Source organism: Cavia porcellus, unplaced genomic scaffold (genome assembly GCF_034190915.1).
Source record: "Cavia porcellus strain 051 isolate PalLab524CR breed Dunkin Hartley unplaced genomic scaffold, mCavPor4.1 scaffold_28, whole genome shotgun sequence".
NCBI lineage: Eukaryota > Metazoa > Chordata > Mammalia > Rodentia > Caviidae > Cavia > Cavia porcellus.
In genome coordinates, this window is record NW_026947511.1 from 51844862 (window position 1) to 51915155 (window position 70294).

The 70294-nt window shown below is 59.5% G+C and overlaps 1 protein-coding gene, 2 long non-coding RNA genes and 1 pseudogene across 13 annotated transcripts; 2 read left to right on the forward strand and 2 right to left on the reverse strand.

The window, feature by feature from the left end:
* Window positions 1-512: 512 nt before the first annotated feature.
* Window positions 513-15543, reverse strand: Ddr1 (discoidin domain receptor tyrosine kinase 1). Of its 7 annotated transcripts, none has more exons than XM_003473992.5 (18): window positions 15383-15543; window positions 9848-10037; window positions 9656-9758; window positions 9303-9531; window positions 8223-8370; window positions 7990-8089; window positions 7409-7595; window positions 7073-7319; window positions 6551-6646; window positions 6290-6441; window positions 5084-5249; window positions 4286-4396; window positions 3094-3338; window positions 2870-2997; window positions 2530-2748; window positions 2030-2264; window positions 1509-1658; window positions 513-1401 (listed from the first exon to the last, which is right to left on the reverse strand). In XM_003473992.5, the coding sequence occupies exons 2-18, from the start codon at window positions 9936-9938 to the stop codon at window positions 1261-1263; spliced, it is 2748 nt and encodes a 915-aa protein (XP_003474040.2). In that variant the 5' UTR covers window positions 9939-10037; window positions 15383-15543; the 3' UTR covers window positions 513-1260. The 7 variants fall into 7 exon arrangements, 6 of the variants coding, with proteins under 6 accessions (XP_003474040.2, XP_005005559.2, XP_063095322.1 ...); XM_005005502.4 differs by lacking the exon at window positions 15383-15543 and adding an exon at window positions 13838-13977; XM_063239252.1 differs by lacking the exon at window positions 15383-15543 and adding an exon at window positions 13370-13520.
* LOC106028521 (uncharacterized) lies at window positions 13214-28729 on the forward strand. 5 transcript variants are annotated; one of them, XR_010044189.1, is made up of 5 exons: window positions 13214-13398; window positions 15859-16604; window positions 18493-18616; window positions 19924-26769; window positions 27966-28729. It is a non-coding gene; the product is annotated as an uncharacterized LOC106028521 (long non-coding RNA). The 5 variants fall into 5 exon arrangements; XR_010044192.1 differs by having other exon boundaries at window positions 16492-16604; XR_010044190.1 differs by lacking the exon at window positions 13214-13398 and adding an exon at window positions 14001-14498 and having other exon boundaries at window positions 27952-28729.
* Window positions 28730-63475: 34746 nt separating this feature from the next.
* On the forward strand, window positions 63476-63576 carry LOC111755444 (U6 spliceosomal RNA; annotated as a pseudogene).
* Window positions 63577-67817: 4241 nt separating this feature from the next.
* Window positions 67818-70073, reverse strand: LOC134473763 (uncharacterized). The gene is made up of 3 exons (XR_010044193.1): window positions 69475-70073; window positions 68746-68857; window positions 67818-68259 (listed from the first exon to the last, which is right to left on the reverse strand). It is a non-coding gene; the product is annotated as an uncharacterized LOC134473763 (long non-coding RNA).
* Between the last annotated feature and the right edge of the window lie 221 nt (window positions 70074-70294).

A 70294-nucleotide genomic window follows, 5' to 3' on the forward strand; every position in this document is an offset into this window, starting at 1 on the left:
GTGGCACGGGTGCCCTAGGCTCTCTGCGATGCTGACCACTGTGCTGGGCCGTGCAGGGGCCCCTGGTCCCACTGCTCTGTAAACTGTAATGAACTGAAGTTGGCTTCCTAGCCCCGCCCGCCTTATTTCCAATGCCCAGTGAGGGGCGAGGGGCAAGGGGCTGCCTGCCCAATGGCACAAATGGGTCACCTCCATCACTGTGGTTCTCTCAGGGAGGCCCACCGTGCAGCTGCAGCCAGTGACAGCCTCTGGGACCGGCCCTGGGAGCCAGCAGGGTGCGGAAAGAGCTCTAACTTCACGGCCCAAGCACACACCCCAGGCCATCTTCAGAGCCGCCCCACTCGGGTGCCTCACTGAGCTGGGTCCCGAGTCTGAACACTTGTGCAATCCTGGGGACCACTGTGGGGATGATGCAGGTGGCAGTGACAGCAAAGGAGAAGAGAGAGGATGGGGCCCGAGCAAAGGGCAGGAGGCAGATCTGACCAAAACCCCAAAAGACCCACTCACACCAGTGGAAAACTCAACCTTTATTATTACCTGCCTACTGCAGGGGATTAAAATTGCCTCAAGCTAGGTCCATATATTAGTGTAAAAATCTGTCTCTCCCCCCAAAAATGTACAAACCCCAAGTGATTACAGAAAAACCAATGTGGTAACTACATGGAGATGTTCGGCCCCAGGCCACAAGCCTTTGCTCCCTCTCTCCCCCTAATCCCAGTATTTACTCCAGGGAAGTGTACAGGCTTTGGGAAGTCCTAGCTACAGCGTGACAGGTGGAAAGTGGGAATCCCGAGGGTCGGAGGAAGGGGCAGGATGGCCCCCAGGTCCAGTGTGTCCAATTCCAGGGAAAAGCACCAGGGAGCTTCTTCTGTCCCTTCGTGTCCTTCTCCCCCAATTCCCAGCCAGCGGGGTCCAGTGTATGACAGGAAGAGGGGGACTGGGGCAGAGCCACCTCCCCAAGGCCAGTGTCATCCAGCGAGGCCCGGCCTCCAATGGGCCCCGTCCAGTGTCTCCCGTGCACCTGCCCCACCCGAGGGACGCTGTGGACGTCGGAGAGGATCCCATCCACAGGGCCAGCTAGGTGGGTGGCGGGGGCTCTAAGGAGGAGCAGACAGAAGAACCAGAAGATGGGCGCTGCCGTCCACGGTGGTCGCCCACCCTGCAGCCTCTCAGATGGCTATGGGGAACGGTGCACCCCACTTCCTGTAGTGTCGCTGGCTTCCCCGAGGTCGCTCCCCAGCGGGGCAGCTGGCTGTCAAGTCACACTGTATTGAGCGCGTCCTCAGCCAGGAACCGGTGCAGCTGGGCAAAGGGCGGTCGCTGCTCAGGCTCCCGGCTCCAGCACTGCAGCATCAGCTCATACAGGCCCTGGGGGCAGGCGGGTGGCCGGGCCAGGTACACCTGCACACAGCGGTGATAGCGGGAACAGACATCCTCAGTCTCCAGGAGGACATGCCCTGCCTCCTGGCCATTGCCCCAGTGGGCCCGGTCCCCTCCCCTGCACTAACCTGCCGGCCCTGGTCCCGGAAGAATTCCCCGGCGTTCTCGATGACTTGCTCATCTGTGAGCTGCCCAAAGGGCTGGGCCCTGCAGAGCATGAGCACCTCCCACAGGGTCACCCCGAACGCCCACACGTCACTTGCTGTCGTGAACTTGCCCTGGCACACGGAGAAGCAACAGAGGCAGAGGAGGACTTCAGACAGCGAGGCTGCGGAGGAGCTGCCTCCCTCACCGCCCTTGCAGCCGTCCACCTCCTCAGCGGGCCTCGCCAAGGCCTCCGCCCTCCTTGCACACCCTGCACCGCCTGCCACTGCATCCCCGCCCTGGCCTCCCCTCAGCACCCACATCAGCTCACTGGGCTCTCTTAGCTCTCCGCCTGACTACACCGCACCCCACTCTCATCGCACCTGGCCTGCTCCCTTGGCCCCTAGTCCTGGGGCGGGGTGCAGGGTGGGGTGGGGAGACTGCTGGCTGGGGCTGGGGAGCACCTGCTCCTTGCTGCCCCACGTGGCCTCTTCCTGGCGCTCACCATGAGGATGCACTCCCAGGCCATCCACCGGATGGGCAGCACCGCCCGGCCCTGTACTCGGTAGTAGTCCCCAGCATACAGGTTCCGGCTCATGCCAAAGTCTGCAATCTTGATGGTGAAATTCTCCCCTACCAAGCAGTTCCGCGTGGCCAGGTCTCGGTGCACGAAGTTGAGTGTAGCAAGGTAGCGCATGCCAGAGGCAATCTGGGCAGCCACGTGCAGCAGCATCGGGTAGCTGAGGAGGGCGCCGGTGACAGGTCACCCACTGGGTCCCGACTCTGCCCAATTCACATGGGCCAGAGCTCAGCCCCTCAGGTGGACGTCCAGCCACAGGAAGCTCCCATTTGGTTCGGCTCCACTGAGCGCCAGGCTAGGCTTGGGGAGTCACCCCTCACCCACACCCCCTGGTTCCACGGTCACCAGTCTCCTCCTGGTCTCTTCCGGGGCTCCGCCCACTTCCCACCCTGTGCTTCCCCTCAAGCTAGAGGGTCTCTGTGTACCTGATAGTGGGCCCCTGCGCGGCCTCCCCGTCCCCCGGCGCCCCCTCGGCGGCCTTGTCCTCCAGCTGGTGGGCGCTGAGGAACTGATTCAGGTCACCGTTCTCCATGTAGTCTGTGATCATGCAGAGCGGGTCATCCTGCACACACACGCCCAGCAGCCGGATGATGTTGGGGTCCTTGAGGCGCGACATGATCTTCACCTCCTTCAGGAAGTCATTCCTGGAGCGCGAGCAGGGAGAAGTGGGGGTGCAGGCTGCACCTCCCCTTGTGCTGACGCACCTCAGACACCCTGGCTAGCACACATACCCTCCCTCCCTCCTAGGGGCCCCGTCCAGCTCACCTGGCGTTCTTGGTGGCATCTGGCCGTAGGATCTTGACAGCCACCAGCAAAGACTGCCCCTTGCGCACGCTGAGGGGGAAGTCAAGACTGACTAGGTCTTGAGGGTCCTCTACCTCACACAGGTGCACCTGGGGAAGGCCATTCACAGAAGGTCACGGGCTGGGGGGTGCTGGGGTGAAGACAGGGCTCCTGGCTGTGGGACACAGGATAGGAACCCTCCTCACCTCCCCAAACTGGCCCTCGCCGAGCTTCTCCTTGAAACGGAGCCGTGATCGGGGGAAGTCCACTCTGGGGGGCCCGTCCCCAGCTGCCCCTGGGGGCAGCGCAGGCACGGCATAGGTGTTGCCCCCGGTGACGCCCTGCAGGGTGACAATGTCAGCCTCGGCATAATGCGGGACACTGTTGTGGGGAGGCGGGGGCAGGAGCGGGGTGCCTGGCTTCTCGGGCTCCATGTAGTCCCCGCTGCAGGCTGCAGGGCAAGGGGAGAGAAGATGGAGGTGTCAAGCCCTGTGCTCAGGACCGAGGCTCCACACCCAGCCTCCTGTGGCTCCTGGCTGCCCTCAAATTCTGTCTTCCCTCAAATCCCCACTCCAGCCAGCAAGGCGTCGGCCTGAGAGGAGGCCAGCGTCCCACAGAAGGGCTCCAGGCACTGCAATGGTTGAGCAATCCCAGTGCAGCCAGGATGCACCTCGGCTGGCTGCAGAGCCTTTCTTGGCCAGGCCCACAGGGAAGAGGGGCACTGGCCATCAGCCTCTGCCACCCACTGGCCCTTGGCCTGCTCTCCCACACCCTCCAGTCCCTCTTCCCCACGGCCTTCAGTCTGGCCTCTCCCAGCCACGGGCAGCGGCCCAGCCCGACACACCAAGTTCAAGGACAGGCAGAGACAAGGACACAGAGGAAGAGGGCGGCGTCCTCACAGCCCCCACGACACTCAGTCTACACACAGGGGCAGAGCTGCCCGCCGGGCCTGGGGCAAGGGCACAGTAAGAAGGCGACATGGAGGGGAGGAGCAGACAGGAGGGCGGGTGGGGTGGGCGGGAGCCTTCACCTCTGGGACTGTGGAGAGGACACAGGGGGAGAGGGCGCGCGCCCGGGGTGAAGCCCTCCTCCTCCTCGCAGTGCTAGAGAGAGCGGAGATGAAGGAGGCGTTACCAGGGCCGGCTGGCTCCTCTCTGGCTCTGGAGAGCTGCAGAGATGGGGCGGAGAGGAGGCTCGAGCTGAGCCGCAGCCTTCTGGACCAGCTCACAAGGGAGCCTTGGCAGGAGCAGGAAGCAGCACAGGTGAGCTAAAGGCTCGGGAGCCCGGGAGCCCTGAGAGAGCTCAGAAGAGCAGAAGCGGCCAGCAGAGAGGAGGGCACACTGAGGGCTTCTCCCAGCCCAGTGGCTCGGGGCTGCTGGGCCGGGCAGAGGGGCTTACCCTGGGTGTTGGTGGGTTTGGCCCAGGCGGGTGTGGGGGGGCCCGGGCCTCGAGGGGGACGGGCGTAAGTGGCCAGAAGGAGGCGGTAGGCCGGATTGGAGAGCAGCAGCGCTGTCGGGAGAAGGAGGGGGGAGACACGGGGAAGGGATGAGACTCGAGCTAGACAGACAGGGAGGCCCACTGAGACAGAGACACCTGGGACGAGGACCTGGAGCAGGGTGGTGGACGAGTGGACAAACAGATGGTGGGTGGACCACGCATGTACGAGTACCGACAGCTGGCTGGCTGGCTGGCTGGCTGGACAACAGATGTGTGAATACCAATGAATGGGTGGACAGTGGATATATAAGGACCAATGGATGGATGGGTGGACAAAGGACGTGTGCAGATCAATGGATGGATGAACAGACATTGGATATGTGAATACCGATGGATGATGGGTGAGTGGACAATGGATGTGTGATTGCTGATGGACACATGAACGGACAGATAGCAGGTGGACTGTGGCTGTCCACCTGAATACCAGTGGATAGAAAGAACAGACACTGTAAGAGTGGACAGTGGAGAAGGTGGAGAAATGTGCGTCTGGCATGAGAGACAGGATGAATGAGACCCTGGGGATGTCGGTGACAGATGGAAAACCCTTCAGGACAGTGGCATGGCAGGAACATGGCATGATGAGGGTGACAAGGAACATGTTGAAACTGGGAACAGAAGGGAAAGGAAAGACTAGGAAAGCGGAGGGAGAGGGGCAGAGGAAGTGGGTAGGGTGGTGCACCGGGGCCAGGTGGGGCTTACCAGAGCCGTTGGGGACGCAGGGTGCAGAGTGGGGTGGGTTCCCGCGTGGCCGGGGCTCCTGGTACGGGGGTGGCTCCCGGGGCCCAGGGCGGTTGTTGATGAGGATGGTGTCCCCGGGGACAGAGAGGTGAACGGTCAGCTCCTCCTCCAGGACCCGGCGCTCAGCCTTGTGGGGAACGGGCAGTGTCAGGCGTGGCCACGCCACCGGACTCTGTGAGTCCTGTGCTCCTGCGGCTGTGGTTCTGCCCACTCTGTGTCACAGTGAAGGAACCAGAACCTTGAGGGCGTGGCAGTGACATTCTGATGAGTCCCGGCCCAAACTGGGCCGGCCTGTTTACCAGCCTGAAACTGGTCGATACAGGAGGACACACGCAGGGAGCTGGACACCTCATGTCTGCCCCCCTTGCTCCACCTCCACGCCCCGCCCGTTCCTGCCCCCCAGGCTGACCACCACGAGCACTGTCCACCGGCAGGCGGGCAGGGTGGCCAGAAGGGAGCCCCGGCTGGAGTGCGGTGCGGACAGAAAACGCAGTGTGAGCTTTAAAACTGCACTGCAGTAAAGACACAGCGCCCTTGGTTCCCCACACCCTCCCCTCACCTGAGCCCCCTCCCGCCATCTAGCTGCTCCTAGATGTCCTGAATCAGCTCGAAAAGCCTCTCTTCATGGACATTTTGACTTCAGAAAGAGCCAAAGTGGAGGCACTGTATCTGGTGAACCAGCGGTTTTATGAGCTTGCCTTTCCACTAGATGGCGCTCGGCAGCCCCAGGTACCAGTCCTTCACCCACCCTGGCAGACAGGCAGCCTCCTCCGGAGGGCAGCAAGCAGCCGGACATGGCGGTACATGTGTCATCCCAGCACTCAGGAGGCTGAGGCGGGAGGATCACTGCAAGTTCGAGGCCAGCCTGGGCTACAAAGTGACCTCAAGACCATCCTGAACTGCACAGTGAAACTTGTCTCAAAAAAGACAAAAAAAAAAAAAAAAAAAGGAAGACAGTAGTAAGCAATACAGTGAAAGTGTCCAAAGCAAGGGGAGTATTCTGAGGGGAATGAACAGCCCTGCCTTTCACTGTAACACATTTTAGGAATCCTAACATGACTGTATCTGCAGTTGTCCCTGGTGCTCCCCCCCCCCCGCAGGGGGCCTGCAGGCTCAGGGGGCTGGAGACCAGCTTCCCCTCTGCTGAGCCCCACCAGTCCTGCCCACCTTGCTGAGGAGCCGGCGCCAGTGCAGCCGCCACAGCATGAGCGCGATGATCAGCAGCAGCAGCAGGATGATGGCCACCAGGCAGCCGATGAGGATGGCGGTCGGGCTGCCCTCCGCCTTGGCCACAGGCTGCTGGCCCCGGGGCTCTAGCTCTGGCAGAGGCAAAAAAGTCAGCACTGGGGCGGCACCCCTCCCCGAGGAGGAGCCCTGGGGGAATAGCATGCAGGGTTCCGGGCCCAAAGGAGGCCACCGGTGGCTCACCCAAGCTGCTGAGGTTGGTGGGAGGAGGGCCGGGCGGTCCCCAGGGGGCTGGCGGAAAGGTGCCCCCCACAGCCGGGGAGGAGTCATTCACCACGTCTGGGAGAGGAAGAAGAGAGTCAGGAGGGGACAGGATGGGGGGCAAGCAGGGCACTGGCCAGGGCCCTGGGGTCCCCTGCTGTGGCGAGGGTCAGCCCTGAGAAACCAGGTGCTGGACCAGGGAACCAGAGGCTCCCCCTAAAACAACACTAGAATGAATGGCTGAGAGCAGAGGGTGGTTCCCAGCTGCCCAGAGGCATCTCTGTGACCTAAGGACCCACACTTGTCACCCAGATTCAGTCAGACATGAGTGCCCGGCTCATATGGAAAGACGGGGACACGGGGAGCAGGGGCCCCAACTGTCCTTCCCCAGCTGAGCAGTCTCGTGGACAACGCAATACCAGTAATGGGAATTCTAGAGTCACCCCAGGGCGGCCAGTCCAGCCAGCCATCCCCGGGCAGGGCCCAACGTGCTCTGGGGCTCACCAGAGATGAAGGAGATTTCGCTGAAGAGCAGCCAGGGCCCGGCGAAGAGGAAGCGGCACTGCAGAAATCGACCCACACGGCCAACCAGGGGTACAGAAATAACCCGGGCTCTGGGGTCCCCCAGGCTTCCCCCCAGAGCATGGCGCACGGGCTCCCCCTCCCAGGCCGTGGCAGGGCCCCGCTTGAACTGACACTGCACCCCGCGCGGCAGGCGGGCCCCCAGCGTATGCATGTTGTTGCAATGGACCTGGGGGAAGAGGAGGGACAGAGTCAGGGATGGAAAGCCCCAGGACGCCATCGTGTCGCCCACCCTGCCTCAGAGCCCGGCTCTCCCACCTGCATGGCCTGGAAGGCTCTCAGCCGGTCAAACTCAAACTCCATCTCCACGAAGCCGCTGGGGAAGCTGCGGTTACTCCACCCCACGTAGTCGTATCCGGGCCAGACCCGCAGCTCCTGGCTCTGCCTGAAGTCATCCAGCCCCACCACGCCGTCAGCCAGCTGGCCCAGGCCACCATACTGCAGCCTGAGGGACAGGCAGGGGAGGTCGTTGGAAGCGAAGAAGGGAGCGACACCCAGTGCCCAGCACACATTTCCACACCCTGTGGCTCCTGTCTATCTGCCCCTCCCGGCCACCGCACTCTTCCCTTTCCTGCAGCACCCTGAGGATATCTTAGGACACGGCAGGTCACGCCCTGCAGAAAGGCAGCACCTTCCCACCTGCTATGTTAATTATGCAATGCCCCACAGATATTCTCTCCTGCGGCCAGGCAGGCAAGCAGTCACCCTGCTTCTTCCTCTTCCCTTGTCCTATCCCTGAAGGCCCCGCCTAAGTGACCCCTGTGCCCAGTGCCCTGAGGACGCGCCGCACCCGTACAGCCCAGCCTCCCTCCCAGCCCAGCCCTGGGGCTCCATCTTACCCGCCCACGGTGAACCCATCGTAGGTGGAATCGTTGAGGTGCACGGCTTCAGGTACGTGCATGGTCTGCCCCACAGGGGCCGTGTAGGACAGGAGCCCATCTGCGGGGATGGGGAGCGTCAGAGACCCGAGCTCCCGCCCCACCCTGACCACGAGGCAGCCAGTGACAGAACGGGGTTCTCCTGGCGTCCTCACTGCCCACCCAGAGCAGATCTTGGGGTGCTGCCAACTCACCCCTCCACAGGCAGCCATAGAGCTCCACCCGCAGACAAACGCTCATGATCCGGTCTGCCCGGGGGTAGAAGCGAACCAGTCTTGCTACCATGGGGGGCCCCAGGTCCTTCAGCACCACACCCCTGGGGTCCTGGTTACCCGAGATCACCTGGGGGCCGGGGAAGGGAGTGTGTGAGGCAAGGGCTGCGCTGGAGGCAAGCTCCCAGCAGCAGTGGCCACCGAGGCCTTTGGAAGGCGGACACGGGGAACAGGGTGCAGCTATGAGCCCAGGTCTGCCAGAGGCCCTGGCTCCTCACAAGCTGCTCCGCCTCCCTGCTCTCTTGCCTCACTCTCCCTTCATCTCCGAGTAGTCACGCCACTGCCCCGGACCCAGCCTGTCCCCTGGACCCTGCTCCTCACTTGGGCTCCCTGCCTCTTCACCCCATTCCCTCTGTGCATTCAGTAGAAGCTGGCTGAGTGCCCGCTCTGTGCCAGGCACGTTCTCAGCATGGGCACGAGCCCCTCCCTCCCAACACGGAGACCCCGAGAGGAGAAGCAGCTGCGGGGAACAAGGGCAGCGTGTGGGAACAGCAAAGGCTCCGAGGTGACATCTCAGAGGACTGCATGGAGCGAGGCACTGCCTTGGGAGGAGCCTGCCAGGCACAGAGAGCAGCCAGTGCAATGTCCTGACCCTGGGGAATGAGCCGGCTTGTTCCAGGAAAATCAGGAAAAGCTGCTGGGCCAAGAAGGGAGCAAGAAGCAGGAGCCACGGCCAGTCCGGCCCGGCCAAGCACTCTGTACTGCCAAGGCGCTGGCCGAGTGGCGTGCCCAGAGGGCTGGGAGCGGCATGCCAGGTCTGACTCACGCTGGAAGGCCCACTGCACACAGGCCAGAGCTGCGGCTTCAAGCCCAGGCAGAAAAACGCTGAGGCCACCAGTGCAAGGGGTTGGGAGTGGGACGCTAGTCCCACCCAGTGGTCGGTGAGAACCAACAGGGCACAGGTAACCAAGGAGGCCTGGGGTGTGGGGAGCCAGCAGCATCAGTGCAGTTTAAAGGGTGTTGAGGAGGCGCCCCCAGACGCTGCTGCCCCGGCAGCCTCACCTCCTGGCCCCAGCGGTCCCTCCAGTCCATCCAGCGGTGGCCGTCCCGGGAGTAACGCAGCCGGTAGCTGCGGGAGAACTCCTTGCCCAGGCCACCAGCGTGGCGTCCCTGAGTGCCCACCAGGGCCACCAGGTGCAGGCGCCGCAGGTCCACCTGCAGGTACTCTTCCTCCTTGGGGAACACAGGCCCTGCGGGACACCATGCCCCATCCCCGTCGCTGCTCTCCAGCCTGGGAGCAGGAGAGAGATCTGTGAAGTTGCAGGGGCTCCAAGGGCAAGGACCCCCTCAGAACCGCTGAGTACGTGCAGAGGCCAAGAGGGCAGGTGGAGGCCGGGGATTCCCACCCCAGGTACCTGCTGTGGCGGGCGGCCGTGGAGTCTGACCAGGAGCTGGACACGGAGATGTCGCTGTCCGGGATGGTCCTGTCCTGCATGCCCAGTGCATAGCGGCACTTGGCTGGACAGACACAGGCGGGTGGCAGGTCAAGGCCCTGACTCTTTGCCCTCCACACCCTCCCGCAGGGACTCAAGATGCTGTCTGCTCACCAGGGTCAAAATGTCCCTTCATGTCAGCGTCTCCATCTGCCACCAAGAGCAGCACCAGCAGCAGCAGAGGCGAGCGGCCCCTAGGCCCCATCGCTCCAGATGCCTCGGGCCTACGGGGGTGGGGATGGCATCTCCACAGTGCACGCAGCGGGCAGGAGCTATCAGAGGGCAGCGCAGGCAGGACGGCTGTCTGAGGATCAGGGTGACAAGAGCTGTCACTGTTCGCAGCCCCGGCTCTGCGTTCAGTACCAGCCACTGGGTGCAGCCCTTGAACAGTAGATTCTGTCACAACCCACGTTTAACCCATTCGGGAACCGGAACCACAGCAGAGGTCATGAGCACCTAGAGCCTCTTCCCCAACCAACAAAGGGCAAAGTCCCCACAGACAGCAGCTGCAGCAAACACCACATCTGCAAACCAGTGGACAACCACAGAAAAGCTGTACACCACAGACTCTTTCAAATTCACGAGAAAAACAATATGAAAAACCCAGCAGAGAAAGAGCAAAAGAATCTGAAGTCATTTCATAGAAGAGCGAGACCCATCTGTCAACAAACATTTGCGCTTTTTGTTTCTGTTTATGTTTTGCAATACGGTACTGAGGGTAGAACTCAGGGCTTTCATACCGACTGAGCTACACCTCCAGATTTTATCTTTTCTTACTTTCAAACAGGAAACAGCTTGCTCAGTCACTAAGCTGTCAGCCTGAGCCTGAATGTGCAATCCTCCTGCCTCAGCCTCCTACGGCACTAGGATGCCAGGCCTACACCACCACACCTGGTTTCATTTATTTTTAAACAGCAAAATTCACTAGAGTCTGGGAAACACCAATCCAACTGACAGAAAGACATTCTGACACTCGGTCCCTGTGTTGCCCTCGCAGGCCCTGAACTCCTGGGCTCAGCAGGTCCTCCTGTCTTTGTGTTCTCACAGCTAAGATTACAGGCAGGCAGCCCACCTGCTGGGATCTGCAGGGGAGTTGAGCCCCGGCTCCATGGTGGGCCTGGAGTGTCACCTCCTGTTTGGAAAGCTGCCCTGCAGCATCTGATGCCACTAAAAGTGCACATCCCGGACCCCAGCTCCCGCGCTGAGAGCAAGAAGGGGACGGCTGTGCAGGGATGTCCACGGGGACGCTCAGCAAGCACGCAAGGCCATGAGAATCCTCAGAGGGAGAGGCCAGAAAGAGAAGTTCAGGGTCACGGGCTTCACGCAGCCACGAACGGAACAGAGGAGCCACACAGCTCCCACTCAACTCCGTGTGATTTTTCTGCGCAGCTACTGTGCGTGGAAAGCAAGGCAGAGGCAGGAGAAAACACCACTCCTGCAGAGGAAGAGCAGCAAGCCCGTCTACCCACGTGTCAGTCCGCACATCCAGAGAGGGTGCGAGATAGAACGCAACACGGCAGAGGCAAAGCAAACAGAAAGGGAAACAGTGCGGCCACTGTGTACTAAAACCTGTAAATACGGCAACATACATTCACGTAAGGACACACACGAGGATATAAAAACTATCTTCATTTTTAAAAAAACTACAGGGGTCCTAGAAAGGTCCTGTTGAGCAGATGATGGATTAAAGGTCAGCTAAGCCTGCACCAGCAGGCCGGTGACCCCCGAACCTCTCAATCCCAAAACCGCTGCAGTAGCCTCGGCCCACTGCGTGCCAGGACCAGCGACCTCAGGATCTTTGGGGAACCTGGGAGAAATGTAGAACCTTAGGCATGCCCGGGCCTGCGCAGCCAGGAGATTCAGTTTAAGAATCCCTGTTGCGTTTCTCTGGGGGCCCAGGCAGCCTCTCCTACTGTGCCCTGCCTGCCTACAGAGAAATCGAGTTCTCGAAAGCGAGTTCTCGGCCCACGCCACTCTGGCTTCGACTCCCATCTGCCCCAGGTCCACTCTCGGTGGCTGCCTTCACAGAAGCAAGAGCCCAGGGCAGGGGAAAGGCTGAGTTGCTTGGAGACCAGGGAAGCCAGGTTACACCAGGTAGGAGCAATGCGGGCAGTTCCCCATCCCTTTGTGCTCCTCCAGCTGCTCCGGCAATCCTCTAGGGCAGGAACGTAGGAGGTGGAGGAGACCCCATAGGCTAGAAGCAGCAGCTGAGGGGGATGACTGAGTTGTGGGGGCCCTTGGTCATTAAAGGTCTGGGGAAACCAAAAGGCTCCAGTGCCATCTCCTGGGAGTCCGGGGCCCTGAGCCAGGGAACAGGCAGGCAGGCTGCCTTGTCCCAGGAGAGCTGCTGGGGATTCCTGGGTGCCACTCCACCCCCACCTCTCAGGAACAGCAGGGCCCTTGTTCCCCTGAGTAACCTTCATGCCTATCCCAGATGAGTCATCGGAGCCAGACAGCACTTCGAGAAGCCCAGGGCAGAGACACAAAGCCAGGCAGAGGACAGGGCTGGGGATAGGGCAGAGACACAAAGCAAGAGGTAAACGGCGCAGCCTCAGAAACACAGGCGGGGAGCCAAGGGACCAACAGAGGCGCCCAGATCCGCGTGGGGAAGCCGCTCCCAGCTCGCCGGCAGCCCAGGCTCTCTCCACTGGGTCGGGACTCCGCGGTCCAGCACTGAGAGGCCTGGCCCCAGAAGCCCACTTCCGCGAACCCCAGCCGGGCCTGCACAGTTCAGTACAAGCCGGCCGCAACCCCTCCCCGCCTCAGGCCCAACACCCCGCAGTACCCCCAGGTTGAGTGCAGACACGCGGTCAGGCCCGCAGCCCGCCCGGCGCGCTGCTGTAAACACGGGGCCCAGACACCGCGCGTGCGCACTCCGCGGCCCCGACCCCGCTCAAGCCTTTCCGGGAGGGGCGTGGGCGCTGCCACCTGCACTGGCCTGCGAGCGGGAAGGGCAGGCCTCACGCAGGCCCCGGGCCCTCGATCTGAACACAGCGCCCACCCTCAACACGCGGGCGATCGCCGGGTGGACAGGTGGGGGGCGGGGCTGAGGACAGAGCGAGCGCCCCCCCGCTGCGCCCCATGTCTCGCGCCGCTCGTGGACACACCTATAAGGCGTGGACACACCCACACCGCGCGACCCACGACACACCAAGCCCCAGAAGGGACGCCGGCCGCAAGGCCCAGGCTGTGCGGCGCCCCCAGGCGGTGACCCCGGGATGGGGCGCGGGCCTGGCTCGGCGCACCTGTGCCCCGCTTCGCTCCGCGTGGGCGCCCCGCCTGGCGCCCGCCCTCCTGATCGCTGCCTCTCTGGCTCCTACCTCGCGCCCCGCGGCCCGGCCGCCCGGGGCCTCCCCTGCTCGGCGCCGCGGGGTCGAGTCGAGGAGGCTCCGCGCAGCTGTCGGGGGCCTGATCCGGGGACGCGGCGGGCGGGGCGCAGGGCCAGGCACCGCCCCGCCCCGCCCCCGCGCCGCCCGTCACGGCCACGGCCACAGCCCCACCCGTGCAGCCGCAGGCACGGCCGGCCCACGCGGGACGGCGCCCTCCCCACGTCCCTCTGGGCTCGGCTCCCGGACGGAGGCGCGGGCGGCGCTGCGCAGAGCAGGGTGCGGGCTCCCACACGCCCGGAACGGTCACCTGGTTGGACCGGCCCCCAGGACCTCGAGGTGCGCGCCTTCGGGCTCCACCGGGGCGGATCGCTGCCGGGAGGGACCAGCAATACAGCCAGAGCGAGGCGGGTGGTGGGGCGCAGGAAGAGGACAGCGGCACCCCGAAAACCAGGCACAGTGAAAACGATGGGAGGGAGAGACCCCAGGCTGGGTGGAAACGACATGAGGACCCTCAGGCCCTGGAGGCCCAAGTGGGCCCCGCGCCCCGCCTTTCCCAGCACCCCCACGCCCCCGCAATCCCGCACCCCTACACCTGCCCTGCTGCGCGCATCTCCGCCCAGGGCGCCAGCAAATGCAAATGCAGCACCGGGCAAATCCCATCTGCAGCCCCAAGAAACGCACCCAAGTCCCCACTGAACGAAGCCACTGCAGCCCGACCAGGAAGCGCCCGGCCCTCGGGAGAAGCCAGGGGGCCCGCGAGCGCCAGTTCACAAACCTGAGGGCGCTGTGGCCGCAGAGGGACCCTTAGAGACGGCTCCGGGCCCGGAAAGGGGTCCCTCAGCCTCCCGCAGCCCCGTGGCACCTACGCCTCCGGACAAGACAGCCACAGGGAGCGGGGACCCTGGAGCCCAGCCGGGCGGAGCCAGCTGGGGGCGGAGCCAGCACTCCAGAGTCTTACCTGGCGGCCCGGCCCCTGGCGGAGTGGCTGGGGCGCAGCCCAGGACAACCTGGCACCCTGGCGGGACACACTACACCCTCCGGCCCGCGCTGAGGCGAGCCGCGCAGAAGGGCCCACAGGGGACAGCGGAGGAAGCCGGAAACCTGCACCCCTCTACCGATCTCTGGGAGGAATTCCCAGCCGGTGATGCCCACTTGCCCCTACCCAGGGCTAGAAAGGACAAAGCTGCAGGGCTGGGGCCCAATGGAGTCAAGTGACATCCGAAAGGGGGCTGGAGCCGGCTGGAATGTGGGGCCTGCAGCCGGGATGCTTAGGGGCCAGAGAGGGAAATCCCAGCCGCCTAGGGGCCCTCTGCCCGGCGCCAGGAGCCAGCGGAGCCTGCCCAGCCACCCTGGCTCCTCGAGCTCACGTCCTCACACCGTGGCCAATCCCAAGAGCAACAGGCCTCCTGGAACCCAAGTCCCTCCGCTGCCCCCAGGTGTGCCTGCCAGGGCTGCCCTGTCCTTCAGACCAGGGGCCTCTGCGGGCCAGGAGGGAGAGGATGCAGATAGCTGAGAAAGTGGGCGGAGAGGCTCGCAGGAGAGAGGAGAGCTGCAGTGGCGACCACAGGGCAGCTGGGCAGGACACGAGGGGCGGACCAGATGGGACACACGTGCACACACTCACACAGGCACACACAGGGGCTGCAGGCTGCAGGCCACCTCCCCTGTGAGGCAGCTGCCTGGGGGGGGCAGGTCGGGTCAGCAGCTGGGGAGAGTCATTGGTGGGGGGCAGGGCATGAGTTGGAAGTGGCCTCAGGGATGAGTCCTACCTCAGGGCCACTGAGGACAAAGGGGAAACTGAGGTCTGGGCATGAGAGGACATAGGGCTCTGCGGGAACAGTGGGCAGAGCTGAGCTGGGGGCAGCCTGGGGGCAGAGGAAGAAAGGATGCCAGGGTCAAATGGGGACAAGTCTGTGGCTGCCGCAGACCAGGGCCTCAGGAAGAGCCTGGACCAGGCCCAGCGGGTGCCCAGTGGGCAAGGAAGCAGAAGGTGTCAGGGGCAGCGGGAAAGAAGAGACTGGGTGGAGCTGACGAGGGCAGGGTAGGAGGCACACTGGGCTGGGCAGAGGCGGGTGCTGTGGGAGGACAATGGATGTGGGGCCATGTGGCCCAAGGGGGGTCCACCTTGTCCTGCCCTGTAGGTCACAGCGGGGACCGCTTTGGGCCATCCCAGCCCCCAGCTTCCTGGGGGCCCCCTGGTCCCCTCCTCCTGCCACCTTGCCGCTGTCTCGCTGTCCTCTAGCTGGCCGCCTGGTCCCTGTCTTCTAGCTGGCCACCTGGTCCCTCCCAGGAAGGAGGCTCTCTGCCTTTTCCCACTCACCTGCAGCTCAGCCTTTTCCTGGGTCGCAGTCACTTCAGTCTCAAGCCTTTGGGGTTCCTGCTCTCGAGCCGAAGCTGCCTGGCTTTGTCCGAGAGTCCAGGGCCGGGGCCCAGGAGCAGCTGCCCGGGCCAGCTGCGGCAGGCTTCGATGTGACCATGGCAACCCAGCCCGCTCCCCTCGCTCGAGCCTCTCAGCCCCCGCAGAGAGGGAGGGGACAGGCAGGCGGGAGAAAGGGAGAGGCGCTGAGAACTGTGAGAGGGAGCCAGAGGGAGCCCCCAGACAAAGGGACCCCAGACAAAGGAGGCCAAGGAGGCCCTGCAGCGCTGAGAAGCTGTCGCACAGGCAGTGGCATCTGGCCTTGCAGAGGCAGAGCCAGGGCTGGGGGGATCAGAGTGAGAGAAGAGAGATCAGAAGTGACCGTGGTGTCCTTAGGAGGCCTCTTTGCTGGTCCCCAACAGCGCCTTTCCTACTCCCAGGGTTTTCTTCTGCATCCTGGGGAGAATCGGAAGCTTCAGCTGGCTCCCCCAGAGTCCCCCAGCAAGAGCTTCTTCCATAGCTCCAGGCCACAGGAAGTACCTGGGGACAGAGGGCACCCCTGTCCCGGAGCAGCCCTCATCTGTTAAACCACACTGTCAAACAACACACTCCACTCCTTAGTCTGGAACTACGATCCCCAGAGTCCCCAGAGCCGCCTGATTGGAGTGGGATGGAATTCTGACATCTGTGTCTCACAAAGGCGTCATCAGCGCAGGGGAGGAAGCCACACACCAAATGGCAAAGGATCAGCCTCCCATCTGGTTTCCCTGGCCCTTGCTGTCCCCCACCCAGCTCCTTCCGGCCAGGTAGTCTGAGTGGCAGCGGCATGGCACCTGTTGCGTGCCAACCTGGCTGGTAGAGCAGCCCCTGGTGTCCCTGACCTTGGCACCTTGGCAGCCTGCTGGTGGTTACTTGGCCCTGAGTTTCCCTCTTCTTACTCTGCCAGCCGTAATCATTACGACTGTGCAGGGCAGGGCTCCGACCCCAGACCACAGCCGAGAGACATGCACACCTGCCTCTCGGGCCCAGGGTCACCTCTGAGAGCAGGCGTGTGCATTAACCCCATTGCACAGGACAGGCTGGCTGCAGTGCAGACGGAGCCGGAGGCTGTGGGAGCCAGGTGCTCTTTTGTGCTGGAGAGGGCTTCACAGAAAGCTCAGATCAGGTCTGCAGGCTGTGAAGCAAGGTGAGTCCAGGGAGAAGGCGCCGGCAGGGGCGTGTGGGGAGCAGGCTAGCGTGGCCCCTTTGCCCAATTGCATGCAAGGCCTGTCCCAGAGTGAGGCAGAGGGCGTGGGGGTCCTGAGCCAAAGGCCAGACCAGTTTCTGTTTTTTTCAGACTGGCTTCTGGCAGCAGCTGGTGGGGTGCATAGTTAGGGCAATGGCTGAGGGGAAGGGGGAACTGGGCAGCCAGGTCCCACCCAGCCTGTGTCCCCGGCTGGGTCCCCAGCACCATGAGAGGGGTTTCCTGTCCCTTACGTGGATGCAGCCAGCGCTTCCCATGAACAAAGCCCCGCCCAGAGAGGCTGGGACTTGCCTTGGTCCCTGGCAAGTTGCCCCTTCCAGCCCTGGACTGGGCTTGCGGAACGGGGAGCCCTGCCCGCCTGGAAGCCTGGCCTTTGGGGGTTTCACAGTCACCGCAGTGAACCATGAGGCCACTGGGAGGCGCCTGCTGCACAGGTGACACGGCTGACTGCTGGGAATGCGGAAGGCCACGCTGGGCGCTGGGCCTTTGTTTTCGTTCTGGTTTGGGGGCAGAGTCCTCTGTAGCCCCGGCTGCACGGAACACACTATATGGCCCAGATGGCGACTGCAGGGTGCTCCTGCCGCCCAGCCAAGAAAGGCTGGAGGGCCACGGATATCTGGGGCAAGTCGGGGCAAGGTACCCCGAACTGAATAGCAGAGCTGTTACCATTTAGGGGCAGAGCTGGCCTCTCTGTTGCTCTTCTGTCTCTGAAGAGCCCGTGGTCCTCTGTGGCCCACAGGCTGGCTGAGCCCAGCTGGGCCCAGCTCTGTCTCAGCACCTCGGACTCCTCCTACCTGCTGGAAAGGTGCCCACCCTAACCCACCCGGCGCTGGCAGAGCTGGGATTCAAACCCCAGTCGTCCTGGACGCACAGTACCCCAGCCTCAGCCCAAACCTTGGTCTGTTTGCCTCCAGAACCAGTCTGGACTCACTCTGGCCAAGTTCTGGAGGTCCTTGTAATCTGCTCCTTCAGAGTCCTTGAAGATCTTGGGAACTGACCTGTAGCTCTCTAACTCGCTTCATCTCCCAAGAATACTAATACCCAAACTGCCCTTGTCTGTGTACAAAGAATGTACCAAGATCCAAAATTGGCAAATGAAAGCCAAGCAAGGTGGCACACACCTGTAATCCCAGCACTCTAAGGCCAAGGCAGGATTACCACAATTTCAAGGCCACCCTGGGACAGATACTGAGCTCAAGGCCAGCCTGAGTTACCTAGTGAGACCCTGTCTCAGAAAAGCCAAATGCAACCAACAAAAGGCAAGCAATTTGCTTAAAGCCATGCTGGAGGTTAAGTCAGGGCTACTCACAGTGTCTCTAACTAGGGTCTCTGAACGCCTGCAGAACTATGAATATGCCCTTGAGAGTGATTAATCCCGTGTTTTAATGTCCTGTAATTTTTGCAAAGTTTCTGAGCGTGGGTGGGCCCGGGCCTGTGTGTGCGTGTCTGACTCTCGCCGTGTTTACCCACTTCGCATTCCCATCGCCTTGGCTGCGTTTGCCACAGAGAGGCCCGGGGCAAGCGCTGACATATCTCTTAGCAAAAGGAACAGATGTGAGGCGGAGAAGAGGCGAGTCACACCCGGCACGCAGAGAAGTGGGAGTTCCAGAGAAGCTGTCCAGAGCGCCGTGCCTGGGCCTGCCGGCTGGCAGCAACCTCCTTCCAGAAAAACAACCCTGTTCATCCGTTTAATTTTTAAGTTACCTTCCCACTTTTGTTTGTATGAATTGCTACTTTGTTTTGGTTTTCTAATGCCTTGCATAAGTGGGGAACTCCTGGTAACGGTGCCTGCCTGCACGGTTCACACACACTTACATGGTGTTTCCCACAGAACAAGGCCTATCGGAAAATCATCAGCCCGGAAAACCAGAGCTCAGACCTGTCAGGCCCCATCAGCCTCTCCTGGGCAGCGGAGAACAGTGAGGGGGAAGCAGCCGGACAGCGCCATCACCATGGTAACCACCAGCTGGGGCTTATTTTGCACTTAGGTCTTATTTTCAAGGAAACGTGGAATTATAGAAATACCTTATGTCCATGAAAATTGTCGTTCTCCAGAAGTGTTCACCCTCACAGTGGGACTGAGCCAGAACTTCAGGAGCCTCCCAGAAAGAGAAAGCTGCTATAAACACAGGGACGGGTTACACATCCTCCACAGGCCCTGCAAGGGTCCCCAAAGGCCTCCCCGCTCACAGGCCGAGGTCCAGGGAGTGGGAATCTGGGGCTCCTGGGCTACAGAGTCTGGGAGGGGAGGAAAGGAGGGACTCCAAGTGAGAGGTCTCGGGGCAGGTGGGGGAGCATCGGGATAGAGATGAGGCAGCTTAGACTCTGCTCCTAATAAATACGCAGATTTTAAAAGAAAACGGCTGTAGGTAGAAGGGAAAAGGAGGGCTCTCAGAATCCTTGAGATACAAATGTCAGTCCTCTAAACAGAAGCTCTGGGCTAAGTTCCGGGCTAATTCTGTGGCTTGGTGGGGTTGAGGACAGGACTCCCTTCCATCTTCCTGGTCCCCACCCTGCATGTGGCGCATCACCCATGGTGCTCCCGGGCAGCACAACCCCCGCCCCAGCCCACAGCTCCCCCCGGAGGAGGAAGGGAGCCTGGGGTGAGGACAACCCTCACACACACCTCTGTGCTGGCCCTGATTCGCTTGGAAGGGCAGCCCCGAAATGATCTATAACAGCCGTGAAACCCCTGCAGCAAGGAAGGGAGGTGACTGCTCTGTGGGCTCTAGAAGCATCTTCTGGGAAAAGCGCCTGGAGGATCGGACACGCTTCTGCAGGGGAACGGTCGCCTGCCAAGGGCCTTGGATTTCATCCAGTGGGTTCCGGGAAGCCTTTAAAAAACCTGGGCCTGGGCATGATCAGATAAAGGCTGGGAGGAGAGCAGAGTGGCAGCACAGGTGACAGGAAGGTTTCTGTGTCTCCAGTTGCAAAGTTTGCAAACACTTGGAACCCAAGAACTGGCGGCACCTGCCTGCCTGGCTGCCGGGTCACAGGGACAGCAGGAACGAGCCCTCCTGGAAAGCCTGCACAGAACCCCTGTGCAGAGCCGACCTGCATGGCTGTGCAGGCTTGGTTCCTCAGGGTATAGGGTGGGGTGCTGTCCACAAAGTCCCAAACCCAAGGCAGGAGCGGTCAGTATATGGTAGTGGAGGAGAATCACATAGTGGGAGCATCTGCCCCCTGATCCCCATTGGATCACCATGGCCCATTCGGCCCCCAGAGAACCCTTAACCCATTTTGTCTGTTCACTGTCCACCAGGGTGGGGACGGCGGGTGATGCCAAGATACACCTCCTGCACCACTCAACTGGACCTTAGGGAAGCTGCCTGCAAGGACTCATCCCCACCTCAGGGATACACTGATGAGGTGGTCCATAGTAGCCCTCTGAGGCCCCCACCCCATGCATCAAAGAAAGCACTGCACCACCATGGGCTTGTCTGCGGAGAGCCATGTTCCCATCATGCCTTGGGAATGCTTAGGTCTCTCGGAGGTCAATGAGAGACCATAACCCGTGCAAGGATGCCCAAGGCACTGCCACGAAGAAGTTTGTTTGGCGCAGGGGAGGGATCATCTCATGGACAGAGAGTGACCCCAAGGGGAGGGAGTCCTGGGCTTATAGCCTGAAAACCACAGCCGGAGGCGTGGGCCCGAAGGCCAGAGCAGCCGTCCAGGGGGCACAATAGGTACATTCTGGGGTGGAGTTGTGAAAACCAGGAACATCTCAGTGGGCCTGTAGTTCTTGGGAAAGAACGCAGATGTCTTTGTGGTCGGTGCTGCCAACTGTCTTTGTGGCTAGATTTTGCTTTTCTGCTTCTGGGAAAACTTGTGTGGGCAGCCGAGCTGCAGCCTCTAGCAGGCTGCACCCTGGGCCCCTCTTCCCTTCACCCAGAAGCTCAGGGGCCCTTTCCGCTTCAGCCTTTTGTTTTAAAGGATGGAGGGAGTGAGAGTGGTCTCCTAGGGCAGGTGGAGTGTGAACTGCATATCGGGGATGCAAGGGATGCAGTGCTCCCCAAAGGAGCACTGGGGAAAGCCAGGTGGAGGACCAGCGACCCCTGCTGGGGCCCTTCCTAACCACGCATTGCCCTTTGCCCTCCATCACCAAGAACCATGGAATAGTCAGGGAAGTCCTATGCCCATCCCAAGAACCCATCACTCAGGACTGATCTGAGGGCTGCTTGGCTGTGAGAGGGGTTTTCTTAAGGTTGGAGAGGTGCATCCAGGCTGATTTGCCTAGAAGTTTGGCTGCAATAGGGGCGCTCAACCCCCCAGGGTGTGGTCTGGTCCACTTGGGCTTTAATGGCGATGGGTGAGATCTGGCACTCACACCTGGTCTGCGGGTTGGACCTGTAAGGAGACTGGGGAGTCAGTCGGCTGGGGCAGGCATGGTTGGCATGGGCTCGCAGCAGGTTACACAAGGGAGAGAGTAAGGGGAGGTGGCTGCCAAGTGGGTGAGTTGGTCCATGGGGCAATTGTGAGAGCACAAAGGGGCGTCCATACACAAGCTCAAAAGGATCAGATGGGTGGATTTGGGGGTGGGGAGAGCCCTTAGTCGGATGAGGGCCATAGGGCGGCAGATAGGCCATGACTGGTGAGTTTCCAGCCCCAATTTTGTAAGGTGGGCCTTTAGGAGATGGTTGGCCTTTTCCGCTTCGCCTGAGACTGGGGATGATAGGGCAGGTGTAGTGCTTGTTTTATATTGAGGGCCTCAGCCATGAGCTGAGTGACTCTGGAGACAAACGCTGATCTGTGGTCAGGCTGGAGGGAGGATGGAAGGCCACAGCTGGGTGAGGGTCTGGCTCACACCCTCTGCTGTCTCGTGGGTAGGGGTGGGGGGAAGCCTTTGATCCATCCAGAAAAGGTGTCTATTAGGGTTAAAAGATATTTAAACATTTTATGTCTAGACATGCGCATGAAGTCTGTTCAGTCCTGTCCCAGCAGGCCTCCTCCAAACTAGTTAAAAGAGGACAGGGGTGTCAAAGAGCCACCAGGACTTACAGGGGACAGGTTCCCCGTGAGGCAGATGTGTCCCGTGGGCTTCGGTTAGCCCTCATAGTGGACGATAGGTCCGAGGCGCTGTTTTAGGGGCCGCCACCAGTGTGTAGGGAGTTGTGTGGGTCTAGGAGGAACTTGAAGGCAGCAGAGACTCTGGAGCAGCAGCCAGCCCTGGGCCCCGGCGGGCTCTCTGTCGGGTTAGGGTAGAGCCTGGGAGGGCCCTGGACTGGGGTCTGGTCACCGTGAGGTGGCTCGCGGAAGAGCTGCTGTAGCCACAGCCTGCCCAGGACCAAGAGCTGCTGCTTTTCGCTGTGGTGTCAGCTGAGTTGTTTCCTGTGTTTATACAGCAGCCAGCCTTGGTGACTTTTACAGTGTAGATCAGCCACGTGAGATGCTAGGGATGTGCCTGTGATGGCTTTTTTATTAAGGGCCCATTTTGACCTGAGGAGCCCTGAGCAGTGAGGGACCCCATTCATCCCGATGGAGGGACGGAGATGAACTATGCGATCCGAGTATTTGGAATCAGCGTAGATGTTTATCGCTTGTTCTTTGGCCTGGTGGGAACACCGGTGAGGGCAGTGAGCTCTGCCTTTTGGGAAGTGGTCCCTGGGGGTGAGGGCCGGCCTCAGTGACACATCCCAGGGGGACTGCAGCATATCCCGCCCCTGTCTGTCCTGCAGAGATCTGGGTCCCGCTACCGTCTGTGAACCAGGTGTACTGTGGCGGGGGAGCACTGGTGACAGGCAGGGGGAAGGTCGTCGAGGGCACTGCAGCAGTGTGCTGGTGAACAATCAAAGCAGGCGAAAGGGCAGCAGGGTTGAGTGGCCCGCAGGTGGCCAGGGAAACTTGGGGCTTTCCCACAAAGTCAGATGAAATAATCGGAGTGGGGAAGGAGGGAGGAGATGGGACGCCCCACGTGCTACCTCTGTGTGAGTCCGTATTAACAGTACTCAGTGATGGTGCCTTTGAGTGCGAGCTTCCGAGCCTCTATCTGCTGCCAGCGCCCGGAGGCAAGGGGACCATCTGCACACTGTGGGGTCCGGTTGTCTGACTGTATGCCACAGCTGCTTCAGTGGGGCCTTGGCATGGGCAAAGGATCCCGTATGGCTGTGCCACAGTTCTCAGTGACTGAGGGCAAAGAGCAACACGTGGTTAGGAAGGGCCACGGCAGGAGCACACAGGAGGGCTTGTTGCAGGGTTAGAAAGGCTCGGGTGATCGCACAGGTGGGGTCAAGTGGCTCCTCCGGGGGCCGTGAGCTGCCTCATACAGGGGTTTAGCCAAGAGCATGAGTTTTGGGACTGGGACTCATAGGCGAAAATAGCCAAGGAGGCCCCAAAAGGATAGGAGTTGTTGTTTGGTCATTGGTTCAGGCATTTGTCGAATTGCATGGTGCCGGTCAATGGTCAAACCCCGTGTTGTGGGTGTCAGCAAGAACCCTAAGTATGCGTCTGACTGGTGGATAACTGAGTTTTATGGTGAGAAGTGCGGTAGCCCCTGTTGCAGGGGAAGTTTAGGAGCAGCGTGGTCTGCTGATGAGAAGGCTGTGAGCTAACAGACCATCGATGTGCTGGGGCAGGAAGCTGGGGGTTAACTGGAGTGCTGAGGTCAGAGGCCAGGGCCTGACTAGAGCACTGTGGGCCTCCCTGAAGCCTGGGGGAGGCTGTCCAGGTCAGGTGGGACATAGGGTCCTCCCAAGTGAAGGCAAACAGGGGCCTAGAGTCTGGGTACCAGGGAACAGTGAAGAAGGCGTCTTTGAGATCCACAGTAAAGAGGGTGGTTGAAGGGGGAATGGGGCTCAGCAGGGCGTGGGACTGGGGACCCCGGGGTGACCGTACATACGGCTGAATTAGTGATGCGGAGGTCTTGCATAGCCTGGAGTCCTGCTATGCTTCTCCAGGAGGGGCGGGCATGCGGCAGGTGAGTCCGTGGGTGTGAGGCCTTTGCCTCCGTAGCCTCTCTGTGCCGGGCTTGCTGCCCCCCCCCCCGGTGTGGGTGGGAAACGTGAAGTTGGGGTATGTGAGTGGGTCTTGAGGGCAACTCTGACAGGAGGATGATGTGTGGCTATTGTGGGGCTGCTAGTGTCCCACGTGAGGGTTTTCGTGTCTAAAAGGGAATCGGGGATCTCTTGGAGGGACCCGGAGAGGAGAAGGAGTGGTGACATCACCACCCAAGAAGGTGAGGAAGCACTCAGTGCTCGTGAGATAGGGCAGCTTGTAGCTTGTGCAGGGCGTCCCTGCCCAGGAGGGGCGCTGGGCAGTTAGGTAAGGTCAGGAAGGGAGTGGAAAGAGCTGGTCTTCAAGCATGTCAGGGGTGGTGGGGGGCCATGGGAAACGGCCTTTAAGGTTTGCTCTCAACCTCACAACAGTGATCCCGTGGTATGAAGGAAGGAGTAACCAGGAAGCCCCGTGTCTAGGAGAAAGAATCTGACTCACCCCCCGCCACCGAACAGTTACCCTGGGCCCCCGGGAGCTCACCTGAACCGTGGTGAGGTCAGGCGTCCGTGCACATGAACCGGGAGCCTTCAGTCCCTGTCCGCCAGGCCGAGGAGCCCGGCTAGTGCAGCTTGTCGCAGTAGATTAGTTTTGGGGGTACAGGGCTCATCCCTCTTTGAGGAAGGGCAGTCCATCCCCCAGTGACTCAGCTCATTGCATTTAGGGCACAGACCTGGCAGGCGGAGGTGGACTGGGGTTTGGGTTTTCTCGAGCCCAGTGACCCGTATTCCCACGTTTAAAGCAGGCCCCAGAGGGCACCTGCTGGGGTTAGCCTGGTTAGCAGGATCCTCAGGGGGTGTAGGGCCGCTGCCAGGAGTTGATATTTTTGTTTGGCACAGCAAGCTTATCTTTTTGCTCCTGTTCACCCCTCCGACTGAAAACCTTGAAGGCCAGATTAATCAGGTCACTGTATGGGGTATCTGAGCCCACCTCTAGACTGACTTATGACATGGTTATTTAGGGCCAACTGCCCCTCTCTAGAAGTTGTGTCCACCCTAGGAAATTTGGTTAGAGCCTCAGTGAGGCGGGACATCACAGCAGGATTCCCGTCAGGCCTTTGCCTGTCCTCCTTGAGTGTTTCCCCTGCTCCTGGGGGAACAGTTGGGTCATGTAACGCTTCTCTTCTGGGTGGGCTTGCGTACCCAGGCAAATAGCTTCTTTTTCCTCTGCAGTGAGGGCAGAGGAAAGGAAACAGAGGTAGCAGTCCATGTTAGCTGGTAAGTCTGGGTTAGGTATTTGAATTCTTTGATGTAGGTGGTGGGGTTTTCTGTGAAGGACCTGGGTCACTTTTCAATTTGGCATAAATCCGAAAGCTACCGAGGGTTGTGTACGTTGACTAAACCTTCCACTCAGGCCACCTGTCTAAGAGGGGTCTGGGGCAGGTCATGAGAGCGAGTGTGGCCAACGGGGAGACGGCATAGATGGGGATCACAGTGTGGGGGCGCCGGAGGTGCCGAAGGAGAGGCTGGGGATGGTGAATGTGGGGTTGTGGATGAGGCTTCTCTCGGGAAGACCTCTGATGGGGAGGGGACCTCTCGTACTGGAACCGCAGATGGAGATGGGGACCAGGAGCCAGCCACGCGGTCTACGAGGGCGTCGCGTATATAGGGGAAGGGGGTCATCCGATTGGGAAGGGAAAGAGCAGGGATGGAAAATCTGGGCCTCAGGGTCCTGATCAGGAGGAGGCTTGGGGAAAGCTTTAGCGAGGAGAATTTGGGTGAGGTCACAGGACACACAAAGTTGAAGCTGATTGTGCAGTGTGGAAAACACACAGGGAACTTCAGACCCGTTCCCGTTGGTCCGGCCAAAGTTAGCTAAATCCCTTAGAATATCAAAGTCTGGTGCGCCCCCTGGCGGCCAAACTGAGCCATTATCTAGGCGGTACTGGGGCCACGCAGTCTGGCCAAGTTTAGGCAGTTAGGTTCCAATTCCGCCCAAGGGCTTCAAGGCAGTCCAACACTGAGACCCCAGCAACCAGGGTAGGCGGCAACCAGTCCTGCCTGCAGGGGTCCGAGACTGCAGGGGTCTCAGAAGAGGCTCTCTGTCGGGAGTGTAGGAGCCCCTAAGGGACGCAGGCCCTAAGCTCCCAGGCAGGCGTCCCGGGTTGGGACTGAGTCAGAAGTAGACGGTGTCCGGCACGGCTTTGTAGGCCAGAGGCAGAGCGATCCTAAAGATCACTACAGACGGCCTGGATGTAGGGGTGCTGACTGTTGGTGGGAGAAAGAAGAGGAAGAAGGAAATGAGGGAACAGAAAGCGAGGCCGTGGTGAGTCCGAGGAGGGGCCCTGGAAGAACTCGCAGTGCGCCCTGTAAGAAGCCCTCCAGCGAGGCAACGGGAGAGGGTAAGGGACCGCCTCGGAGGGTGCAGGGCTGATGTGGAGGAAAGGGGAGGCGGGGTGCACAGGTGTTGCACAGCACGGGATAGGGACGGAAAGGAGAGCGTGTACTCACTTTAGCATTATCCCTGATGTCACATGATAGTGTCTATTATGTGCTTGCTGATAGCAAATGTGAAAATGAGATGCAAATGAAGGTACTCACCGGCTGTGTCACGGAGTGTGGTGAAACCAGCGACCGGGAGGATCTGCAGGGTCTGTCGTCCACAGACCTGGGGGCTATGGCACGGTCAGGAGGGACCAGCCGGAAGCCTTGGCGTCCCTGCGGGGGTTTCAGCACAGTGAAGGCTCACAGAGACTGCAACCTGTTGGGCGCAGGTGCTCAACATACCATACCCCACCCGGGACTAAGGACCACGCCAGCTTCCGCAATGCGCTACGTCCCTCTTTAAATTAGCCAACCCGTGCGCACTTCGTGCTCACTCCGTACTCTGTGGCAACTCCTGATTGGCCACAGCTGGATATAGTAGCCGGAGCCTGCGTCCCATTCCCGCCCTGCTTCCTCGTGGCAGCCCGTGATTGGTCACGGCCAAATATATAAACCAGAGCCCCCTAAATAAACCAGCAGTTAACTGTCGCCCACAAGAGCGTCTCCTGTCTCATTGGGGAGCTGCGCCGGTCAATTGGTGGCCCGTACGGGGAGCGCGGAACGCTGAGACCCTCTCTCCCGTCTCCGACAGTACGGGGAACGAACCTCTCTCTCCGATGGAACAGAGACGTTAACAGGTAAAACCGTCAAGCGCCGATAGTGGGGGCTACTCGGCGGGCGGGGGCTGACAGGTTAAACTGCTCAACGTTGGTAGCGGGTGCTACACAACAGGGCTGGATGGCGGGGGGCTATCGGGCAACCTTGGGCGAACGGGTCGCAAGGGTCAGGAACTTGTAAAGAGAGTTCCGGGGGCCGTAAAGAGGCCGGTTTTGGGGGCGCCGTAAAGGGGCGCGGGGACTAAGCTGTCCCTGTTTAAAAAAAAAAAAAAAAGGAAAAAGAAAGAAAAAATAAATAAATAAATAAATAAAAAGAAACTCTTGAAATTCCGGTTAACATGGGTAACACGGCTACTCAGCCACTGTCAGTCGCCTTAAGCGACTTACTGAGAGAAAAGGGATTACAAATGAAACGAGAACAAATTCAAAACTTCCTCAATCAGGTCGATAAGGTAGCACCTTGGTTTGGTCCCACGGGGTCCGTTACCATCCCCAGCTGGGATAAATTAGGGAGAGATCTTGACTTTGCAGCAGAAAATGGCCTCTTGGAGCCAGGAGTCAGACCCCTTTGGTCAGTAGTGAGAAGCTGCCTCGCAGACACCTCTTGTCGTGACCATATAAGGGCTGGCGCCATGGCGCTTGGTTACCATCAGGCAGAATCCTCCTGCGAGCAATCTCGCGAGTCCAGTGCTGCAGGCGAGGCGGCCCCACCCAACCCAGAAACAAGGACTCGTCAGATAATGAGGGGGAGGAGGAAGAAGTATGCAAAATGGCAGATGCAGACACCACCGAAAGAGGGGAAGTCACACACACGCAGTCGAGAGGGCCCTACTCTGAGGCCATAAATGAGCTGCAACGCAGGATTTCTCAGAGTAAATGGGTCAATGAAAGCGAGTGCGGGATCTCAGGGCCGCCCTGTATAAGACCTGCGGCTCTACCTCCCGACTCGCATCTTGCAGGGGGCCCAAGTCGAGCCTGCCGCGATTAAGGGTGCGCCAGCTTGGAGGCCCCGGGGATCCTTCTGCACCCCTATCTGGGCAAGGGTCCTCCAGTTTACCGCTTGTGACCCCCTGGATGGATACTCCCAGGAGATATTATGGGGATTCTCCCTGGCCACCATAAACACCACAAATATGACTTTTCTAAATTGCTCCACTGCAACCTGTTATATGTTATAATGTTGGGATAACAGTACACTTTCAGCTGTTGTTATGCAGGTACTCCAGTTCGTACCAATTCCAGTTATGACGGACCCAGACGAGTTTCCTGTGATCCAGCTCGGGCCAACTCTCCAATTGGCTTTCATAAAGGAATGGGCAGGAACAGGGGCTCTGGCTACCATGACTACACTTGCCGCATTCGGCAGTCTACTTCTGCTCTGTCGGATTCGCAGACAAAGGAATAGGGACAAAGTATCAAACAAGCATTGCTGATCATGGAATCTGGTCAAAGCCCGGCAGCATGGCTTGCCATGCTGTGACACAGGTGTGGAGCAAAGCATCGCAGGGGGTGTCGTCCTTGGCCAGGAGACACCCCGGTCCCCATGTCGGCGAGCATGCGGGTTGGGCTCATAAAACAATACTCCCGCCCCCTCCAAAAGAGCACCAACGAGTAGTGAGGCACTGTCATGACTGCAGCGTGACAATTCACAAGGGGCACCGACCTCTGGAGACCCTGCATCAGTTATAAAGAAAGGGGGAGATGTTGGGTGCAGGCGCTCAACATACCATACCCCACCCGGGACTAAGGACCATGCCAGCTTCCGCAATGCGCTACGTCCCTCCTTAAATTAGCCAACCCGTGCGCACTTTGTGCTCACTCCGTACTCTGTGGCAACTCCTGATTGGCCACAGCTGGATATAGTAGCCAGAGCCTACATCCCATTCCCGCCCTGCTTCCTCGTGGCAGCCTGTGATTGGTCACGGCCAAATATATAAACCAGAGCCCATGTAAATAAACCAGCAGTTAACTGTGCCCACAAGAGCGTCTCCTGTCTCATTGGGGAGCTGCGCCGGTCACAAACCAAGCAAGGGCAATGGACACTGCCACAAAGAAGAAATCTGGCACAGGGGAGACATCGCCTCGCAGACAGAGGGAGCCAGGGGAGGGAGTCCTGGGCTTATAGCCTGAAAACCACAGCCAGAGGCGTGGGCCTGAAGGCCAGAGCAGCCATCCAGGGGGTACAATAGGTACATTCTGGGATGGAGTTGTGAAAACCAGGCCACTTTGGTGGGCCTGTAGTTCTCGGGAAAGTACGCAGATGTCTTTGTGGTCAGTGCTGCCAACTGTCTTTGTGGCTGGGTTTTGCTGTCCTACTTCTGGGAAAGCTTGTGTGGGCAGTTGAGCTGCAGCCTCTAGCAGGCTGCACGCTAAGCCCCTCATCCACTCTCCCCTGGGGAAGCAACCTGTCCACACACCTTCCACCACATCAGGGCCAGTGCGATCGGCTAGACACTGCTGACCATATCTTCCAGGCAGGAACCCCACCAGGGCCGGATGACCCATGGACAGAGAACAAGGGGAGGAAGGTCACTAGTAATCTAATGGGATTAAATTGGCTTTATGACATCAGTTGAGAATGTGGCATTTGCAAACCCTGTGGTTATGCAGCCTGTGAATGAATCTCTCACACAGGTCCTTAAGCACCATCTTAAAATTTTTGTGCTGTGTATCTTTCCACTGGCACACACAAAATGATACTGGTGGTGGTGGTGGTGGTGGACTGATACACAAAGGTCCCAAGCTCTGAATTGATCAGAAGGAAAGCAAATAAAAAGAATCTGAAATTTAAAGCTAAGGAATAGAATCTTAATTTCCCTGATGACTCCGGATCAGCAAGGGCTAGTGCTGCCTAGGGTGCAGGCTAAGGAGGCCATCTGGGCAGGCTAAGGAGGCCATCTGGAGGACTTTGAGTTCCTGCGTTTCTATGGAGCTCTAGGGTACAGAGACAGGTCAGGGTGCAGGGGAGTTTGAGGGTAGGATGAGAGTGGTGGTGGCCACACACACTGTGCCCTGAAGCTATTCATTATGTGCCCTGGCAGGCTCACAGAAGCCGCCTGTACATGGGACCTGAAATGTCACATCACAGGGGCCACACGAGGGAGACGCAAAAGTCCAGATCCTAAGGGGGCCCTTGGATGAACAACAAAAAAACATCATGGGCACATGGCAATTTTCCTCGAGGCCATCAGTACTGAAATCATCAGAGGAAAGAACCACTACAACCCCAAAGGACTAATCACACTCTTCATACTCCAACCCACACACAAAAAGTACTTAAAAACAAGGAGTCACATTCCAACTGCTCACACGCTAGGCTCTCATATTACATCACTGATAATCCACTAATTTTACACTAGCCCTAACAGGCCAGCCCTCACACTTGAGCGCAAACAGGGCAGATCTCAGAGCCCAGCCTTCACATTTCAACATTGACACTCCAGCCATAAAATTTCAGCACTCTCACTACAGCCCTCAGACTCCAGCCCTCAACCTCCAGCCCACTCATTCCAGCCCTCACACTCCAGCCCTCTCACTCCAGCCCTCTCACTCCAGCCCTCACACTCCAGCACTCACACTCCAGCCTTCTCACTCCAACCCTCACACTCCAGCCCTCTCACTCCAGCCCTCTCACTCCAGCCCTCTCACTCCAGCCCTCTCACTCCAGCCCTCTCACTCCAGCCCTCACACTCCAGGCCTCACACTCCAGCCCTCTCACTCCAGCCCTCACACTCCAGCCGTCACACTCCAGCCCTCTCACTCCAGCCCTCACACTCCAGCCCTCTCACTCCAGCCCTCACACTCCAGCCCTCACACTCCAGCCCTCTCACTCCAGCCCTCACACTCCAGCCCTCACACTCCAGCCCTCTCACTCCAGCCCTCACACTCCAGCCCTCTCACTCCAGCCCTCTCACTCCAGCCCTCACACTCCAGCCCTCTCACTCCAGCCCTCACACTCCAGCCCTCACACTCCAGCCCTCTCACTCCAGCCCTCACACTCCAGCCCTCTCACTCCAGCCCTCACACTCCAGCCCTCACACTCCAGCCCTCTCACTCCAGCCCTCTCACTCCAGCCATCATATTCCAGCCCTCTCACTCCAGCCCTCAAACTCCAGCCCTCTCACTCCAGCCCTCACACTCCAGCCCTCTCACTCCAGCCCTCACACTCCAGCCCTCACACTCCAGCCCTCTCACTCCAGCCCTCACACTCCAGCCCTCTCACTCCAGCCCTCACACTCCAGCCTTCTCACTCCAGCACTCACACTCCAGCCCTCTCACTCCAGCCCTCACACTCCAGCCCTCACACTCCAGCCCTTTCACTCCAGCCCTCTCACTCCAGCCATCATATTCCAGCCCTCTCACTCCAGCCCTCTCACTCCAGCCCTCACACTCCAGCCCTCACACTCCAGCCCTCTCACTCCAGCCCTCACTTTCCAGCCCTCACACTCCAGCCCTCACACTCCAGCCCTCACACTCCAGCCCTCTCACTCCAGCCCTCTCACTCCAGCCTTCACATTCCAGCCCTCACACTCCAGCCCTCACACTCCAGCCCTCTCACTCCAGCCCTCACACTCCAGCCCTCACACTCCAGCCCTCACACTCCAGCCCTCTCACTCCAGCCCTCACATTCCAGCCCTCACACTCCAGCCCTCACACTCCAGCCCTCACACTCCAGCCCTCTCACTCCAGCCCTCTCACTCCAGCCATCATATTCCAGCCCTCTCACTCCAGCCCTCACACTCCAGCCCTCTCACTCCAGGCCTCACACTCCAACCCTCTCACTCCAGCCCTCACACTCCAGCCCTCACACTCCAGCCCTCACACTCCAGCCCTCTCACTCCAGCCCTCACACTCCAGCCCTCTCACTCCAGGCCTCACACTCCAGCCCTCACACTCCAGCCCTCTCACTCCAGCCCTCTCACTCCAGCCCTCTCACTCCAGCCCTCACACTCCAGCCTTCACACTCCGGCCCTCTCACTCCAGCCCTCACACTCCAGCCCTCTCACTCCAGCCCTCACACTCCAGCCCTCTCACTCCAGCCCTCTCACTCCAGCCCTCAAACTCCAGCCATAATATTCCAGCCCTCACACTCCAGCCCTCTAAATCCAGCCCTCTCACTCCAGCCCTCAAACTCCAGCCATCATTTTCCAGCCCTCTCACTCCAGGTCTCTCACTCCAGCCCTCTCACTCCAGCCCTCTCACTCCAACCCTCACACTCCAGGCTTCTCACTCCAGCACTCACACTCCAGCCCTCTCACTCCAGCCCTCACACTCCAGCCCTCTCACTCCAGCCCTCACACTCCAGCCTTCTCACTCCAGCACTCACACTCCAGCCCTCTCACTCCAGCACTCACACTCCAGTCCTCACACTCCAGCCCTCTCACTCCAGCCCTCTCACTCCAGCCATCATATTCCAGCCCTCTCACACCAGCCCTCACACTCCAGCCCTCTCACTCCAGCCTTCTCACTCCAGCACTCACACTCCAGCCCTCTCACTCCAGCCCTCACACTCCAGCCCTCTCACTCCAGCCCTCACACTCCAGCCCTCTCACTCCAGCCCTCACACTCCAGCCCTCTCACTCCAGCCCTCTCACTCCAGCCATCATATTCCAGCCCTCACACTCCAGCCCTCAAACTCCAGCCCTCTCACTCCAGCCCTCACACTCCAGCCCTCTCACTCCAGCCCTCACACTCCAGCCCTCACACTCCGGCCCTCTCACTCCAGCCCTCACACTCCAGCCCTCTCACTCCAGCCCTCACACTCCAGCCCTCTCACTCCAGCCCTCTCACTCCAGCCCTCTCACTCCAGCCATAATATTCCAGCCCTCACACTCCAGCCCTCTCAATCCAGCCCTCTCACTCCAGCCCTCAAACTCCAGCCATCATATTCCAGCCCTCTCACTCCAGCCCTCTCACTCCAGCCCTCACACTCCAGCCCTCTCACTCCAACCCTCACACTCCAGCCTTCTCACTCCAGCACTCACACTCCAGCCCTCTCACTCCAGCCCTCACACTCCAGCCCTCTCACTCCAGCCCTCACACTCCAGCCTTCTCACTCCAGCACTCACACTCCAGCCCTCTCACTCCAGCCCTCACACTCCAGCCCTCACACTCCAGCCCTCTCACTCCAGCCCTCTCACTCCAGCCATCATATTCCAGCCCTCTCACACCAGCACTCACACTCCAGCCCTCTCACTCCAGCCTTCTCACTCCAGCACTCACACTCCAGCCCTCTCACTCCAGCCCTCACACTCCAGCCCTCTCACTCCAGCCCTCACACTCCAGCCCTCTCACTCCAGCCCTCACACTCCAGCCCTCTCACTCCAGCCCTCTCACTCCAGCCATCATATTCCAGCCCTCACACTCCAGCCCTCACACTCCAGCCCTCTCACTCCAGCACTCACACTCCAGCCCTCTCACTCCAGCCCTCTCACTCCAGCCCTCACACTCAAGCCCTCTCACTCCAGCCCTCACACTCCAGCCCTCACACTCCAGCCCTCTCACTCCAGGCCTCTCACTCCAGCCTTCTCATACCAGCCCTCACACTCCAGCCCTCTCACTCCAGCCCTCACACTCCAGTCCTCACACTCCAGCCCTCTCACTCCAGCCCTCACACTCAGGCCTCTCACTCCAGCCCTCACACTCCAGCCCTCTCACTCCAGCCCTCACACTCCAGCCCTCACACTCCAGCCCTCACACTCCAGCCCGCTCACTCCAGCCCTCACACTCCAGCCGTCACACTCCAGCCCTCTCACTCCAGCCCTCACACTCAGGCCTCTGACTCCAGCCCTCACACTCCAGCCCTCTCACTCCAGCCCTCACACTCCAGCCCCCACATTCCAGCCCTCACACTCCAGCCCTCTCACTCTAGCACTCACACTCCAGGCCTCTCACTCCAGCCCTCACACTCCAGACCTCTCACTCCAGCCCTCACACTCCAGCCTTCTCACTCCAGCCCTCACACTCCAGCCCTCACACTCCAGCCCTCACACTCCAGCCCTCTCACTCCAGTCCTCACACTCCAGCCCTCACACTCCAGCCCTCTCACTCCAGCCCTCACACTCCAGCCCTCACACTCCAGCCCTCTCACTCCAGCCCTCTCACTCCAGCCCTCACACTCCAGCCCTCACACTCCAGCCCTCTGACTCCAGTCCTCACACTCCAGCCCTCACACTGCAGCCCTCTCACTCCAGCCCTCACACTCCAGCCCTCTCACTCCAGCCCTCACACTCCAGCCCTCTCACTCCAGCCCTCACACTCCAGCCTTCTCACTCCAGCCCTCACACTCCAGCCCTCACATTCCAGCCCTCACAATCCAGCCCTCTCAATCCAGGCCTCACACGCCAGCCCTCACACTCCAGCCCTCTCACTCTAGCCATCATATTCCAGCCCTCACCCTCCAGCCCTCTCACTCCAGCCCTCACACTCCAGCCCTCTCACTCCAGCCTTCGCACTCCAGCACTCACACTCCAGCCCTCTCACTCCAGCCCTCACACTCCAGCCCTCTCACTCCAGCCCTCACACTCCAGCCCTCTCACTCCAGCCCTCACACTCCAGCCCTCTCACTCCAGCCCTCTCACTCCAGCCATCATATTCCAGCCCTCACACTCCAGCCCTCACACTCCAGCCTTCTCACTCCAGCCCTCACACTCCAGCCCTCACACTCCAGCCCTCACACTCCAGCCCTCTCACTCCAGTCCTCACACTCCAGCCCTCACACTCCAGCCCTCTCACTCCAGCCCTCACACTCCAGCCCTCACACGCCAGCCCTCACACTCCAGCCTTCTCACTCCAGCCCTCACACTCCAGCCCTCACACTCCAGCCCTCTCACTCCAGCCCTCACACTCCAGCCCTCACACTCCAGCCCTCTCACTCCAGCCCTCACACTCCAGCCCTCTCACTCCAGCCCTCACACTCCAGCCTTCTCACTCCAGCCCTCACACTCCAGCCCTCACATTCCAGCCCTCACAATCCAGCCCTCTCAATCCAGGCCTCACACGCCAGCCCTCACACTCCAGCCCTCTCACTCTAGCCATCATATTCCAGCCCTCACCCTCCAGCCCTCTCACTCCAGCCCTCACACTCCAGCCCTCTCACTCCAGCCTTCGCACTCCAGCACTCACACTCCAGCCCTCTCACTCCAGCCCTCACACTCCAGCCCTCTCACTCCAGCCCTCACACTCCAGCCCTCTCACTCCAGCCCTCACACTCCAGCCCTCACACTCCAGCCCTCACACTCCAGCCCTCACACTCCAGCCCTCTCACTCCAGCCCTCACACTCCAGCCCTCTCACTCCAGCCCTCACACTCCAGCCCTCACATTCCAGCCCTCACAATCCAGCCCTCTCAATCCAGGCCTCACACGCCAGCCCTCACACTCCAGCCCTCACACTCCAGCCCTCACATTCCAGCCCTCACAATCCAGCCCTCTCAATCCAGGCCTCACACGCCAGCCCTCACACTCCAGCCTTCTCACTCCAGCCCTCACACTCCAGCCCTCACACTCCAGCCCTCTCACTCCAGCCCTCACACTCCAGCCCTCTCACTCCAGCCCTCACACTCCAGCCTTCTCACTCCAGCCCTCACACTCCAGCCCTCACATTCCAGCCCTCACAATCCAGCCCTCTCAATCCAGGCCTCACACGCCAGCCCTCACACTCCAGCCCTCTCACTCTAGCCATCATATTCCAGCCCTCACCCTCCAGCCCTCTCACTCCAGCCCTCACACTCCAGCCCTCTCACTCCAGCCTTCGCACTCCAGCACTCACACTCCAGCCCTCTCACTCCAGCCCTCACACTCCAGCCCTCTCACTCCAGCCCTCACACTCCAGCCCTCTCACTCCAGCCCTCACACTCCAGCCCTCTCACTCCAGCCCTCTCACTCCAGCCATCATATTCCAGCCCTCACACTCCAGCCCTCACACTCCAGCCTTCTCACTCCAGCCCTCACACTCCAGCCCTCACACTCCAGCCCTCACACTCCAGCCCTCTCACTCCAGTCCTCACACTCCAGCCCTCACACTCCAGCCCTCTCACTCCAGCCCTCTCACTCCAGCCCTCTCACTCCAGCCTTCACACTCAAACCCTCACACTCCAGCCCTCTCACTCGAACCCTCACACTCCAGCCCTCACACTCCAGCCCTCACACTCCAGCCCTCACACTCCAGCCCTCTCACTCCAGTCCTCACACTCCAGCCCTCACACTCCAGCCCTCTCACTCCAGCCCTCACACTCCAGCCCTCTCACTCCAGCCCTCACACTCCAGCCCTCTCACTCCAGCCCTCACACTCCAGCCTTCTCACTCCAGCCCTCACACTCCAGCCCTCACATTCCAGCCCTCACACTCCAGCCCTCTCAATCCAGGCCTCACACGCCAGCCCTCACACTCCAGCCCTCTCACTCTAGCCATCATATTCCAGCCCTCACCCTCCAGCCCTCTCACTCCAGCCCTCTCACTCCAGCCATCATATTCCAGCCCTCACACTCCAGCCCTCTCACTCCAGCCTTCGCACTCCAGCACTCACACTCCAGCCCTCTCACTCCAGCCCTCACACTCCAGCCCTCTCACTCCAGCCCTCACACTCCAGCCCTCTCACTCCAGCCCTCACACTCCAGCCCTCTCACTCCAGCCCTCTCACTCCAGCCATCATATTCCAGCCCTCACACTCCAGCCCTCACACTCCAGCCCTCTCACTCCAGCACTCACACTCCAGCCCTCTCACTCCAGCCCTCTCACTCCAGCCCTCACACTCCAGCCCTCTCACTCCAGCCCTCACACTCCAGCCCTCTCACTCCAGCCCTCACACTCCAGCCCTCTCACTCCAGCCCTCTCACTCCAGCCATCATATTCCAGCCCTCACACTCCAGCCCTCACACTCCAGCCCTCTCACTCCAGCACTCACACTCCAGCCCTCTCACTCCAGCCCTCTCACTCCAGCCCTCACACTCCAGCCCTCTCACTCCAGCCCTCACACTCCAGCCCTCACACTCCAGCCCTCTCACTCCAGGCCTCTCACTCCAGCCTTCTCACACCAGCCCTCACACTCCAGCCCTCTCACTCCAGCCCTCACACTCCAGCCCTCACACTCAGGCCTCAAACTCCAGCCCTCACACTCCAGCCCTCTCACTCCAGCCCTCACACTCCAGCCCCCACACTCCAGCCCTCTCACTCCAGCCCTCACACTCAGGCCTCTCACTCCAGCCCTCACACTCCAGCCCTCTCACTCCAGCCCTCACACTCCAGCCCCCACACTCCAGCCCTCACACTCCAGCCCTCTCACTCTAGCACTCACACTCCAGGCCACTCACTCCAGCCCTCACACTCCAGCCCTCTCACTCCAGCCCTCACACTCCAGCCTTCTCACTCCAGCCCTCACACTCCAGCCCTCACACTCCAGCCCTTACACTCCAGCCATCTCACTCCAGCACTCTCACTCCAGCCCTCACACTCCAGCCCTCTCACTCCAGCCCTCACACTCCAGCCCTCTCACTCCAGTCCTCACACTCCAGCCCTCACACTCCAGCCTTCTCACTCCAGCCCTCACACTCCAGCCCTCACATTCCAGCCCTCACACTCCAGCCCTCTCATTCCAGTCCTCACACTCCAGCCCTCACACTCCAGCCCTCTCACTCCAGCCCTCACACTCCAGCCCTCACACTCCAGCCCTCTCACTCCAGCCCTCTCACTCCAGCCCTCTCACTCCAGCCTTCACACTCCAACCCTCACACTCCACCCCTCTCACTCCAACCCTCACACTCCAGCCCTCACATTCCAGCCCTCACACTCCAGCCCTCACACTCCAGCCCTCTCACTCCAGTCCTCACACTCCAGCCCTCACACTCCAGCCCTCTCACTCCAGCCCTCACACTCCAGCCCTCTCACTCCAGCCCTCACACTCCAGCCCTCTCACTCCAGCCCTCACACTCCAGCCTTCTCACTCCAGCCCTCACACTCCAGCCCTCACATTCCAGCCCTAACACTCCAGCCCTCTCAATCCAGGCCTCACACGCCAGCCCTCACACTCCAGCCCTCTCACTCTAGCCATCATATTCCAGCCCTCACACTCCAGCCCTCTCACTCCAGCCCTCTCACTCCAGCCATCATATTCCAGCCCTCTCACACCAGCCCTCACACTCCAGCCCTCTCACTCCAGCCTTCGCACTCCAGCACTCACACTCCAGCCCTCTCACTCCAGCCCTCACACTCCAACCCTCTCACTCCAGCCCTCACACTCCAGCCCTCTCACTCCAGCCCTCACACTCCAGCCCTCTCACTCCAGCCCTCTCACTCCAGCCATCATATTCCAGCCCTCACACTCCAGCCCTCACACTCCAGCCCTCTCACTCCAGCACTCACACTCCAGCCCTCTCACTCCAGCCCTCTCACTCCAGCCCTCACACTCCAGCCCTCTCACTCCAGCCCTCACACTCCAGCCCTCACACTCCAGCCCTCTCACTCCAGCACTTACACTCCAGCCCTCTCACTCCAGGCCTCTCACTCCAGCCTTCTCACACCAGCCCTCACACTCCAGCCCTCTCACTCCAGCCCTCACACTCCAGCCCTCACACTCCAGCCCTCTCACTCCAGCCCTCACACTCAGGCCTCTCACTCCAGCCCTCACACTCCAGCCCTCACACTCCAGCCCTCACACTCCAGCCCTCTCACTCCAGCCCTCACACTCCAGCCCTCTCACTCCAGCCCTCAAACTCCAGCCCTTACACTCCAGCCCTCTCACTCCAGCCCCCTCACTCCAGCCCTCTCACTCCAGCCCCCACACTCCAGCCGTCACACTCCAGCCCTCTCACTCCAGCCCTCACACTCAGGCCTCTCACTCCAGCCCTCACACTCCAGCCCTCTCACTCCAGCCCTCACACTCCAGCCCTCACACTCCAGCCCTCTCACTCCAGCCCTCACACTCCAGCCCTCACACTCCAGCCCTCTCACTCCAGTCCTCACACTCCAGCCCTCACACTCCAGCCCTCACACTCCAGCCCAAACACTCCAGCCTTCTCACTCCAGCCCTCACACTCCAGCCCTCACACTCAGGCCTCTCACTCCAGCCCTCACACTCCAGCCCTCACACTCCAGCCCTCACACTCCAGCCCTCTCACTCCAGCCCTCACACTCCAGCCCTCTCACTCCAGCCCTCACACTCCAGCCCTCTCACTCCAGCCCCCACACTCCAGCCGTCACACTCCAGCCCTCTCACTCCAGCCCTCACACTCAGGCCTCTCACTCCAGCCCTCACACTCCAGCCCTCTCACTCCAGTCCTCACACTCCAGCCCTCTCACTCCAGCCCTCACACTCCAGCCTTCTCACTCCAGCCCTCACACTCCAGCCCTCTCACTCCAGCCCTCACACTCCAGCCCTCACACTCCAGCCCTCTCACTCCAGCCCTCTCCCTCCAGCCCTCTCACTCCAGCCTTCACACTCCAACCCTCACACTCCAGCCCTCTCACTCCAACCCTCACACTCCAGCCCTCACACTCCAGCCCTCACACTCCAGCCCTCTCACTCCAGTCCTCACACTCCAGCCCTCACACTCCAGCCCTCTCACTCCAGCCCTCACACTCCAGCCCTCTCACTCCAGCCCTCACACTCCAGCCCTCTCACTCCAGCCCTCACACTCCAGCCTTCTCACTCCAGCCCTCACACTCCAGCCTTCACACTCCAGCCCTCACACTCCAGCCCTCTCAATCCAGGCCTCACACGCCAGCCCTCACACTCCAGCCCTCTCACTCTAGCCATCATATTCCAGCCCTCACACTCCAGCCCTCTCACTCCAGCCCTCTCACTCCAGCCCTCAAACTCCAGCCATCATATTCCAGGACTCTCACTCCAGCCCTCTCATTCCAGCCCTCACACTACAGCCCTCTCACTCCAGCCCTCACACTCCAGCCTTCTCACTCCAGCACTCACACTCCAGCCCTCTCACTCCAGCCCTCGCACTCCAGCCCTCACACTCCAGCCCTCACACTCCAGCCTTCTCACTCCAGCACTCACCCTCCAGCCCTCTCACTCCAGCCCTCACACTCCAGCCCTCTCACTCCAGTACTCACACTCCAGCCCTCTCACTCCAGCCCTCACACTCCAGCCCTCACACTCCAGCCCTCTCACTCCAGCCCTCACACTCCATCCCTCACACTCCAGCGTTCTCACTCCAGCACTCACACTCCAGCCCTCTCACTCCAGCCCTCACACTCCAGCCCTCACACGCCAGCCCTCACACTCCAGCCCTCTCACTCCAGCCCTCTCACTCCAGCCCTCTTACTCCAGCCCTCACACTCCAGCCGTCACACTCCAGCCCTCTCACTCCAGCCCTCACACTCAGGCCTCTCACTCCAGCCCTCACACTCCAGGCCTCTCAATCCAGCCCTCACACTCCAGCCCTCACACTCCAGCCCTCTCACTCCAGCCCTCACACACCAGCCCTCACACTCCAGCCGTCACACTCCAGCCCTCTCACTCCAGCCCTCACACTCAGGCCTCTCACTCCAGCCCTCACACTCCAGGCCTCTCAATCCAGCCCTCACACTCCAGCCCTCACACTCCAGCCCTCTCACTCCAGCCCTCACACGCCAGCTTTCTCACTCCAGCACTCACACTCCAACCCTCACACTCCAGCCCTCACACTCCAGTCCTCACACTCCAACCATCACACTCCAGCCCTCTCACTCCAGGCTTCACACTCCAGCCCTCACACTCCAGCCCTCTCACTCCAGCCCTCTCACTCCAGCCCTCTCACTCCAGCCCTCACACTCCAGCCTTCTCACTCCAGCACTCACACTCCAGCCCTCACACTCCAGCCCTCACACTCCAACCCTTACACTCCAGCCCTCACACTCCAGCCTTCTCACTCCAGCACTCACACTCCAGCCCTCACACTCCAGCCCTCACACTCCAGCCTTCTCACTCCAGCACTCACACTCCAGCCCTCACACTCCAGCCCTCACACTCCAGCCCTCTCACTCCAGCCCTCACACTCCAGCCCTCTCACTCCAGTCCTCACACTCCAGCCCTCACACTCCAGCCCTGTCACTCCAGCCCTCACACTCCAGCCCTCTCACTCCAGCCCTCACACTCCAGCCCTCTCACTCCAGCCCTCACACTCCCGCCCTCTCACTCACTCCAGCCCTCACACTCCGGCCCTAACACTCCGGCCCTCACATTCCAGCCCTCTCACTCCAGCCCTCTCACTCCAGAACTCTCACTCCAGCCCTCACACTCCAGCCCTCTCACTCCAGCACTCACACTCCAGCCCTCACACTCCAGCCCTCACACTCCAGCCCTCTCACTCCAGCCCTCTCACTCCAGCCCTCACACTCCAGCCCTCACACTCCAGCCCTCTCACTCCAGCCTTCACACTCCAGCCCTCACACTCCAGCCCTCTCACTCCAGCCCTCACACTCCAGCCCTCTCACTCCAGCCTTCACACTCCAGCCCTCACACTCCAGCCCTCAGACACCAGCCCTCTCACTCCAGCCCTCACACTCCAGCCCTCACACTCCAGCCTTCACACTCCAGCCCTCACACTCCAGCCCTCACACTCCAGCCCTCTCACTCCAGCCTTCACACTCCAGCCCGCACACTCCAGCCCTAACACTCCAACCCTCACACTCCAGCCTTCACACTCCAGCCCTCACAATCCAGCCCTCACACTCCAGCCTTCACACTCCAGCCCTCACACTCCAGCCCTCACACTCCAGCCTTCAAACTCCAGCCCTCACACTCCAGCCCTCACACTCCAGCCCTAACACTCCAGCCCTCACACTCCAGCCCTCTCACTCCAGCCCTCTCACTCCAGCCCTCACACTCCAGCCCGCACACTCCAACCCTTACACTCCAGCCCTCACACTCCAGTCCTCACACTCCAACCCTCACACTCCAACCCTCACACTCCAGCCCTCACACTCCAGCCCTCTCACTCCAGCCCTCACACTCCAGCCCTCACAATCCAGCCTTCACACTCCAGCCCTCACACTCCAGCCCTCACACTCCAGCCCTCTCACTCCAGCCCTCACACTCCAGCCTTCATACTCCAGCCCTCACACTCCAGCCCTCACACTCCAGCCCTCTCACTCCAGCACTCACACTCCAGCCCTCTCACTCCAGCCCTCACACTCCAGCCCTCTCACTCCAGCACTCACACTCCAGCCCTCATACTCCAGGACTCACACTCCAGCCCTCACAATCCAGCACTCTCACTCCAGCACTCACACTCCAGCCCTCTCACTCCAGCCCTCACACTCCAGCCCTCTCACTCCAGCCCTCACACTACAGCCCTCTCACTCCAGCCCTCACACTCCAGCCCTCTCACTCCAGCACTCACACTCCAGCCCTCTCACTCCAGCCCTCAAACTTCAGCCCTCTCACTCCAGCCCTCACACTCCAGCCTTCTCACTCCAGCACTCACACTCCAACCCTCTCACTCCAGCCCTCACACTCCAGCCATCTCACTCCAGCCTTCACACTCCAGCCCTCACACTCCAGCCCTCACATCAAGCCCTCTCACTCCAGCCCTCACACTCCAGCCCTCTCACTCCAGCCATCATATTCCAGCCCTCTCACTCCAGCCATCACACTCCAGCCCTCTCACTCCAGCCCTCTCACTCCAACCCTCACACTCCAACCCTCTCACTCCAGCCCTCACACTCCAGCCATCTCACTCCAGCCTTCACACTCCAGCCCTCACACTCCAGCCCTCACATCCAGCCCTCTCACTCTAGCCCTCACACTCCAGCCCTCACACTCCAGCCCTCTCACTCCAGCCCTCTCACTCCAGCCCTTACACTCCAACCCTCACACTCCAGCGTTCTCACTCCAGCACTCACACTCCAGCCCTCTCACTCCAGCCCTCACACTCCAGCCCTCTCACTCCAGCCCTCACCCTCCAGCCCTCTCACTCCAGCCCTCACACTCCAGCCGTCACACTCCAGCCCTCTCACTCCAGCCCTCACACTCAGGCCTCTCACTCCAGCCCTCACACTCCAGGCCTCTCAATCCAGCCCTCACACTCCAGCCCTCACACTCCAGCCCTCACACTCCAGTCCTCACACTCCAACCATCACACTCCAGCCCTCTCACTCCAGGCTTCACACTCCAGCCCTCACACTCCAGCCCTCTCACTCCAGCACTCTCACTCCAGCCCTCTCACTCTAGCCCTCACACTCCAGCCTTCTCACTCCAGCACTCACACTCCAGCCCTCACACTCCAGCCCTCACACTCCAACCCTTACACTCCAGCCCTCACACTCCAGTCCTCACACTCCAACCCTCACACTCCAACCCTCACACTCCAGCCTTCTCACTCCAGCCCTCACACTCCAGCCCTCACACTCCAGCCCTCACACTCCAGCCCTCTCACTCCAGCCCTCACACTCCAGCCCTCTCACTCCAGTCCTCACACTCCAGCCCTCACACTCCAGCCCTCTCACTCCAGCCCTCACACTCCAGCCCTCTCACTCCAGCCCTCACACTCCAGCCCTCTCACTCCAGCCCTCACACTCCAGCCCTCTCACTCCAGCCCTCACACTCCAGCCCTCACACTCCAGCCCTCACACTCCAACCCTCACATTCCAGCCCTCACAATCCAGCCCTCTCAATCCAGGCCTCACACGCCAGCCCTCACACTCCAGCCCTCTCACTCTAGCCATCATATTCCAGCCCTCACCCTCCAGCCCTCTCACTCCAGCCCTCTCACTCCAGCCATCATATTCCAGCCCTCACACTCCAGCCCTCTCACACCAGCCCTCACACTCCAGCCCTCTCACTCCAGCCTTCGCACTCCAGCACTCACACTCCAGCCCTCTCACTCCAGCCCTCACACTCCAGCCCTCTCACTCCAGCCCTCACACTCCAGCCCTCTCACTCCAGCCCTCACACTCCAGCCCTCACACTCCAGCCCTCTCACTCCAGCCCTCTCACTCCAGCCATCATATTCCAGCCCTCACACTCCAGCCCTCTCACTCCAGTCCTCACACTCCAGCCCTCACACTCCAGCCCTCTCACTCCAGCCCTCACACTCCAGCCCTCACACGCCAGCCCTCTCACTCCAGCCCTCTCACTCCAGCCCTCTCACTCCAGCCTTCACACTCAAACCCTCACACTCCAGCCCTCTCACTCGAACCCTCACACTCCAGCCCTCACACTCCAGCCCTCACACTCCAGCCCTCACACTCCAGCCCTCTCACTCCAGTCCTCACACTCCAGCCCTCACACTCCAGCCCTCTCACTCCAGCCCTCACACTCCAGCCCTCTCACTCCAGTCCTCACACTCCAGCCCTCTCACTCCAGCCCTCACACTCCAGCCCTCACATTCCAGCCCTCACACTCCAGCCCTCTCAATCCAGGCCTCACACGCCAGCCCTCACACTCCAGCCCTCTCACTCTAGCCATCATATTCCAGCCCTCACCCTCCAGCCCTCTCACTCCAGCCCTCTCACTCCAGCCATCATATTCCAGCCCTCTCACACCAGCCCTCACACTCCAGCCCTCTCACTCCAGCCTTCGCACTCCAGCACTCACACTCCAGCCCTCTCACTCCAGCCCTCACACTCCAGCCCTCTCACTCCAGCCCTCACACTCCAGCCCTCTCACTCCAGCCCTCACACTCCAGCCCTCTCACTCCAGCCCTCTCACTCCAGCCATCATATTCCAGCCCTCACACTCCAGCCCTCACACTCCAGCCCTCTCACTCCAGCACTCACACTCCAGCCCTCTCACTCCAGCCCTCTCACTCCAGCCCTCACACTCCAGCCCTCTCACTCCAGCCCTCACACTCCAGCCCTCTCACTCCAGCCCTCACACTCCAGCCCTCTCACTCCAGCCCTCTCACTCCAGCCATCATATTCCAGCCCTCACACTCCAGCCCTCACACTCCAGCCCTCTCACTCCAGCACTCACACTCCAGCCCTCTCACTCCAGCCCTCTCACTCCAGCCCTCACACTCCAGCCCTCTCACTCCAGCCCTCACACTCCAGCCCTCACACTCCAGCCCTCTCACTCCAGGCCTCTCACTCCAGGCTTCTCACACCAGCCCTCACACTCCAGCCCTCTCACTCCAGCCCTCACACTCCAGCCCTCACACTCAGGCCTCAAACTCCAGCCCTCACACTCCAGCCCTCTCACTCCAGCCCTCACACTCCAGCCCCCACACTCCAGCCCTCTCACTCCAGCCCTCACACTCAGGCCTCTCACTCCAGCCCTCACACTCCAGCCCTCTCACTCCAGCCCTCACACTCCAGCCCCCACACTCCAGCCCTCACACTCCAGCCCTCTCACTCTAGCACTCACACTCCAGGCCTCTCACTCCAGCCCTCACACTCCAGCCCTCTCACTCCAGCCCTCACACTCCAGCCTTCTCACTCCAGCCCTCACACTCCAGCCCTCACCCTCCAGCCCTTACACTCCAGCCATCTCACTCCAGCACTCTCACTCCAGCCCTCACACTCCAGCCCTCTCACTCCAGTCCTCACACTCCAGCCCTCACACTCCAGCCCTTACACTCCAGCCATCTCACTCCAGCACTCTCACTCCAGCCCTCACACTCCAGCCCTCACACTCCAGCCCTTACACTCCAGCCATCTCACTCCAGCACTCTCACTCCAGCCCTCACACTCCAGCCTTCTCACTCCAGCCCTCACACTCCAGCCCTCACATTCCAGCCCTAACACTCCAGCCCTCTCAATCCAGGCCTCACACGCCAGCCTCACACTCCAGCCCTCTCACTCTAGCCATCATATTCCAGCCCTCACACTCCAGCCCTCTCACTCCAGCCCTCTCACTCCAGCCATCATATTCCAGCCCTCTCACACCAGCCCTCGCACTCCAGCCCTCTCACTCCAGCCTTCGCACTCCAGCACTCACACTCCAGCCCTCTCACTCCAGCCCTCACACTCCAACCCTCTCACTCCAGCCCTCACACTCCAGCCCTCTCACTCCAGCCCTCACACTCCAGCCCTCTCACTCCAGCCCTCTCACTCCAGCCATCATATTCCAGCCCTCACACTCCAGCCCTCACACTCCAGCCCTCTCACTCCAGCACTCACACTCCAGCCCTCTCACTCCAGCCCTCTCACTCCAGCCCTCACACTCCAGCCCTCTCACTCCAGCCCTCACACTCCAGCCCTCACACTCCAGCCCTCTCACTCCAGGCCTCTCACTCCAGCCTTCTCACACCAGCCCTCACACTCCAGCCCTCTCACTCCAGCCCTCACACTCCAGCCCTCACACTCCAGCCCTCTCACTCCAGCCCTCACACTCCAGCCCTCACACTCCAGCCCTCTCACTCCAGGCCTCTCACTCCAGCCTTCTCACACCAGCCCTCACACTCCAGCCCTCTCACTCCAGCCCTCACACTCCCAGCCCTCACACTCCAGCCCTCTCACTCCAGCCCTCACACTCCAGCCCTCACACTCCAGCCCTCACACTCTGATCCACTCCAGCCCTCTCACTCCAGCCCTCACACTCCAGCCCTCTCACTCCAGCCCTCAAACTCCAGCCCTTACACTCCAGCCCTCTCACTCCAGCCCCCTCACTCCAGCCCTCTCACTCCAGCCCCCACACTCCAGCCGTCACACTCCAGCCCTCTCACTCCAGCCCTCACACTCAGGCCTCTCACTCCAGCCTCACACTCCAGCCCTCTCACTCCAGCCCTCACACTCCAGCCCTCACACTCCAGCCCTCTCACTCTAGCACTCACACTCCAGGCCTCTCACTCCAGCCCTCACACTCCAGCCCTCTCACTCCAGCCCTCACACTCCAGCCTTCTCACTCCAGCCCTCACACTCCAGCCCTCACACTCCAGCCCTCTCACTCCAGTCCTCACACTCCAGCCCTCACACTCCAGCCCTCACACTCCAGCCCAAACACTCCAGCCTTCTCACTCCAGCCCTCACACTCCAGCCCTCACACTCAGGCCTCTCACTCCAGCCCTCACACTCCAGCCCTCACACTCCAGCCCTCACACTCCAGCCCTCTCACTCCAGCCCTCACACTCCAGCCCTCTCACTCCAGCCCTCACACTCCAGCCCTCTCACTCCAGCCCCCACACTCCAGCCGTCACACTCCAGCCCTCACACTCCAGCTGTCACACTCCAGCCCTCTCACTCCAGCCCTCACACTCAGGCCTCTCACTCCAGCCCTCACACTCCAGCCCTCTCACTCCAGTCCTCACACTCCAGCCCTCTCACTCCAGCCCTCACACTCCAGCCTTCTCACTCCAGCCCTCACACTCCAGCCCTCTCACTCCAGCCCTCACACTCCAGCCCTCACACTCCAGCCCTCTCACTCCAGCCCTCTCCCTCCAGCCCTCTCACTCCAGCCTTCACACTCCAACCCTCACACTCCAGCCCTCTCACTCCAACCCTCACACTCCAGCCCTCACACTCCAGCCCTCACACTCCAGCCCTCTCACTCCAGTCCTCACACTCCAGCCCTCACACTCCAGCCCTCTCACTCCAGCCCTCACACTCCAGCCCTCTCACTCCAGCCCTCACACTCCAGCCCTCTCACTCCAGCCCTCACACTCCAGCCTTCTCACTCCAGCCCTCACACTCCAGCCTTCACACTCCAGCCCTCACACTCCAGCCCTCTCAATCCAGGCCTCACACGCCAGCCCTCACACTCCAGCCCTCTCACTCTAGCCATCATATTCCAGCCCTCACACTCCAGCCCTCTCACTCCAGCCCTCTCACTCCAGCCCTCAAACTCCAGCCATCATATTCCAGGACTCTCACTCCAGCCCTCTCATTCCAGCCCTCACACTACAGCCCTCTCACTCCAGCCCTCACACTCCAGCCTTCTCACTCCAGCACTCACACTCCAGCCCTCTCACTCCAGCCCTCGCACTCCAGCCCTCACACTCCAGCCCTCACACTCCAGCCTTCTCACTCCAGCACTCACCCTCCAGCCCTCTCACTCCAGCCCTCACATTCCAGCCCTCTCACTCCAGTACTCACACTCCAGCCCTCTCACTCCAGCCCTCACACTCCAGCCCTCACACTCCAGCCCTCTCACTCCAGCCCTCACACTCCATCCCTCACACTCCAGCGTTCTCACTCCAGCACTCACACTCCAGCCCTCTCACTCCAGCCCTCACACTCCAGCCCTCTCACTCCAGCCCTCACACTCCAGCCCTCTCACTCCAGCCCTCTCACTCCAGCCCTCTCACTCCAGCCCTCACACTCCAGCCGTCACACTCCAGCCCTCTCACTCCAGCCCTCACACTCAGGCCTCTCACTCCAGCCCTCACACTCCAGGCCTCTCAATCCAGCCCTCACACTCCAGCCCTCTCACTCCAGCCCTCACACGCCAGCTTTCTCACTCCAGCACTCACACTCCAACCCTCACACTCCAGCCCTCACACTCCAGTCCTCACACTCCAACCATCACACTCCAGCCCTCTCACTCCAGGCTTCACACTCCAGCCCTCACACTCCAGCCCTCTCACTCCAGCCCTCTCACTCCAGCCCTCTCACTCCAGCCCTCACACTCCAGCCTTCTCACTCCAGCACTCACACTCCAGCCCTCACACTCCAGCCCTCACACTCCAACCCTTACACTCCAGCCCTCACACTCCAGTCCTCACACTCCAACCCTCTCACTCCAACCCTCACACTCCAGCCTTCTCACTCCAGCACTCACACTCCAGCCCTCACACTCCAGCCCTCACACTCCAGCCCTCTCACTCCAGCCCTCGCACTCCAGCCCTCTCACTCCAGTCCTCACACTCCAGCCCTCACACTCCAGCCCTGTCACTCCAGCCCTCACACTCCAGCCCTCTCACTCCAGCCCTCACACTCCAGCCCTCTCACTCCAGCCCTCACACTCCAGCCCTCTCACTCCAGCCTTCACACTCCAGCCCTCACATTCCAGCCCTCACACTCCAGCCCTCTCACTCCAGCCCTCACACTCCAGCCCTCACACTCCGGCCCTAACACTCCGGCCCTCACATTCCAGCCCTCTCACTCCAGCCCTCTCACTCCAGAACTCTCACTCCAGCCCTCACACTCCAGCCCTCTCACTCCAGCACTCACACTCCAGCCCTCACACTCCAGCCCTCACACTCCAGCCCTCTCACTCCAGCCCTCTCACTCCAGCCCTCACACTCCAGCCCTCACACTCCAGCCCTCTCACTCCAGCCTTCACACTCCAGCCCTCACACTCCAGCCCTCTCACTCCAGCCCTCACACTCCGGCCCTCTCACTCCAGCATTCACACTCCAGCCCTCACACTCCAGCCCTCAGACACCAGCCCTCTCACTCCAGCCCTCACACTCCAGCCCTCACACTCCAGCCTTCACACTCCAGCCCTCACACTCCAGCCCTCACACTCCAGCCCTCTCACTCCAGCCTTCACACTCCAGCCCGCACACTCCAGCCCTAACACTCCAACCCTCACACTCCAGCCTTCACACTCCAGCCCTCACAATCCAGCCCTCACACTCCAGCCTTCACACTCCAGCCCTCACACTCCAGCCCTCACACTCCAGCCTTCAAACTCCAGCCCTCACACTCCAGCCCTCACACTCCAGCCCTAACACTCCAGCCCTCACACTCCAGCCCTCTCACTCCAGCCCTCTCACTCCAGCCCTCACACTCCAGCCCGCACACTCCAACCCTTACACTCCAGCCCTCACACTCCAGTCCTCACACTCCAACCCTCACACTCCAACCCTCACACTCCAGCCCTCACACTCCAGCCCTCTCACTCCAGCCCTCACACTCCAGCCCTCACACTCCAGCCCTCTCACTCCAGCCCTCACACTCCAGCCCTCACAATCCAGCCTTCACACTCCAGCCCTCACACTCCAGCCCTCACACTCCAGCCCTCTCACTCCAGCCCTCACACTCCAGCCTTCATACTCCAGCCCTCACACTCCAGCCCTCACACTCCAGCCCTCTCACTCCAGCACTCACACTCCAGCCCTCTCACTCCAGCCCTCACACTCCAGCCCTCTCACTCCAGCACTCACACTCCAGCCCTCTCACTCCAGCCCTCACACTCCAGCCCTCATACTCCAGGACTCACACTCCAGCCCTCACAATCCAGCACTCTCACTCCAGCACTCACACTCCAGCCCTCTCACTCCAGCCCTCACACTCCAGCCCTCTCACTCCAGCCCTCACACTACAGCCCTCTCACTCCAGCCCTCACACTCCAGCCCTCTCACTCCAGCACTCACACTCCAGCCCTCTCACTCCAGCCCTCAAACTTCAGCCCTCTCACTCCAGCCCTCACACTCCAGCCTTCTCACTCCAGCACTCACACTCCAACCCTCTCACTCCAGCCCTCACACTCCAGCCATCTCACTCCAGCCTTCACACTCCAGCCCTCACACTCCAGCCCTCACATCAAGCCCTCTCACTCCAGCCCTCACACTCCAGCCCTCTCACTCCAGCCATCATATTCCAGCCCTCTCACTCCAGCCATCACACTCCAGCCCTCTCACTCCAGCCCTCTCACTCCAACCCTCACACTCCAGCCATCTCACTCCAGCCTTCACACTCCAGCCCTCACACTCCAGCCCTCACATCCAGCCCTCTCACTCCAGCCCTCACACTCCAGCCCTCACACTCCAGCCCTCTCACTCCAGCCCTCTCACTCCAGCCCTTACACTCCAACCCTCACACTCCAGCGTTCTCACTCCAGCACTCACACTCCAGCCCTCTCACTCCAGCCCTCACACTCCAGCCCTCTCACTCCAGCCCTCACCCTCCAGCCCTCTCACTCCAGCCCTCACACTCCAGCCGTCACACTCCAGCCCTCTCACTCCAGCCCTCACACTCAGGCCTCTCACTCCAGCCCTCACACTCCAGGCCTCTCAATCCAGCCCTCACACTCCAGCCCTCTCACTCCAGCCCTCACACTCAGGCCTCTCACTCCAGCCCTCACACTCCAGGCCTCTCAATCCAGCCCTCACACTCCAGCCTTCTCACTCCAGCACTCACACTCCAGCCCTCACACTCCAGCCCTCACACTCCAACCCTCACACTCCAACCCTCACACTCCAGCCTTCTCACTCCAGCCCTCACACTCCAGCCCTCACACTCCAGCCCTCACACTCCAGCCCTCTCACTCCAGCCCTCACACTCCAGCCCTCTCACTCCAGTCCTCACACTCCAGCCCTCACACTCCAGCCCTGTCACTCCAGCCCTCACACTCCTGCCCTCTCACTCCAGCCCTCACACTCCAGCCCTCTCACTCCAGCCCTCACACTCCAGCCCTCTCACTCCAGCCTTCACACTCCAGCCCTCACATTCCAGCCCTCACACTCCAGCCCCCTCACTCCAGCCCTCACACTCCAGCCCTCACACTCCGGCCCTCACACTCCGGCCCTCACATTCCAGCCCTCTCACTCCAGCCCTCTCACTCCCGCCCTCTCACTCCAGCCCTCACACTCCAGCCCTCTCACTCCAGCACTCACACTCCAGCCCTCACACTCCAGCCCTCACACTCCAGCCCTCTCACTCCAGCCCTCACACTCCAGCCCTCACACTCCAGCCCTCTCACTCCAGCCTTCACACTCCAGCCCTCACACTCCAGCCCTCTCACTCCAGCCCTCAGACACCAGCCCTCTCACTCCAGCCCTCACACTCCAGCCCTCACACTCCAGTCCTCACACTCCAACCCTCACACTCCAACCCTCACACTCCAGCCTTCTCACTCCAGCCCTCACACTCCAGCCCTCACACTCCAGCCCTCACACTCCAGCCCTCTCACTCCAGCCCTCACACTCCAGCCCTCTCACTCCAGTCCTCACACTCCAGCCCTCACACTCCAGCCCTGTCACTCCAGCCCTCACACTCCTGCCCTCTCACTCCAGCCCTCACACTCCAGCCCTCTCACTCCAGCCCTCACACTCCAGCCCTCTCACTCCAGCCTTCACACTCCAGCCCTCACATTCCAGCCCTCACACTCCAGCCCCCTCACTCCAGCCCTCACACTCCAGCCCTCACACTCCGGCCCTCACACTCCGGCCCTCACATTCCAGCCCTCTCACTCCAGCCCTCTCACTCCCGCCCTCTCACTCCAGCCCTCACACTCCAGCCCTCTCACTCCAGCACTCACACTCCAGCCCTCACACTCCAGCCCTCACACTCCAGCCCTCTCACTCCAGCCCTCACACTCCAGCCCTCACACTCCAGCCCTCTCACTCCAGCCTTCACACTCCAGCCCTCACACTCCAGCCCTCTCACTCCAGCCCTCACACTCCAGCCCTCTCACTCCAGCCTTCACACTCCAGCCCTCACACTCCAGCCCTCAGACACCAGCCCTCTCACTCCAGCCCTCACACTCCAGCCCTCACACTCCAGCCTTCACACTCCAGCCCTCACACTCCAGCCCTCACACTCCAGCCCTCTCACTCCAGCCTTCACACTCCAGCCCGCACACTCCAGCCCTAACACTCCAACCCTCACACTCCAGCCTTCACACTCAAGCCCTCACAATCCAGCCCTCACACTCCAGCCTTCACACTCCAGCCCTCACACTCCAGCCCTCACACTCCAGCCTTCAAACTCCAGCCCTCACACTCCAGACCTCACACTCCAGCCCTAACACTCCAGCCCTCACACTCCAGCCCTCTCACTCCAGCCCTCTCACTCCAGCCCTCACACTCCAGCCCGCACACTCCAACCCTTACACTCCAGCCCTCACACTCCAGTCCTCACACTCCAACCCTCACACTCCAACCCTCACACTCCAGCCCTCACACTCCAGCCCTCTCACTCCAGCCCTCACACTCCAGCCCTCACACTCCAGCCCTCACACTCCAGCCCTCTCACTCCAGCCCTCACACTCCAGCCCTCACACTCCAGCCTTCACACTCCAGCCCTCACACTCCAGCCCTCACACTCCAGCCCTCTCACTCCAGCCCTCACACTCCAGCCTTCATACTCCAGCCCTCACACTCCAGCCCTCACACTACAGCCCTCTCACTCCAGCACTCACACTCCAGCCCTCTCACTCCAGCCCTCACACTCCAGCCCTCTCACTCCAGCACTCACACTCCAGCCCTCTCACTCCAGCCCTCACACTCCAGCCCTCATACTCCAGCACTCACACTCCAGCCCTCACACTCTAGCCCTCTCACTCCAGCACTCACACCCCAGCCCTCTCACTCCAGCCCTCACACTCCAGCCCTCTCACTCCAGCCCTCACACTGCAGCCCTCTCACTCCAGCCCTCACACTCCAGCCCTCTCACTCCAGCACTCACACTCCAGCCCTCTCACTCCAGCCCTCAAACTTCAGCCCTCTCACTCCAGCCCTCACACTCCAGCCTTCTCACTCCAGCACTCACACTCCAACCCTCTCACTCCAGCCCTCACACTCCAGCCATCTCACTCCAGCCTTCACACTCCAGCCCTCACACTCCAGCCCTCACATCCAGCCCTCTCACTCCAGCCCTCACACTCCAGCCCTCTCACTCCAGCCATCATATTCCAGCCCTCTCACTCCAGCCATCACACTCCAGCCCGCTCACTCCAGCCCTCTCACTCCAACCCTCACACTCCAACCGTCTCACTCAAGCCCTCACACTCCAGCCATCTCACTCCAGCCTTCACACTCCAGCCCTCACACTCCAGCCCTCACATCCAGCCCTCTCACTCCAGCCCTCACACTCCAGCCCTCTCACTCCAGCCATCATATTCCAGCCCTCTCACTCCAACCCTCACACTCCAGCCCTCTCACTCCAGCCCTCACACTCCAGCCCTCTCACTATAGCCCTCTCACCCCAGCCCTCACACTCCAGCCCTCACACTCCAGCCATCTCACTCCAGCCTTCACACTCCAGCCCTCTCACCCCAGCCCTCACACTCCAGCCCTCACACTCCAGCCCTCTCACTCCAGCACTCACACTCCAGCCCTCTCACTCCAACCCTCACACTCCAGCCCTCTCACTCCAGCCCTCACACTCCAGCCCTCTCACTATAGCCCTCTCACCCCAGCCCTCTCACTCCAGCCCTCACACTCCAGCCCTCTCACTCCAGCACTCACACTCCAGCCCTCTCACTCCAGCCCTCAAACTTCAGCCCTCTCACTCCAGCCCTCACACTCCAGCCTTCTCACTCCAGCACTCACACTCCAACCCTCTCACTCCAGCCCTCACACTCCAGCCATCTCACTCCAGCCTTCACACTCCAGCCCTCACACTCCAGCCCTCACATCCAGCCCTCTCACTCCAGCCCTCACACTCCAGCCCTCTCACTCCAGCCATCATATTCCAGCCCTCTCACTCCAGCCATCACACTCCAGCCCGCTCACTCCAGCCCTCTCACTCCAACCCTCACACTCCAACCGTCTCACTCAAGCCCTCACACTCCAGCCATCTCACTCCAGCCTTCACACTCCAGCCCTCACACTCCAGCCCTCACATCCAGCCCTCTCACTCCAGCCCTCACACTCCAGCCCTCTCACTCCAGCCATCATATTCCAGCCCTCTCACTCCAACCCTCACACTCCAGGCCTCTCACTCCAGCCCTCACACTCCAGCCCTCACACTCCAGCCATCTCACTCCAGCCTTCACACTCCAGCCCTCTCACCCCAGCCCTCACACTCCAGCCCTCACACTCCAGCCCTCACACTCCAGCCCTCACACTCCAGCCCTCTCACTCCACCCCTCACACTCCAGCCTTCTCACTCCAGCACTTACACTCCAGCACTCTCACTCCAGCCCTCACACTCCAGTCCTCACACTCCAGCCCTCTCACTCCAGCCCTCTCACTCCAGCACTCACACTCCAGCCCTCTCACTCCAGCCCTCTCACTCCAGCCCTCTCACTCCAGCCCTCACACTCCTGCCCTCTCACTCCAGCCCTCACACTCCAGCCCTCTCACTCCAGCCCTCTCACTCCAGCCATCATATTCCAGCCCTCACACTCCAGCCCTCACACTCCAGCCCTCTCACTCCAGCCCTCACACTCCAGCCTTCATACTCCAGCCCTCACACTCCAGCCCTCACACTACAGCCCTCTCACTCCAGCACTCACACTCCAGCCCTCTCACTCCAGCCCTCACACTCCAGCCCTCTCACTCCAGCACTCACACTCCAGCCCTCTCACTCCAGCCCTCACACTCCAGCCCTCATACTCCAGCACTCACACTCCAGCCCTCACACTCTAGCCCTCTCACTCCAGCACTCACACCCCAGCCCTCTCACTCCAGCCATCACACTCGAGCCCTCTCACTCCAGCCCTCACACTCCAGCCTTCTCACTCCAGCCCTCTCACTCCAGCCATCATATTCCAGCCCTCTCACACCAGCCCTCACACTCCAGCCCTCTCACTCCAGCCTTCTCACTCCAGCACTCACACTCCAGCCCTCTCACTCCAGCCCTCACACTCCAGCCCTCTCACTCCAGCCCTCACACTCCTGCCCTCTCACTCCAGCCCTCACACTCCAGCCCTCTCACTCCAGCCCTCACACTCCAGCCTTCTCACTCCAGCACTCACACTCCAGCCCTCTCACTCCAGCCCTCACACTCCAGCCCTCACACTCCAGCCTTCTCACTCCAGCCCTCACACTCCTGCCATCACACTCCAGCCCTCACAATCCAGCCCTCTCACTCCAGCCCTCTCACTCCAGCCCTCACACTCCAGCCCTCACACTACAGCCCTCACACTCCAGCCCTCACACTCCAGCCTTCTCACTCCAGCCCTCACACTCCAACCCTCACACTCCAGCCTTCTCACTCCAGCACTCACACTCCAGCCCTCTCACTCCAGCCCTCACACTCCAACCCTCTCACTCCAGCCCTCACACTCCAGCCCTCTCACTCCAGCCCTCTCACTCCAGCCCTCTCTCTCTAGCCCTCACACTCCAGCCGTCACACTCCAGCCCTCTCACTCCAGCCCTCACTCTCAGGCCTCTCACTCCAGCCATAACAGTCCAGCCCTCTCACTCCAGCCCTCACACTCCAGCCCTCGCACTCCAGCCCTCACACTCCAGCCCTCTCACTCCAGCCCTCACACTCCAGCCCTCTCACTTCAGCCCTCACACTCCAGCCCTCTCACTCCAGCCCTCACACTCCAGCCCTCTCACTCCAGCCCTCTCACTCCAGCCCTCGCACTCCAGCCCTCACACTCCAGCCCTCTCACTCCAGCCCTCTCACTCCAGTCCTCACACTCCAGCCCTCACACTCCAGCCCTCTCATTCCAGGCTTCTCACTCCAGCACTCACACTCCAGCCCTCACACTCCAGCCCTCTCACTCCAGCCCTCACACGCCAGCTTTCTCACTCCAGCACTCACACTCCAGCCCTCACACTCCAGCCCTCACACTCCAACCCTCACACTCCAGCCCTCACACTCCAGCCCTCACACTCCAGCCCTCACACGCCAGCTTTCTCACTCCAGCACTCACACTCCAGCCCTCACACTCCAGCCCTCACACTCCAACCCTCACACTCCAGCCCTCACACTCCAGTCCTCACACTCCAACCATCACACTCCAGCCCTCACACTCCAGCCCTCTCACTCCAGCCCTCACACTCCAGCCCTCTCACTCCAGCCCTCTCACTCCAGCCCTCGCACTCCAGCCCTCACACTCCAGCCCTCTCATTCCAGGCTTCTCACTCCAGCACTCACACTCCAGCCCTCTCACTCCAGCCCTCACACTCCAGCCCTCTCACTCCAGCCCTCACACTCCAGCCCTCACACGCCAGCTTTCTCACTCCAGCACTCACACTCCAGCCCTCACACTCCAGCCCTCACACTCCAACCCTCACACTCCAGTCCTCACACTCCAGCCCTCACACTCCAGCCCTCTCACTCCAGCCCTCTCACTCCAGTCCTCACACTCCAGCCCTCACACTCCAGCCCTCTCATTCCAGGCTTCTCACTCCAGCACTCACACTCCAGCCCTCACACTCCAGCCCTCTCACTCCAGCCCTCACACGCCAGCTTTCTCACTCCAGCACTCACACTCCAGCCCTCACACTCCAGCCCTCACACTCCAACCCTCACACTCCAGCCCTCACACTCCAGCCCTCACACTCCAGCCCTCTCACTCCAGCCTCTCACTCCAGCCCTCTCACTCCAGCCCTCACACTCCAGTCCTCACACTCCAACCCTCACACTCCAACCCTCACACTCCAGCCTTCTCACTCCAGCACTCACACTCCAGCCCTCACACTCCAGCCCTCACACTCCAGCCTTCTCACTCCAGCCCTCACATTCCAGCCCTCTCACTCCAGCCCTCTCACTCCAGCCCTTTCACTCTAGCCCTCACACTCCAGCCGTCACACTCCAGCCCTCTCACTCCAGCCCTCACTCTCAGGCCTCTCACTCCAGCCATAACAGTCCAGCCCTCTCACTCCAGCCCTCACACTCCAGCCCTCGCACTCCAGCCCTCACACTCCAGCCCTCTCACTCCAGCCCTCACACTCCAGCCCTCTCACTTCAGCCCTCACACTCCAGCCCTCACACTCCAGCCCTCTCACTCCAGCCCTCTCACTCCAGCCCTCACGCTCCAGCCCTCTCACTCCAGCCCTCTCACTCCAGCCCTCACACTCCAGCCCTCTCACTCCAGCCCTCTCACTCCAGCCCTCTCACTCCAGCCCTCACACTCCAGGCCTCACACTCCAGCCCTCACACTCCAGCCCTCGCACTCCAGCCCTCACACTCCAGCCCTCTCACTCCAGCCCTCTCACTCCAGTCCTCACACTCCAGCCCTCACACTCCAGCCCTCTCATTCCAGCCTTCTCACTCCAGCACTCACACTCCAGCCCTCTCACTCCAGCCCTCTCACTCCAGCCCTCTCACTCCAGCCCTCACACTCCAGCCCTCTCACTCCAGCCCTCACACTCCAGCCCTCTCACTCCAGCCCTCTCACTCCAGTCCTCACACTCCAGCCCTCACACTCCAGCCCTCACACTCCAGCCCTCTCACTCCAGCCCTCACACTCCAGCCCTCTCACTCCAGCCCTCACACTCCAGCCCTCTCACTCCAGCCCTCTCACTCCAGCCCTCACGCTCCAGCCCTCTCACTCCAGCCCTCTCACTCCAGCCCTCACACTCCAGCCCTCTCACTCCAGCCCTCACACTCCAGCCCTCTCACTTCAGCCCTCACACTCCAGCCCTCTCACTCCAGCCCTCACACTCCAGCCCTCTCACTCCAGCCCTCTCACTCCAGCCCTCACACTCCAGCCCTCTCACTCCAGCCCTCTCACTCCAGCACTCACACTCCAGCCCTCTCACTCCAGCCCTCTCACTCCAGCCCTCTCACTCCAGCCCTAACACTCCAGCCCTCGCACTCCAGCCCTCACACTCCAGCCCTCTCACTCCAGCCCTCTCACTCCAGTCCTCACACTCCAGCCCTCACACTCCAGCCCTCTCATTCCAGCCTTCTCACTCCAGCACTCACACTCCAGCCCTCTCACTCCAGTCCTCACACTCCAACCATCACACTCCAGCCCTCTCACTCCAGCCTTTACACTCCAGCCCTCACACTCCAGCCCTCTCACTCCAGCCCTCACACTCCAGCCCTCACACTCCAGCCCTCACACTCCAGCCTTCTCACTCCAGCACTCACACTCCAGCCCTCTCACTCCAGTCCTCACACTCCAACCATCACACTCCAGCCCTCTCACTCCAGCCCTCTCATTCCAGCCTTCTCACTCCAGCCCTCTCACTCCAGCCCTCACACTCCAGCCCTCACACTCCAGCCCTCACACTCCAACCCTCACACTCCAGCCCTCACACTCCAGCCCTCTCACTCCAGCCCTCACACTCCAGCCCTCACACTCCAGCCGTCTCACTGCAGCCCTCACAATCCAACCCTCACACTCCAGCCCTCACACTCCAGTCCTCACACTCCAGCCCTCACACTCCAGCCCTCTCACTCCAGCCCTCTCACTCCAGCCCTCTCACTCCAGCCATCATATTCCAGCCCTCACACTCCAGCCCTCTCAATCCAGCCATAATATTCCAGCCCTCACACTCCAGCCCTCTCACTCCAGCCCTCTCACTCCAGCCCTCTCACTCCAGCCCTCTCACTCCAGCCATAATATTCCAGCCCTCACACTCCAGCCCTCTCAATCCAGCCCTCTCACTCCAGCACTCACACTCCAGCCATCATATTCCAGCCCTCTCACTCCAGCCCTCTCACTCCAGCCCTCACACTCCAGCCTTCTCACTCCAGCACTCACACTCCAGCCCTCTCACTCCAGCCCTCTCACTCCAGCACTCACACTGCAGCCCTCTCACTCCAGCCCTCTCACTCCAGCCCTCTCACTCCAGCCCTCTCACTCCAGCCCTCACACTCCAGCCCTCACACTCCAGCCCTCACACTCCAGCCCTCACACTCCAGCCCTCTCACTCCAGCCCTCACACTCCAGCCTTCTCACTCCAGCACTCACACTCCAGCCCTCTCACTCCAGCCCTCTCACTCCAGCACTCACACTGCAGCCCTCTCACTCCAGCCCTCTCACTCCAGCCCTCACACTCCAGCCCTCTCACTCCAGCCCTCACACTCCAGCCTTCTCACTCCAGCACTCACACTGCAGCCCTCTCACTCCAGCCCTCTCACTCCAGCCCTCTCACTCCAGCCTTCACACTCCACCCCTCACACTCCAGCCCTCAGACACCAGCCCTCTCACTCCAGCCCTCACACTCCAGCCCTCACACTCCAGCCCTCTCACTCCAGCCTTCACACTCCAGCCCGCACACTCCAGCCCTCACACTCCAGCCCTCACACTCCAGCCCTCACACTCCAGCCCTCTCACTCCAGCCCTCACTTTCCAGCCCTCACACTCCAGCCCTCACACTCCAGCCCTCACACTCCAGCCCTCTCACTCCAGCCCTCTCACTCCAGCCCTCACACTCCAGCCCTCTCACTCCAGCCCTCACACTCCAGCCCTCACACTCCAGCCCTCTCACTCCAGCCCTCACACTCCAGCCCTCTCACTCCAGCCCTCACACTCCAGCCCTCACACTCCAGCCCTCTCACTCCAGCCTTCACACTCCACCCCTCACACTCCAGCCCTCAGACACCAGCCCTCTCACTCCAGCCCTCACACTCCAGCCCTCTCACTCCAGCCCTCACACTCCAGCCCTCTCACTCCAGCCTTCACACTCCACCCCTCACACTCCAGCCCTCAGACACCAGCCCTCTCACTCCAGCCCTCACACTCCAGCCCTCACACTCCAGCCCTCTCACTCCAGCCTTCACACTCCAGCCCGCACACTCCAGCCCTCACACTCCAGCCCTCACACTCCAGCCCGCACACTCCAGCCCTCACACTCCAGCCCTCTCACTCCAGCCTTCACACTCCAGCCCTCACACTCCAGCCCTCTCACTCCAGCCTTCACACTCCAGCCCTCACACTCCAGCCCTCTCACTCCAGCCTTCACACTCCAGCCCTCACACTCCAGCCCTCTCACTCCAGCCTTCACACTCCAGCCCTCTCACTCCAGCCTTCACACTCCAGCCCTCTCACTCCAGCCTTCACACTCCAGCCCGCACACTCCAGCCCTCACACTCCAGCCCTCACACTCCAGCCCGCACACTCCAGCCCTCACACTCCAGCCCTCTCACTCCAGCCTTCACACTCCAGCCCTCACACTCCAGCCCTCACACTCCAGCCCTCACACTCCAGCCCGCACACTCCAGCCCTCACACTCCAGCCCTCTCACTCCAGCCTTCACACTCCAGCCCGCACACTCCAGCCCTCACACTCCAGCCCTCACACTCCAGCCCGCACACTCCAGCCCTCACACTCCAGCCTTCTCACTCCAGCCCTCACACTCCAGCCCTCTCACTCCAGCCCTCACATTCCAGCCCTCTCACTCCAGCCTTCTCACTCCAGCACTCACACTCCAGCCCTCTCACTCCAGCCCTCACACTCCAGCCCTCTCACTCCAGCCTTCACACTCCAGCCCGCACACTCCAGCCCTAACACTCCAGCCCTCACACTCCAGCCTTCTCACTCCAGCCCTCACACTCCAGCCCTCTCACTCCAGCCCTCACACTCCAGCCCTCTCACTCCAGCCCTCACACTCCAGCCCTCTCACTCCAGCCCTCTCACTCCAGCCCTCACACTCCAGCCCTCTCACTCCAGCCCTCACACTCCAGCCCTCTCACTCCAGCCCTCACACTCCAGCCCTCTCACTCCAGCCCTCTCACTCCAGCCCTCACACTCCAGCCCTCACACTCCAGCCCTTACACTCCAGCCCTCTCACTCCAGCACTCACACTCCAGCCCTCACACTCCAGCCCTCTCACTCTAGCACTCACACTCCAGCCCTCTCACTCCAGCCCTCTCACTCCAGCCCTCACACTCCAGCCCTCACACTCAGGCCTCTCACTCCAGCCCTCACACTCCAGCCCTTACACTCCAGCCCTCTCACTCCAGCACTCACACTCCAGCCCTCACACTCCAGCCCTCACACTCCAGCACTCACACTCCAGCCCTCTCACTCCAGCACTCACACTCCAGCCCTCACACTCCAGCCCTCACACTCCAGCCCTCACACTCCAGCCCTCACACTCCAGCACTCACACTCCAGCCCTCTCACTCCAGCACTCACACTCCAGCCCTCTCACTCCAACCCTCACACTCCAGCCCTCACACTCCAGCCGTCACACTCCAGCCCTCTCACTCCAGCCCTCTCACTCCAGCCCTCTCACTCCAGCCCCCACACTCCAGCCCTCTCACTCCAGCCCTCTCACTCCAGCCCTCACACTCCAGCCCTCTCACTCCAGCCCTCACACTCCAGCCCTCACACTCCAGCCCTCTCACTCTAGCACTCACACTCCAGCCCTCTCACTCCAGCCCTCACACTCCAGCCTTCTCACTCCAGCCCTCTCACTCCACGCCTCACACTCCAGCCCTCTCACTCCAGCCCTCACACTCCAGCCCTCACACTCCAGCCCTCTCACTCTAGCACTCACACTCCAGCCCTCTCACTCTAGCCCTCACACTCCAGCCCTCTCACTCCAGCCCTCACACTCCAGCCCTCACACTCCAGCCCTCTCACTCTAGCACTCACACTCCAGCCCTCAAACTCCAGCCCTTACACTCCAGCCCTCTCACTCCAGCCCTCACACTCCAGCCCTCACACTCCAGCCCTCACACTCCAGCACTCACACTCCAGCCCTCTCACTCCAGCACTCACACTCCAGCCCTCACACTCCAGCCCTCACACTCCAGCCCTCACACTCCAGCCCTCACACTCCAGCACTCACACTCCAGCCCTCTCACTCCAGCACTCACACTCCAGCCCTCTCACTCCAACCCTCACACTCCAGCCCTCACACTCCAGCCGTCACACTCCAGCCCTCTCACTCCAGCCCTCTCACTCCAGCCCTCTCACTCCAGCCCTCACACTCCAGCCCTCTCACTCCAGCCCTCACACTCCAGCCCTCACACTCCAGCCCTCTCACTCTAGCACTCACACTCCAGCCCTCTCACTCCAGCCCTCACACTCCAGCCTTCTCACTCCAGCCCTCTCACTCCACGCCTCACACTCCAGCCCTCTCACTCCAGCCCTCACACTCCAGCCCTCACACTCCAGCCCTCTCACTCTAGCACTCACACTCCAGCCCTCTCACTCTAGCCCTCACACTCCAGCCCTCTCACTCCAGCCCTCACACTCCAGCCCTCACACTCCAGCCCTCTCACTCTAGCACTCACACTCCAGCCCTCTCACTCTAGCACTCACACTCCAGCCCTCTCACTCCAGCCCTCACACTCCAGCCCTCACACTCCAGCCCTCTCACTCTAGCACTCACACTCCAGCCCTCAAACTCCAGCCCTTACACTCCAGCCCTCTCACTCCAGCCCTCACACTCCAGCCCTCACACTCCAGCCCTCTCACTCCAGCCCTCTCACTCCAGCCCTCTCACTCCACGCCTCACACTCCCGCCCTCTCACTCCAGCCCTCACACTCCAGCCTTCACACTCCAGCCCTCACACTCCAGCCCTCACACTCCAGCCCTCTCACTCCAGCCCTCTCACTCCAACCCTCACACTCCAGCCCTCTCACTCCAGCCCTCACACTCCAGCCCTCACACTCCAGCCCTCTCACTCCAGCCCTCACACTCCAGCCCTCTCACTCCAGCCCTCTCACTCCAGCACTCACACTCCAGCCTTCACACAGCATCCCTCATACTCCAGCCCTCACACTCTCGCTCTGTCACTTAAGCCCTCTCACTTAAGCCCTCTCACTGTTGCCCTCAGCCTTCCTCTTCACACTGAGTCCAAGAATTAGAGGTGTGTGTTTTTTGAAAGTTGTTTGGTTATTCTGCTTCCCTTTGCAGTCTCTTGCTCCTCAAACTGCCCCTAAACCGGCTCACATTCCTCACACTGATGCTCAGCTCACTGTGGAATCGAGTGCGGTGTGATTCCGACTGTGTTATTCACTGTGGGATATTAATTTGTTTGCTGAAACCTGGAAGACATGTGATGTTGGATTTGGCTTAGGATTTGGAACAGAAACTGGCTGTCACATAGGACAAACAGCTCCTGAATGTGTTAGCCTTAGTCAGGCTCAGTGTTGTACATTGGTAACTCTGGCTACTTGGAGACTGAGATCAAAGAATTATGAGTTCAAGGCCAGTATTGGCAGCTGGTGAAACCCTGTCAATATATAAATGAATAAATAAATTTTAAAAATTGTAAAACATTTAAAACCTGCGAATACTCCTTTTTGTGACACACAAAAAGGACACAAAAATTACATGCATGCATACATGTTTGAACCTTTTCCTACATACAGAAGGATATATTTTGCTTACTTCGGCAGCACATATACCAAGTTTGGAATGATACAGAGATTAGCATGGCCCCTGCACAAGAAGGGAACACTGCGGGGAGAATCCCGAGTCCCTGGGCATTCTCAAGCCTGAGAATATCCCCGTGTAAACTGAGACCATGAAGGCTGGGTGCAGCTCAGGGTAGGGTACATGCTTAGCATATACCGGACCTGAGTCCAGTTCCCCATGCCAAAAAACCCCAGAAAAAACCCAAAGATGAGACCACAGAGTGGCAGGAAGAGGAAGGCCCCGGCCACCCGGGGAAATCAAAGATGGTGTCTCCCTCATGTTAAGTGCAGGGACACGGCCTTCAGTGGACCGTCTCAGAGTTCGTGTGTGCTCTTTGCTTCTGGGGGACAGGGTGAGCTGGTGGCTGGCTCATGTCTGGGAAAAAGACACCCCAGGAGGTTGTTCACTGCCCTGGTGGCAGAACGAGGGAGCCTGCGGGGTTGAGGACCTGCCTGCCTTCTGAGACTGGGAGAGAGGGCTTGATTTATGGACAAGCTATGAGGCTGAGTTACAGCTCGCACAGGCCTGTTAGATTCTGTCCCAAAGGGTCACCTGAGTGGCTTTGATCATCTCAAAGGCAGGATCCTTGAAGCCACAGGAAGACATCTGACCAACTAGGCTAAGGCACGGCTCCGCCTGCCCCAAGGAGTCAGGAGATGAACAGTCCCAGCCAAGGAAGAGTGTTACGGTGACACTGATGAGAGTGCCAGATAAGAAGGAGTCAGCTGTGCCCGCCACACAGGGAGGGCTGATGCCACCTCAGCAGCTGCAGCCGGAGAAGTCCTCTTCTAATGTCTTAGTCACTTTCCATGACTGAGACACAATCCCTGTCACCCACCACATAGAGGGGGACAGCTTCACTTTGGGTCATGGTTTCAGAAGTTCAGTCCGTGGTTCACCAGCTGTAATGGAAATGCAGCATGCGGAGGGGCCGGGCAGAGGAGAGCTGCTCACATCATGGCAGCCAGGAAACAGAGCAACGGGAGGAACTAGGGAGGGTGAGGCGCTCTTTTAGCGCAGGGCCCGGTGACCCCACGCTCACCAGGCCCCACTCCTGAGAGCACAGGCCTGCTTAACTCACTACTGGGTGAGTCCACGGATGAGACCTCGGTCCTGTGATCCAGTCACCTTCAAAAACCCCACCTCTGAGCCATGAGAGTTTGGAGGTCATTCTTGACCGAAACCAAAACACCCAGCCTCTCCCTGACACACTCCGTCCCTGGAGAGCTCCGAGGTCCAAGGTAGCAAGATGAGAGCCGAAGGGTGGACGACACCCAGCTGCCAAACCAGCCTGTGCAGTGTGCAGTAAGTCCCTGACTAACAGGTGAGTTCTGGATAGGTCAGAAGTCAGACAAAGGGAGCTGACAAAGGGAGTCTTACACGGTACACGTGTGAAAGCCCACAACTCGAACATTCCTAAGTGTCAGTGAGGACCCCTCTGCCTTCTCCCTTGCTGCTCTGCCACCCCTGGGGGCTGCCGTTGGTTTCACACTGGAAAAGCTGAAATAGGCTCCCTCTGCTGGAGGGAGTGGCTGAAGCTGGAGAGCAATCACACATGTAGGGCTAAAGCACAGCCAGCCCTGAGAGTGCGGAGAGCCCAAAGTGAGCCATGTAAACAAGCTGTTCCAGCTCTGAAAAGGCAAGAGGCCCAGGCCAGCCAGGAAAACAAGTTGCTGGGTAGCAGGGTCAAAATTGACATCATCCTTCCGAGTGTATAAATAAACGTGCTACGGTGGTTGAGCAGTTCCTGCCCCACCCCACCATCAGGCGAGAAGGCCCCACCTGACCTCAGGTTTTGTCTGTTTTCTTTATTTCTCCTTCCTCTCACCACCTCCCCTCCCGGGACTTTAAGAGCTGCTGGTGCATGACTCTCCATATCAGCTGGCTCCCTATTCTAGCCAGGGTAAGGGAACACCATGCTTGAGAATAAAAGATTGCTGCTGATTCTGATTCTATTGGTCCAAAGTCAGAGACACAGCCATACCTAGCTGCAAGGGATGCTGGGAAAGATCATCTCTATTAAGGTGGCTATGAGTCCAATAAAAATTTGAAAGTCCTGGTTACTTAGAAGAGGAGAATGGATGTTGGAGGGGGGCAGTAGCAGTTCGTGCCACAAAGCATGAAGTAGGAAATAAGACACCATCACCACACACCTCAAAGGAAAAAGGCCTCATATTTAAATAAAATTTGGGGTCTTTACCATTAAAATTAAGCCCTCTAATTATAGATTTGGGGTCTTTACCATTAAAATTAAGCCCTCTAATTATAGATTTGTCAAATTATAGTGATCAGATTACCTTTAAAATGGCATCGAACCTGCTCCAAATTTTGAAAGGTGGAAAGAGAACAAATCCACATAATAGATTTAAAGAGACAGAGAAATGTAAGTTGCTTCCTTATCCCACCTTGCATTGGTGAGGTGAGGCTAAGCAGGGATAGCAAAGGACCTTCCTCCGAGCACCCACTTTGGAGATGACGCTATGCAATGCATTAACTGTTATCTCCTATTGTTTTGTTATGAGTTTCAGTCTTTTTTTCAATTGAAAAAAAAGACCTTAAAAGCCTGTGTGGTGGTGCACACCTGTCATCCCAGCACTGGGAAGGCTGAGGCAGGAGGATCACTGCAAGTTCAAAGCATGCTACAAAGTGAGCTCAAGGACAGCCTGAACTGTCTCCGATGGACAACAGATTAAAAGGCTGGTTAGAGCTCTTCACATGCAGCGCCCTGCTCCCCGACAGTGAGCTCGGCTGCGGCCCTCCCAGACCTGTCTCTTCTTGCTGCAGCTGCATTCATCATCACGTGGTCCTGGGCCACAGCAGGCGGCTTGGGAAAGCAGCTGAAGGCTCCCCACCACCCTGCCCCTCAGCTATCCATTTAGAAACAATGACAAATGTTTACTAAGGAGCAATGACACAAACACACAGATTTAAAGAGTGCACTTTGACGGGTTTTCTCCTGCAAAAACCAACACCCCATTCAAGGGAGCGAACACACCCAGGCTCCCACTGCGTGGTGCAGGTCCTGCACAAGTCCTGCCCCTCCCAGCCCCGTGCCCCAGCAACCATGCTCTGTTTTCTGTCTCCATAGATCTGTTTGTCTTTTCTAGAGTTTTATATAAATGAAACCATGAAGTGCACAGTCTTTCTTGGTCTGGTTTATTTCACTCTGGCTATCAGCTCTGCAGACACTGTTTCAGCGGCCAGGAAGCCGCGATGCTGGCCTTCGCATGCACTGGGCGCTGTGAACCTTGTTAGGCTGTGCAGTGTTTCTTCGTGGTGCTAAGGCTGCTTTCTGGTTAATGGATCCTTCTTAATCCCAAACAAGAATTACGTGCACTCTCCATTTTTTGCAAAAATATATAACCTTGAACCTCAATCCTCTTTTTTTTACTTCCCCCCACAATTTTATTAAAATTTGGTTAAGGAAAATATTGCAGCGAGAGAAATCCTGCAGATGCAGTCTGTCGTCCAACTGAGGTTCCAGAAGCTTGCAGTGCTGTGAATCCTGCCTGGATTATTTCAGAGCTTCTCAGAATCCCTTAGAACTGGTCGTGCTTTGGCCCTGCACTCTCAATGCACTGTGACTCATAAGAGTCGGACACAGTGCTCAAGAATTTACGGATGATGTGGTACACCTGGAATTCATTTTAAAGGCTGGCCAGGGAAAGAGCGGGAGGGGCAGATCAGGGAGGACAGCCCTTTTCTGGCTGTCCTGAAAGCTTTGCCAGAGCAGAGTCATGTTCATTAGATCATCCCACAGCTTTTGTGTGCGTCTGAAAATTACTATCATAGGCAATTCTCACACACAAGTAAGAAATTTCCCCCACGCCTTTACTGTAGGGCTAGTATTCAAGACACTGGCTATTCGTCATTTTCAAACATACAATTTAGGTCAGAAGTTAAGGGTAATTTTAAGGCTTAAATAAAATAATAACTTAGCCCAGTGCAACTTGAGTCAGAGTAAGCATTTAATATGCAATAATTATTTCTTATATTATTATTTAATCAGAATAGATGTGTGAGTATTAGAAGCCAGACCCACCATATTGGACAAAGGCCAAGGGGAAAATGTCTTCCTACAGAGGTGTTCGTTGTAGGTGGTTTTCTGGGAGGCTCCTGGATTGAAGAGTTTTGTGAAAGAACTCTCAAGACTGCCAGAGCCTCCATCCAAAGGGAAAATTTAGCATGAAATATTAAGAGTAATCACCATGACCAGTCAAGAGCACAGAGATAGCTTAGGATCCTCAAATGTACCATGAATATAGACTAAAGGAAATAAAATACATGGAAATTTGATAAAAACAGGACAAATCAGTATTTATTGGTAACAGAATTCTTGGAAACTGGGAATAAAAAGGTACTTGCTTATGCTAAAGTTTATTTATTTCAAATAAACAACCAGTATGATATTCACTGAAGAATCTACATCAAGAATGAGACAGCTCTCCCACCTATAATGATGGTCAGTACTCCATTTCCCAGCCAGTCATAAACAAAACAAGAAAATATAAAAGCAAAGGGCCTGAATAAACACTGGAAAGGAGAAACAGATCGAGTTGCTTTTTGTTTCTTGCTTGGTTTTGTTTTTGTTAATTTATTTTTAAAGACAAGGTCTCATTATGTGACCCAAGCTGCCCACCAAGTCTTGATCCTCCTGCCTCAGCCTCCCTGCAGTGCTGGGATTGCAGGAGTGGATTACCATGCCCCGCTGAGATCAATGCATTCTTACTGTCCACTTTTTTCATCTTCCTAGAAAATAAAGAATATCAGCATAAAACCTTTCAAATTCAGAACACACGCACACACACACACACACACACACACACCAAGCCACAGATTTTCCTGTTACCAGCACTGCCTCCCGGAAACTATAAAACATTCACACTCCTAATGTCTACAGTACTTCAGAACATAATTCAAAGACACATTCACACCCGAGGAAAGAAGATTGCACATGCTTGTGAAGGACCACAAGCCTTACTGCAATCTCTCAGGTTCTTGAATATGAATCCTTAATATTCTAAATAGACCAATTCCCCACAACATACCTGTGAACCAAAGGAAATTCCAATATTAATAGAATTTTAATATGATAAATTTTAAACAGATTTTGAAAAATCAGAATAATGGAGAGATACAAGACCTGCTAGATGCGCAAGCTTATTGGATAGACCCAATAAACAAAATCAAGGGCTGCTGGGACAAGAGCAGTATGACCAGGCGTGGTACACATACCCCTGATTCCAGCACTCAGGAGGCTGAGGCAGGCACACTCTTGGGAGTTCAACACCAGCCTGAGGTGCATAGTGAGTTCAAGACCAGTCTGAGCCATGTGGTGACAGCCCGTCTTAAAAACAAACAAAAAAATAAACAGCAGTGCTCAGAGTCTGGGGAATACAAAACCACCAAACAGAACTTTGAGTACACTAAGAATTCAGCAGAAGATAAAAAGCACATTTCAAACCAGTGGGGGAAAGAATGCTTTCTTACACAAATGGTATTAGCTCAGCTAGCTATTTGAAAAACAATGAGTAGGATTATATCTGTACTCAAAACCAACTCCACATGAACAGAACCATGAAGGAAGGGGAGAACACACCGGAAGTGAGGACTGGGTAGACTAGAGATGAAGACAGTTCCATTGATCCTGGGACTGTTCCCTAAGAGGAAGCGTGTGGTTCTTCTTGACCTATCCCTCAACGCCTCCCAAGTACCTAAATGTCAATTCCATTCCGGCATCCTGGGCTTCAGTACCTCTGCTTTTCCATCTCTGCAATAACTGCAAGTTTGAACCAGGTGTGGTGGCTCACACCTGTAATCCCAGCACTCGGGAGGCTGAGGCAGGAGGGTTGTTGGGAGTTTGAGACCAGCCTGGGCTACAAAGTGAGCTCAAGGCCAGCCTGATGAGCACAGCCAGACCCTGTCCCAAAAACAATAACAACAAACAAACAAACAAAAACAAACCTGCAAGTTTGGACCCTATAATTCCTCAGTAAGAAGGAACTGGTCTTGGATAATGTTTTCGGACAATTTCCTTCCCAATGTGTGTGCTACTCAGCTTTCTGTTCCTGTGACAAAATAGCTGATGCAGTCGTCTTAAAGGAGGAAGGGTTTACATCGGCTCACCTCTTCACAGGTTTCAGTCCATGGTTTCTTGGCCCTTGCTTTGGGCTGTGCTGACGATTTAGAGGAAACACAACTCTGACCTGTTAAGACATCAGAAGTACGAAGTTTGGAGCCTCACAAAATCAAGGAACAAAGCCAGGAACTAAAGGAAGAAGCAGGAGAGTTTTATTGGAAATGACAAGAATGAAAGGTTTGGCCCAGACAGGACACTGTAGCCAGGAAAGCCACAACTGGAAGCAGGAAGCCCCATCTTGCCCTGCCCCTAGGAAGTTACCTGTGACGCCATCTTCCCGCCCCTGGGAATTTACATATGGTGCCAAACCTAGGACCAATGGGCTACCTGTGTATCCCTAATGCCCGCCTTAGGTTCCACCCCAAACCGAGGCTATTTACAGGCCCCCACGCCGCGTGTCCGCTGGAGAGATTGCCGGACGCCAGCGGTGGGGGTGCCGGTCATCTCTCTCCGTGTTCTCAGAATAAAGGCCGCTTTTTATTTTATATTTCTCATCTTTTGTTAATATTTTTCATCTTTTGGAAATAACTCTATCATTTGGTGCCGTGACCCCAGACAGGACACTGTAGCCAGGAAAGCCACAACTGGAAGCAGGAAGCCCCATCTTGCCCTGCCCCTAGGAAGTTACCTGTGACGCCATCTTCC

Excerpts from the sequence above, each read along its gene's own strand:
- Ddr1 (XM_003473992.5), bottom strand. The coding sequence starts at position 9,938 with ATGGGGCCTAGGGGCCGCTCGCCTCTGCTGCTGCTGGTGCTGCTCTTG. Across the intron at positions 2,749-2,869 it reads GATGCCACCAAGAACGCCAG|GAATGACTTCCTGAAGGAGG; the intron begins GTGAGCTGGACG and ends CTCGCGCTCCAG. Across the intron at positions 2,265-2,529 it reads GCGCAGGGGCCCACTATCAG|CTACCCGATGCTGCTGCACG; the intron begins GTACACAGAGAC and ends CGCCCTCCTCAG.